The sequence below is a fragment of the Crinia signifera genome, chromosome 5 (assembly GCF_055691185.1).
Source record: "Crinia signifera chromosome 5, ASM5569118v1, whole genome shotgun sequence".
Classification (NCBI taxonomy): Eukaryota; Metazoa; Chordata; class Amphibia; order Anura; family Myobatrachidae; genus Crinia; species Crinia signifera.
In genome coordinates this window covers 112,194,869-112,266,957 of record NC_139221.1, presented here as the reverse complement: position 1 = coordinate 112,266,957, position 72,089 = coordinate 112,194,869, and the positions used below count along the sequence as shown (strand labels likewise).

At 42.8% G+C, this 72,089-nt stretch overlaps 1 long non-coding RNA gene across 1 annotated transcript; it reads left to right on the top strand.

Moving 5' to 3' along the window:
- Positions 1–18,660: 18,660 nt before the first annotated feature.
- Positions 18,661–69,242, top strand: LOC146079525 (uncharacterized). Its single transcript, XR_014474586.1, has 3 exons — positions 18,661–18,727; positions 53,025–53,137; positions 69,081–69,242. It is a non-coding gene; the product is annotated as an uncharacterized LOC146079525 (long non-coding RNA).
- The last annotated feature ends 2,847 nt before the right edge of the window (positions 69,243–72,089 follow it).

The following is a 72,089-nucleotide window of genomic DNA, read 5'->3' as shown; positions in this document are numbered from 1 at the left end:
CTTTCAGAGATGTTTTTAGTAAGGGAGGCGCGGACGCTCTCCCCCCTCATCGCAGTTGGGACTGCCCCATCGAGCTAATTCCCGGGAAGACTCCTCCCAGGGGCCGTATCTACCCCTTATCCATTCCAGAGACTGAAGCGATGTCTACCTATATCCGAGAGAACCTACAAAAAGGCTTCATTCGTCCTTCCACCTCTCCTGCCGGTGCGGGGTTCTTTTTTGTAAAAAAAAAAGATGGCTCCTTACGGCCCTGCATCGACTACCGTGGGTTAAATGACATCACGATTAAAAATCGCTACCCCCTTCCTCTTATCACCGAGCTGTTCGACAAAGTCAAGGGGGCAGTAGTCTTCACCAAACTGGACCTACGTGGGGCCTACAACCTCATCCGGATCCGTTCGGGGGATGAATGGAAGACAGCCTTCAATACCCGTGACGGGCATTATGAATACCTGGTGATGCCCTTCGGGTTATGCAATGCACCCGCTGTCTTCCAACAGTTTGTCAATGACATATTCCGGGTCATGCTGTATAGTTCACTTGTAGTCTACCTCGACGACATCCTCATTTTTTTCTCCTGATCTTTCTTCTCACCAACAGACGGTCAAGGAAGTCCTCTCTCGACTTCGAAAAAATCATCTTTTTTGCAAGCTTGAAAAATGTGTTTTCGAGGTGTCTACAATCCCTTTTTTAGGCCATATTCTTTCTAGCACAGGCATCGAGATGGATCCCATCAAAGTCAAAGCCGTCCAAGACTGGACCATGCCAACCACCCTGAAGGGAATTCAACGATTTTTAGGCTTCTCCAATTATTATCGTCGCTTCATTCGGGACTTCTCCTCCATTGCCGCTCCTCTCACAGCTCTCACTCGGAAAGGTGCAGATCCCGCTCACTGGCCTCCAGCCGCAGTTCAGTCTTTTCAACTTCTAAAGCATGCATTCATCACCGCACCCATTCTTCTTCAACCAGATATCACCAAGCCTTTTTTTTTAGAAGTCGATGCTTCCGCTGATGGAGTTGGAGCTATTCTTTCCCAGAGAGGGGAGAGTCAGGAACTTTCTCCATGTGCATACTTCTCTAAAAAATTCCTTCCCGCAGAAAGAAACTACCCAATTGGAGAGCAAGAACTTTTAGCTATTAAACTGGCCTTTGAGGAATGGCGGTATCTCCTTGAAGGGGCACAGCATTGAGTCACAGTATATTCTGATCATAAAAATCTCTCTTTTTTACGTAATGTACAGTGTCTTACCTCCCGACAGGCTCGCTGGTCCATGTTTTTTGAGCGCTTCAATTTTCAAATCATTTATCGCCCCGGTGCTCAAAACCAGAAGGCAGATGCGCTGTCCCGATCATTCGATTCCTCTACAGCAGATTCCCCTCGGTGTCAGGCAATACTAAACCCAACCGTCTTCGCCCAAACCAATGTCACCCCCATACCACCTCCGGGAAAGACTTTCGTTCCTGCAGAATTGCGAGAGAAGATCCTGACATGAACTCACTCTATATGCCTCCGAGGTCATCCAGGTACTCAAAAGTCACTTTATTTTCTTCAGCGATCCTACTGGTGGACATCCATACGAGTAGACGTCTGCAATTACATCTCTTCTTGTCCTCAGTGTGCACAGCATAAAACATCCAGAACAGCTCCAACAGGTCCTCTGCGCCCACTACCCATTCCGAGACGTCCTTGGACACATCTGTCCATGGATTTCATTTCAGAGCTGCCACCTTCCAAGGGACATACAGTGATATGGGTGGTGGTCGATCGCTTTTCGAAAATGGCCCACTTCATTCCTCTAAAGTCGCTTCCATCGGCCCCAGTATTGGCCCAACTTTTTATTCTTCACATCTTCAAGTTACATGGTCTTCCTACAGAGATAGTATCAGACCGAGGAGTGCAATTCATCGCCAAATTCTGGAGGTCCTTGTGTTCTTCCCTACAAATCAAATTAAAGTTTTCTTCTGCCTACCACCCACAAACCAATGGACAGACTGAACGAGTCAATCAAGACTTGGAGGCCTTCCTCCGCTTGTACATCTCTTCTGCACAAGATGATTGGGTAGACCTGCTCCCATGGGCAGAATTTGCTCACAATGACTCTTACAATTCCTCTACTGGAATCTCCCCCTTCTTTACTGTCTTTGGTCAACATCCTCGTACTCCGGAGTTCGCAAGTCTCCCTGCAGTAGAAGTTCCAGCTGCAGACTCCTTCCTACATCAGTCTTCAAAGATCTGGTCTGGCGTCCAACAGTCCCTTCGAAAGGCCTCTATCCGCTATAAAAAGTTTGCTGATAAGAGAAGGAAAGCAGCTCCTCGCTTAAAGGTCGGAGATCTAGTCTGGTTGTCCTCCCGTAACCTCCGGCTTCGATTACCTTCCATGAAACTGGCACCGCGCTTCATTGGTCCCTTCCCGATTATCCGAGTCATCAATCCTGTAGCATATAAACTGAAATTACCATCTTCTATGAAGATCTCCAACTCTTTTCATGTTTCTCTTTTAAAGCCTCTACGACTGAATCCCTACCATCCTAAACCACCCAAGACACCCCCAGTCTCAACTGAGAAAGATGCGGAGTTTGAGGTAAAAAAGGTTCTGGACTGTCGCAGTCATCGAGGTCGTTTACAGTATCTAGTGGAATGGTCCGGATATGGTCCAGAGGAGAATTCCTGGGTTGACTCCATCGATCTACATGCTCCAAGCCTGGTCAGACAGTTCCTCCGGAAGAATCCTCTCAAGACTCGAAGGTACCTTGCTGGCACCCAAAAAGGGGGGGTACTGTCACGGTCGGCCGCAGCGGCACACGGCGGGTTCGATACTCATCCCTCCATGCCCGCCGCCGCCTGTCCGTTCTGGGCCTCCGGAGCGGGTCTCTTGCTGGTTCCAGGTCTGTTGGGAAGTGTGGCTTACAGGGGCGGTTTCCTGTGAGTGCTAGGGGAGTTCAGACTGGGGCGGCACCGGGAGGCCGGCACCGCCATCTTGGATGTGGGCAAAATGCAGATTGGACGCCAGGTTAAAGGTTTCCTCCTTCTCTGCCCTAATTAACCAATGACAGCCGCCCACTATGTATTTAGGGGATCTGTCTTGGTGAACTGGTGTCAGTGCAAAGGTTTCCTAGCCTTGTGCAGTTGGAGACTCCTGGCTTACTCCTGTCTTCTGCAGCCTACTCTTCAGTCCTCCCTGTTTACTGACTCCAGGATCCCTGACCTCTCGCTGCCTTCCAGGGCATCACCTGTGGATCTCGTGGAGATTACCCGTGGGGCGCTTGCCTACTGTGGACCCTGCCGGCTTCTGTTGCACCGTCTTCCGGGATTTACAGCTCCTTAAAGTCATCCAGTCACAGTCCTCTCCATAAACTCCGGCTCCATCGTTCATTTCTTCCAGTGTGTTAACTCTTCCTCAGTATTACCGGCTCTTTCGTGAGTGATACAAGAATTATTGTATTTATTATTATTTTCCAAAGACTTTGCTCAGAGACAGTATTGGGACTTTTTCTTATTTGCCTTATGTCAAGCCATTATTTGAATAAGAAGATTTGATTTCCTTTATGAACCCGTCTGTAATAAAACCAGCTCGCTTTAACCCTAACTCGTCTGGTCCTAAAGTATTTCCTGTGCACCACACGATCCAAACTAGTCCTCCATCTGTGACAACATCGTTAAAAGTATAATTTTAACAACATACATGCATACAACATACATACATACATACATACATATACCAACCTACCTTGACACATAGCTCTGGTCCATTTGTCCAGTAGATAAATCCATAAATGGACCTGTAATAAAAAAATATATATACACTTGCCTCCTCCTCTAGTGTAGATCTGTCCTTTTCTCCAGTAGGCATCCATGGGTTAAAAAAAACACAGCAAAATCCCAGTCTAAATGAAAAGAAGGAACTCATGTTTACACATGGGCGCCTTTCCCTCGAATGATGGGTTCCTGCATCAATGTCGTAAATTGGTGCCCCCCATACTGATAGGGTTGTGGCTTAAAGCGGAAAAAGTGTGTGGCCACATAATAGTACCAATTTACAATTAGAATGACCCATCCTTCCCATTTTAGCCCTTCTGATTGATATCGCTCATTTTATCGCACCGTGGGGGTTATTCTGTTTCACTCGGAAAGGCACAATCACTCTCTAATGGACAAGACCATATGCATTGCAGGTGGGGCTGATGTAACATGTGCAGAGAGCATTAGATTTTGGGTGTTTTAATGTTTCTGTGCAGGGTAAATACTGGCTGCTTTATTTTTACACTGCACTATAGATATCAGTTTGAAGTACATCCCCACCCAAATCTAACTCTCTCTGCACATGTTACATCAATCCCACCTGCAATGCATATGGTTTTGTCCATTAGAGAGTGATTCTGCCTTTCCGAGTGAATCAGAATTACCCCCCCTGTGTATGCTGCAACACACGGTCAATGCATGCTCCTATAGGTCATAGGTCATTTACAACCCCTTCCATCATCTGTGCTTCCAAAGACGACATAGCGGATCATTAATAAGAGCCATAAATGATCCCACCTCCTCCCCCACCGCCGTCACTCGCCTGCCTCAGCAAGTGTGTATGCACTTGCTAATAGAGGCACCCCGCTAGGTCCCCAAGGCTGCCAATATTGGCGATGCAGGCATCACAGGTGTGTACACACCTTTAGAATGAAATAAAGGACATTAGACATGAGACATGGGCAGTGATGTTGCTCATTTTCAATTTTGTAACACAATTATTTACTATAATATACAAATTGTCTCTGAATTCAATGTGGACTACATACAGTAAATATTAACAGGACTGTTTTCTAGGACATCATTCTACAGCATCTGCTCCCCCACACCCACAGGTCATTACCTTCTACTCAGTCTCATCCTTCTATGACTGAGTAAATAAAAGAATTTAAAAAGGATTTGACTGCTGAACCTTTTGCAGACAAATGTATTTGTCTTCAGTAAAGATTAGCTAGGTGCAACTCATGTTCCAGTGTTTTGCCAAATGCAACTGATTTATGTGGTTGAATGAAAGACAATAAAGTACAATAGTTCATATTTCTTTCAGGGCTGCTGTAATGTAATATTTGTAACATTTTGACATTAATGTTTGTAACTTTGGACTTTTGCAACTCTCCAGTGTAAAGGCCCATACACACTTGCCGACTTTAAGCTGAAACTCGCTCAAAACAGCCGTTTTGAGCGAGTTTCAGCTTAAAGTCGGCAAGTGTGTATGGACCACCGATGCCCGACTAGCGATGATGCGCGCTCCCGCATCATCGCTAGCAAAGTGGGCCGTCTGCTGGTTTTACCAGCACGTCTGGCGATGATGGCTCATATTTGAGCCATCATCGCCAGGTGTGTATGGCAGCCGGGCTGAAAGATGAGAGACTTTCAGCCCAGCTGACCGGCCGCTCCCGCCCCCCGCCGCCGCCGCCCCCTGTCGCCCTCACCGTCGCCTCCTCCCCCCGTCTCCCCACCGGTGTATACTCACCCCGCCGCCGTTCCCACGCCGCCACACTGCCACGCTCCGCTCCTGCGCCCGACAGTCTCCCCGGCCAGGCCACACAGAGTCAGGCCGGAGGAACGCCCCGCCCCCGGCTCCCGGGTGACATATGCATGCAATCGGACATGGATGAGATTTTAAGCCAGTAATATATAGATTGCTGGCACATGCCAGCAATCTATATATTACTGGTACCACTGGGCACCAATGCATAATGTATAAGCCAGTAATATATAGATTGCTGGCACATGCCAGCAATCTATATATTACTGGTACCACTGGGCACCAATGCATAATGTATAAGCCAGTAATATATAGATTGCTGGCACATGCCAGCAATCTATATATTACTGGTACCACTGGCCACCAATGCATAATGTATAAGCCAGTAATATATAGATTGCTGGCACATGCCAGCAATCTATATATTACTGGTACCACTGGGCACCAATGCATAATGTATAAGCCAGTAATATATAGATTGCTGGCACATGCCAGCAATCTATATATTACTGGTACCACTGGGCACCAATGCATAATGTATAAGCCAGTAATATATAGATTGCTGGCACATGCCAGCAATCTATATATTACTGGTACCACTGGCCACCAATGCATAATGTATAAGCCAGTAATATATAGATTGCTGGCACATGCCAGCAATCTATATAATACTGGTACCACTGGGCACCAATGTGTATATATATATATATATATATATATATATATATATGTATATATATATGTATATATATATATATATATATATATATATATATATATATATATATATATATATATATATGCCAGTAATATATACATTGCTGGCACATGCCAGCAATGTATATATTACTGGCACCACTGGCCACCAATGTATATTTTTTATGGCGGCAATGTATACATTGCCAGCGCAGGCTAACAATATATACATTACCCCAGCAATTAACATGTAGGTAAGCGGCACTAATGTGGCATATGTAATAGCCATTACGGTGTGTGATAATGGGCATCATGGTGTGTTGCATAATATTTAATGGGCATCAGTGTGTACCATTATCTGTAATGGGCATTATGGTATGTGACGTAGTGTGCATCACGGTGTATAGCATGCATTATGAGATAATTAAAAAAAACACTATAAGGCCGATCAAGAGGCGGGCAGTGGGTGGTTAAGGAGTGGGCCACTGTAAGAGAATATTTCAAAACAAAGGTGGTAACCCTTATTATGTCAATAGATTATACATTGTTGGCGCAGGTGAATGGATTTCCCCGGGTGGGGCGGCGTGTACTTGATCGCTGGGCTCTGAATATATGCAGCCCAGCGATCAGTTTTCAATCAGGCACCAAGAACAGAAATGCACTGAAATAAAAGGGCTGTTGCTCCCACCCTTGGATTTCGAACCCCGCCCATTATGTAAATAGCCTTTTTATGAAAGATTTTCAGCAAAGTCTTTCGCCTCCTGAAAATCTCTAGCTCTTTGGGGAAAATAGCTCAGTGTGTAAGCACTACTTTGGTGAAAGATTTATCTTTCAGAGATTTTGGCAAAGTCTTTTGAAATGAAAATCTCTAAGTGTGTATGGGCCTTAACACAGAAAATAAATCTGATTTTTCAAGAGAAATTATTACACAAGTCTGTGATCTGTTTGTTTCCTTAATCAGATGGAAAAAAAACAACAAGCAACAATTAAGCACAGCCTGGAAGAAGTATTTTGCTTTCATTCATTGAATCATTGAGGAGTGATATACAAGTACAATTTTATAGGTAATGCAGCCAAGCACAATTGTATTCAGTTTGGAGCCACAGGAAGAATTTAAGGGGTTATTCTGGTTGGTTAAGAAGGCTGCGAATTCACAACCTTGCGAGTCCACCAAAAACCTTCCTTGCAAATGGTTGGCTGGGGCCACCCATTCGCAAGGGTGACTCGCTCGCAGAGGTTTGCGAATGGATGTTACACAGTAACATCCATTCACAGGGCAGGGGGAACCTCCTACATCTTTCAATGGTCACCGACCATCAAAAGATGTGGAAGGTGCACGCATAGAAAAGTGACTTTCAAGTCACTTACATATATGTGCACGCTGGTAAGGAAATAGGCAGGCAGCTGACATCCGGTGATATCAGCTGCTTGCCCCCCGCACCCACATCATGGCCTAATTGGCATGAAACGCTGGGCGTTCCCATATGCTAAAGGGCTGCCCACCAACCCCCCCCCCCCCCCACACTGTATTGGGTGAACAGTCTGTTCACCGTGGGCACATGCAGGGCCGCCGAGAGGCAGGGGGGGAGGGTACAATTTACCGGGGCCCGGGACTGTCAGGGGGCCCGGGGACACACACTCACTTTTTTTTTTTAAAGGCAGCCGGTGTGCGCCGCATGCATACTTGCCAACCCACCCGCATTCTGCTTGACCCTCCTGTTGCCCCGCAAAGCCCCTCTATCCTCCCGGTTTTCGGAGACTGTCGGGGGGCGGGGCTTGCATGATGAAGTCAGTCAGCCACCGCAGGGGTTGTGGGTAATGGTGGGCGAGCTGCTGTGTGCAGTGTGCACAGACACCGAAAGCCTGTGCTTCAGGAGCAGAGACAGAGCTTGCAGCCGGGGCTTCCTTGAGGCTGACCCCGCCCACCACACTGGGTTCCGTGCATCAGCCAGGCCAGCTCTTCCTTCCTGCTCCTCCTCTGCTTGTGCTGTGCTTCATCCCCCACCACGCTGACTGCTGGGTCCCTGGAATGAGTACAGTCAGGTAAGTGCTAAGGGAATGGGGGCTGTGAGGGGTATAAAATAGTGTTTGTGTGTGTGTATTAGGTGTAATATGGGAATGCTGTGTTCAATGGTGTTTTGTGCAATGTGCTGGTTACTTAGTGTAATATGGAAGGGGGGAGCTGTGTGATGTACTATGGTGTTCTGTACAATGTCCTTTGTGTACAGGCTGTAATATGGGGAGCATAGTATAATGTATACTATGATGTGTGCAATGTGCTGGGTACTGGGTGTAATATGGGAGGTGGGGAGGAGCGGTGTGATGTACAATGTGTGCTTTGTGTGTACAGGCTGTAATATGGGGGGGGGGCACTCTGTATAATGTACTATGATGTGTGCAATGTGCTGCATGTACTGGGTGATCTGTGTATAATGTACTATGGTGTTGTGTACAATGTGGTTTGTATACAGGGTGTAATATGGGTGGCATAGTATAATGTATACTATGATGTGTGCAATGTGCTTTGTAATATGGGGAGCGGACTTGCCTTCCCTCCTGCATTTTGCGAGCTCCCGCTGCCCTGCAAATTGAAGCGCAGCTGTGTAATGCAGCTGTGACGTCAGTGTGTATCCCTCCTGTGTAATGCAGCTGTGATGTCAGTGTGTAGCCCTCCTGTGTAATACAGCTGTGATGTCGGTGTGTAGCCCTCCGCTGTAATGCAGCTGTGATGTCGGTGTGTAGCCCTCCGCTGTAATGCAGCTGTGATGTCGGTGTGTAGCCCTCCGCTGTAATGCAGCTGTGATGTCGGTGTGTAGCCCTCCTGTGTAATGCAGCTGTGATGTCGGTGTGTAGCCCTCCTGTGTAATGCAGCTGTGATGTCGGTGTGTAGCCCTCCTGTGTAATGCAGCTGTGATGTCGGTGTGTAGCCCTCCTGTGTAATGCAGCTGTGATGTTAGTGTGTAGCCCTCCTGTGTAATGCAGCTGTGATGTCGGTGTGTAGCCCTCCGCTGTAATGCAGCTGTGATGTCGGTGTGTAGCCCTCCGCTGTAATGCAGCTGTGATGTCGGTGTGTAGCCCTCCGCTGTAATGCAGCTGTGATGTCGGTGTGTAGCCCTCCGCTGTAATGCAGCTGTGACGTCGGTGTGTAGCCCTGCTGTGTAATGCAGCTGTGACGTCGGTGTGTAGCCCTGCTGTGTAATGCAGCTGTGACGTCGGTGTGTAGCCCTCCTGTGTAATGCAGCTGTGATGTCAGTGTGTAGCCCTCCTGTGTAATGCAGCTGTGATGTCAGTGTGTAGCTCTCCTGTGTAATGCAGCTGTGACGTCGGTGTGTAGCCCTGCTGTGTAATGCAGCTGTGACGTCGGTGTGTAGCCCTGCTGTGTAATGCAGCTGTGACGTCAGTGTGTAGCCCTCCTGTGTAATGCAGCTGTGACGTCGGTGTGTAGCCCTGCTGTGTGATGCAGCTCTGATGTCGGTGTGTAGCCCTCCTGTGTGATGCAGCTCTGATGTCGGTGTGTAGCCCTGCTGTGTGATGCAGCTGTGATGTCGGTGTGTAGCCCTCCTGTGTGATGCAGCTGTGACGTCGGTGTGTAGCCCTCCTGTGTGATGCAGCTGTGACGTCAGTGTGTAGCCCTCCTGTGTGATGCAGCTGTGACGTCAGTGTGTAGCCCTCCTGTGTGATTCAGCTGTGATGTCAGTGTGTAGCCCTCCTGTGTAATGCAGCTGTGATGTCAGTGTGTAGCAAGTACTGTGCTTGGTAATTTGGTCTTTACTTGCCACTGCAGGACACACCCCTGAGTGACAGTAGACATGCCCCTTGGGTAGAATGTGATACGCCCCCCATCAACAGCGCACCGCGCAATGCCTTACAGAGCGATCTATAATCTCCCTGAAACTAGTTTTCAAAAGTAGGCAAGTATGCGCACGAGTCACCTGGTCAGCTGATTAATTAGTGGACAAGTCTAGAGCAGGAGAGCGGGTCAGCAGCGCAGCGGCAGCCTGTCACTGTGTGCAGACAGTCCAGAGGTCCACCGCTGCGGAGCTTCTGCAGAGACACTGTGACTGTGTGTCTGCAAAATGAAGTAGCCTGGGACCGGAAGCTGCAGTGTGCACATTAGAGGGGGAAGTGCTGTGGACTGGAGCCGGAGGAGCTGTCTGCTAACAAACTAAAAGTAAAAACGCTGCCCTGAGAGACTCTCATGTAAGTAAATGTGTCTGCCCCGCCTGGCTTAATACATATCATGTGAACCCCTGGCAAAGCATGTATCCCCTGGCAGAGCATGTATCCCATGGCAGAGCATGTATCCCCTGGCAGAGCATGTATCCCCTGGCAGAGCATGTAACTCCATGGCAACAAGCATGTATTCCCTGGCAGAGCATGTATCCCCTGGTAGAGCATGATACCCCTGGTAGAGCATGTTCCCCCTGGCAGAGCAAGTAACTCCATGGCAACAAGCATGTGTCCCCTGGCAAAGCATGTGTCCCCTGGCAAAGCATGTGTCCCCTGGCAAAGCATGTATTCCCTGGCAGAGCATGTATCCCCTGGCGGAGCAAGTAACTCCATGACAACACGCATGTATCCCCTGGCAGAGCATGTATCCGCTGGCAGAGCATGTTTCCCCTGGCAGAGCATGTATCCCCTGGCAGAGCATGTATCCCCTGGCAGAGCATGTTCCCCCTGGTAGAGCATGTTCCCCCTGGCAGAGCAAGTAACTCCATGGCAACAAGCATGTGTCCCCTGGCAGAGCATGTATCTCCTGGCAGAGCATGTATTCCCTGGCAGAGCATGTATCCCCTGGCAGAGCAAGTAACTCCATGACAACAAGCATGTATCCCCTGGCAGAGCATGTTCCCCCTGGCAGAGCAAGTAACTCCATGGCAATAAGCATGTATCCCCTGGCAGAGCATGTATTCCCTGGCAGAGCATGTATTCCCTGGCAGAGCATGTATCCCCTGGCAGAGCATGTATTTTGCAATACAGTGTGTGGCATAATGTGTAATGGACATTATGGCATGTGGTATAATTTGTAATGGGTGTGTGACATGTGTAATAGGCATTACAGTGTAAATTTTTGGTGCGCGCACTGTCCCTGTTTGCCATGCCCTGATATATATATATATATATATATATATATATATATATATTGTCAATGCAATTACTGCCATTCAGTAAGCATCCACCTTGGAAGCAATGGCATAACAACGGGTCCGCAGACCCCGCTTGAGGAAGCCTCTGTGGGGCCCCGGAAGTTGTCGTACCGGGGCCCAGGATTTCTCTTGGCGGCCCTGGGCACATGCACCCTGCGTATGCACATGCAGAGAAATGTGCATGCGCACAGCGCCACCATCGGTCCCAGTGCGAAGGCATTCTGGTTGCAAAGTGAGCATACTGTACCAATCACGGTGCTGCAAACAATGACAACCACAAACACATCTATTCATTATATATATATACCTCATGCAAATGAGTATATAAATAAATGCCACCCATCATATCCATTTATTTATTTACATACCACCAGTGTAAAATATTAGTTTGCTGTCTTCTCCACATGTGCGGTACCTCTGCTAGTCTTGAATAGGGGGCGAAACAGTGGACTAATATTTTTCCACAGGTGGTAACTTTTTTTTCACCCAGTGGAAATGCAAATCTAAAATACTCTGTAAGCCCCTATGGCGCAAAACCATACTAATTACAGGTGAGTTTGTATCAGAAATCAAGAGGCAAAGCGATGGGCATTCCTGGTAGAGATGCATGCTGGACGATTTTTGTTAGTTTTCTTTTTGTTGTCCGATTTATTTTTGTTTTCCCCAAACCGCCCTACTAGTTTGTTTTGTTTTTTATTGGGGGGGGGGGGGTGTTTGTTCAATTTCCAGTCATTTCCAGTCATTTTGACTGAAATACATACTAGCAGATACTCAAATTGGTTCAGTGCACTGACAACACTCAGGTGCATGAAAGGGATGGGTAATACAGAGTAGTGAAAAAAAAAATTGTTTCCCCAGCATACGGAAGGATATCAGTAACCAGATTTAAAAATGTTTACCATCTCACAGCTCACAATATTGTTTTTACCAATATTGGCCAAAGGCTGCCTGGCTGAACTGTATCAGACTGGGTAGATTCTGTAGATTTGTCTTAAAGGTCTGGATCTAGAGCAGCTGAAGTAAAGGAGGCCGATTGGATGTAATTCTTACGCATATATTAACTAATGTGGGTGTTTGCTGAACTCCAGGTCAGAGGCATGGAATCTAACTGCATGGTGGTATTCACCAGAGGCGCCAACAAGGGATTTTGGACTTGGCTGTGTCTGAACAGCAGGTCGTAACCCTCTGCCTTGAGTAACCACCGCTAGTCTAGATGACCTTGATCTAGGAATACAGCACTGAGTGGGTGACAGTTGGAAACAATTTAGAAGTAGCCAGGCTTCTGATCCGGAATGGTAGAGTAAACAAGATATGAGGTAGCCGGAGCGTTGGACTTGGACTCGAAGAGGAAGATGCAAGAGGGACAGTATGGAGCCCATACTTTGCCCAGACAGTATCTGGGCGAAGAGTAACTGACACTTGTAGCAACAAGCCGAGAAAGCGCCTGCTTCACTGGCAGAGATGCAGGACACACAAAGTATAGGAGCTGGGGTCCGAAAGCAGTGTAAACCTTCACAGCAACCGATGGAAGATTCAGCTGGAGCCAGGAGAGTGACTAAACAGCTAACAGCGGCTAGATGGAAAGGTGGAAGCAGGATAGTGACAAAGTTAGACCCTGTGACTGGAGGAACACATCATGAAATTGGTAGCACCTGAGTAGCATAAAAAGCAATTATATGGTAAGTGGTACAGAACAACAGAAGTTGTCCCAGTGGAGACAGAATCTGGAATTTCGTTGGCCCGTGACACACACAGTAGTATTCATTATTCACATTACATCGCCTAGAAAATGCATATAAAACACTAAGTTATCACAGATCACTTGGAACACATCGCATTGTGTGTATAGGGCGATCTAGACAACGGAAAGTTCAAGGAAAATTGCCTACCCAAGATCGCTAAGCACAAAAGCTTAGCACACATCTCAACGTGGGGCTTAGTTCAGACCTCATTTGAGAACAAATTTCTTCTTAAAATGGACAAAACCATGTGCTCTGCAGGTGGGGCAGATGTAACATGTGCAGAGAGAGTTAGATTTGGGTGGGGTGTGTACAAACTGACATCTAAATTGCAGTGTGAAAATAAAGCAACCAGTATTTACTCTGCATAGAAACAAAATAACTCTCCATAATCTAAAGGTACATACACACTGGGGTTTTTGCCCAGTATGTATGCGAGCGACTATGTTAAAATCGCTGGGCTGAAAAATCACTCGGTGCATACACATTGAGCGATTTTCACCCGGTCCAGTGATTTTCATGGGGGGTGGACAGCTTTAGATAGCAGGATACTATGGAATGCCATCCACTCGGCTGGTAATACCAGCAGATGAGCGTGGATAACTGGCGATGATGCGGAACTCACGGCTCATCGCGGGTCATACACACTTTGCGGTTTTGAGCTGAAAGCAGCTCTAAACACCAAAAGTGAGCTGCATTCACCTCATAATAGCCCCAGTGTGTATGGGTCTTAACTCTCTCTGCATATATTACATGTGTCCCACCTGCAGTGCCTGATTCAGACCTGGTCCCTAGGCAGCATATATTCAGTGCCTAGCAAGCGGGTAAGCGTTGCCCACCGCTCCAACAAACATGTGACGTCAGCCTCCCACCCCGAGCAGGCATCGGCCTGCCCGTGTTCCCAGGGGAATATCCCCAGCATTTTTATAGGGATGCCCATAAACCAATGGCTTTCCCCTACTCTGGCCCGGTGTCCGAACCATCCTCCACCTTTCGGATGGTTCAGCGAGTGTGAATCTCACCGAAACCGTTCGCTAACAGGGTCTCCACATGTGCAAGTACGTGCATGCGCAGACCTCCCCACCATCGGAACGGTGAATGAATTTTGAGAACATATTTGTCCTGCAATCAGGTCTGAATTAGGCCCTATATTGGTGAAAATTTGGGATTATTTTTAGAACAGAAAAATTTAGTAATGGAAATAGTGAGCAAGCTAAAGTCTGTCATTTTTGTTATTTTCCTTTACAAATATATTGCTTAATACATTTGATCATTTCTAATAGTTACACTAAAAACAAAAGGGTTTAGATGTCCTTTATAAATAAAAGAGCTGCGCTGGAGAGAACGTATACTGTTGCAAATACCTGCCCACGCTGCTCCAGCAAATAAATAGCTCAAAAGTGTTTTACTTTAAGTGCACATTTCATCAGGTTCTCATTTAAAACCACATGCAACCTGATAAAATCTGCACAAGTGTGGACAAGCCATTAATGTTGAATGTCCAGTATTCCAAAGTCATTTAAAATACATTAGTGTGCGTCCTGCTAGCAGTGCTAGAATCACCATATTGGGGATCAACTAGAATTTGTGCATTATGTATTCCATGCAGAATGTTATGCTGGAGAATCGCTAGGAAAATACTGCAGGGATTGGAATAATTGATCCTGATTGCCATGTCACTGTTTTCAAGCTGGTAGCAGTATAAATGACAGACAAGACTGACATGTTTTTCTCTGATCCATGGATTACTCTTCCATTCATTAAACAAAAGAGGTATAGAGAGGCTTTTGTGACCACTCATTCCAATGCCTGCAGTATTTATGCTTGCAGTCCTGGAACTTGTGTTGGAGAAATTTCCTACACTGAACATGCTTTATGTAGGGCTAATTAGATGAATGAGGTTAGGACTAAAGGTGCCCATACCCTATGTTATTTTGGGCCGATTTCACCCAATTTCGGCACTTTGGGCTCATAAATCGAGTGAAATCAGCCCAAAATCCCATGTGTGTGACATCCGATCCGATGCGCGTTCCCGTGTGCATCGGACTGGATCAGGAGGTCGGAAGTTCATCATGTAAGATCATGTCTGACCTCCCTGTTTGCTCATGCCTGATTGGGGAGCAATGGGTTGGGCAGCGGGTGCTGAGCGCTGCAAAAGCGGGTAGTGAGGAGCAGTGGGGGGTGGAGGATGCTGAGTGCTGCACTATCTCAGCCAATCAGAGGCTGGCCAGTTATTTGATAGGCTATTTTAAAATTCTAATACCCCCGCCCCCTGCAGCTCCCTGGTTTATCACATATAAAAAATGGCACATCAAGTGCCAAATCGCATGTGAGCCTGCCGGGGAGGACAAGTCGGCCTAATGTATGGGGGCCTTAACTTTTGGTACTCAAGAGTTTAAAAGAAATATAGACTGGTTCAAAAAATTATTCAAAAATATCCTTGTATATTTAACTTATATAAAATACTGTATTACCAAGTGTTACTGATTTTTTTAGTGCATCATTAGTCGCTTGTAATCACCACTAATTTTTAATTACTATTGCTGCCAAAGCCTGGTTTGGAAAAACCCTCTCAAAAATATCTCAACATGATAAGTGTCATGTTGTAATCACTGGGCAGAGAATGAAATCCTACAAATCATCCCATGAGGGCTGCCCTTGAAGATTACTTGGTCACCCTTTGTTTTCTTCCCAGTAACAGTCACATACAAAAGAATGCATGGTCATCTGAAGGGGGGGTGGATGGGACAGGACTACTTTTAACCTTGGACAAGGCACATTATCTTTCTGTTTCCCAGACATTATAGCAAGTGATAGCAAAATAAAAATTCATAATTCAAAGGGTTGCCTTATAGAAACGCACAAGCTGCTATTTCGTTTTATGCCATATATGCAATTCAGGAATGAGTTACACAAAAAAGGTTGATCTATTTACTCCACACACAATCAGAAATCCTGAGAGATCATTGACCCTCAACACAGAAGCATGCAATAAGAGAAAGCAGAATGACATACATAGCAATGCCAGGACTTACTTCTGGGCATTTATTTAATCACACGTATTTGTACAGCGCATACATGCCCTTCTGTACTCCCTCAGCTCACCTTAGGACACTTTTGTATCATGCCAGTTAAACTCTCCACCTGCCACTGTCCCCACCTCAATGTATCTTAAGCCCCGTACACACGGGGGGATATATATCGCCGAGCGATATATCGCTCGCGATGAGCGATATATCGCTCAGTGACCCGTTTGCATCAGCGACCAGAGGTGGTCGCTGATGAAAAAGAAACTGCCGGGGGAGCCCGGCGAGATCCTCCTGCAGCTTGTTGCAATGGCAATGTGAAAGGGCGCAAAATGTATGGTTTGCAGGAGGGCGCCAGACACCCTAGCAGCGGCCCTGTGTGTGGCATTATGTGTAATGAGCATTACAGTGTAAACGTTTGCAGTGCGCCTTCGGTGCGCACTGTCCCAGTTCCTGGTGTGTGTGTGTGGGGGGGGGGGGGGATGACTCATTCTGAAGCGCATATACATAAATAAGTCACCTTCTATTTAGTTTACATTGATGCCCATTGGGCGGTGATGGACACATCCAGCAGGCTGTGATGGACACGCCCATCCAATGGTGCACCCTCTAAGAAAGTGGGCTGCGCACGCCTATGAGTGCTTTGCTTGCCATGCTTCAGGCCATGCCTCACTACACTAATTTAGCACTTCACCATAAGGCTCCTAGGGAATTATGTTGTTGTTGTTTATCTATACCTTAACTTAACTCTTAAGCCTAGAAATAACTGGACAAACCTTAACTGAAATAAGACACGGACACCAACTGCGTAAGGTTAAAGGTCATGAATATTTATTTAAATGGTATGACCCCTATTTGTATAAGGGATGGCAAAGAAAGCACTTGAGACCAGCACCAGTTCCGGGTGTTGCCATGGTAACGACCGTAGCGCCCCAATCTAGCAACACCCCTTCACGTGGGGTACAGCCCGCGCTGTGACGGACATACCGCCCCCTTCTATTGCATGACGCGGACCTTCCAGGAAGTGTCCGACGCCCCCAGCCGGAGCATGGGGACTCGCCCGCCTTCTTGGCAAAGGGGGGGCAATACCGCACAGTGACCACCTGACACCCCACCTGACTGCTGGTCGAGAGCGCCTTCTCGCCGATTGGTAAACTAAACTATGGCATGCTAGCCGAATTTGGTGAATTGGCTTCAGGCCATGTAGCACAGAGGAAAAAGAGGGTAGGGAGGGTGGGAATCCAGACTCAAAGAGGCTCACTTCCTGGCTGCAATCCCAGATATACCCCTCTCTAAGCTGACGCCCCCCTGCACCCTGATTGGTAGTTCCACCTGCTACTCTCTGCTATTACCCACGGCTATGCACTGCTGTTGCTGTTACACTGCTTATGGACAACAAATTCCCAGTATCTTAAATTCCCTCTGACCTATGCGGCCCTCGCTCTATCTTCTCATTCAGAGTCCCTGGGGATGGTAAAGAATGAAAACATCCAAACAAATCAAGCTAAAGTCCCCTCATTAGGTTGACATGCATTGGGTCGGCCACTGAAGGGCAACATGAAATAGGTTGACATGGCTAAGGTCGATAGGGTTGGAAGGTCGACACAAGCATTAGGTCGACAATCAAAAGGTCAACATGAGTTTTTCTTTTTTTTTGAGCCGACATGTGCCGATAGGCGGTATTTCATGCCCTACCACCCAGTAGGTGTGGAGGGAGAATAGAATAGTGTGCCGAGCATAGTGAGGCACCGTGCCCAAAGCATCGCGAGCGTATTGAGCCATGTGAGGTGACGAGAGAGAAAGAGAGAGAGACATTGGAACATACTCGCAAAAGGTCCATAGACACTAGAAGATTATCTTTCCAATCTGGCTGGTTGTAATGAAAATCTGGAAATATTGGGGAGCAAACGACAATTGACCATTTGCTCCTAAACTTGGAAAACAGACACAAATTGGTCCATTACAGATGACTGCTTTTGTCCATTTTCCAGTGCTTGGGAGCAAACGGTCAAGTGTAATTTGTTCCCAGAAATTTCCAGTTTTCATTCCAACCAGCCAGATTGGAAAGATAATATTCTAGTGTGTATGGGCCTTAGAAATACTTGATAAATGGACTTTAATATTTATTAGCTGTAATAAGTATATCGGAGACCATTTGAATTATATGGATATGTAAAATAACCACATCACTAACACAACATATTATTATTATTAACAGTTTCTTATATAGCGCACACATATTCCGTGCTGCTTTACAGAGACATTGAACATTCACATCAGTCCCTGCCCCAGTGGAGCTTACAATCTATTTTAACATATTTGGTACATACAAAGTGCAACCTTGATTCCTGTGCATGGAAATATAATAATGTTCTGAGCTAGAACAGGGGTAGGGGATTTTGTATTCTGTAATGAACTACTACATTTCTCTATTCTATCCTTGGTTAACCAAATACACATGTGAAACGTTGCCAATAATTGGATTATCAAAGAGTGCAGCAACTATTTATTCTTGTTATCTCTATTAGACTATTTACATACACGGAATGAATGTGAAGCACTGGGCCGCTGCTGGAGACACTGCACAGATCTTATATAAGAAGAATTACAGGTAGAGTCCTCTCCCCCCACCCCCTGCTCCCGGCATATCTCAAGCAGATGCAACATTTTAAGGACATTTCCAATCCCCTCTCCCCCACCTCCTCCTCCTCCTTCTCTCCTTTCCCTTCTCTTAAGTACTTTGGCCAACGCTTCACTCGCAGCTGTGCAGGTGTGCAGGGCTGAGGCTGGGAACTGGGCGCTTCCCCCTCCCTCTTCCCATGCTCTCCCTTTGCTGTAGCAGGGTGGATGTGCTCAGCGCTGGGCCGGCTCTGCAGCTCTGTGTATCCAGCTGGAAGTCATTGTGAGATTGGCGTCTGCGTTGCTCCGGCGACCGCCCTGCCGGCACCAGCTGGACCGCACTGTGAATGGGTGACATCACGGGGCAGGCGCCAGCCAGTCTGGGCTACAGAGCCAATGAATCAGCTGTCAGGGCGAAGGGCTGAGTGCATTGCAATGTACTGCGATGTGTGTGAGAGAGAGCAGAGAGGGTGGGAGAGCGCCGGAATGTGCAGAACATACAGATACACACACAGCTGGGGAAGGCAGGGATGCATGGGCTCTGCTAGCTGGGGCTCCTGTAGCATACAAGGGAGGCGTACTGTACACACATACGAACCGCAGGCAACAGGCACTTGGCCCATCTACAGTGGTCTGTCTCTGTCATGTACCATTCACAGCTTTGTTACAGCATTGTCCACAGGACAAATCATTATCTCTACCTTAGTGTTAAAATATCAATAGAACTGATCTTCCTCTCTCATCAAATATTATTATGGGGAAAACATATATATATATAACCTTAATAGACAGTGTGTGTATGTGACACACACACACACACACTCTCTCTCTCTCTCTCTCTCTCTCTCTCTCTCTCTCTCTTACTTTTCTCTGTCATGCTGTTCTCCCTGTTGCTGGAATAAAGCAGATTTCTACAAACAAGTAAAGGTGTGTACACACTCAGCGGTGCCTTGGGATGAACTATATTAAACTACAACATTCAAAGATATCGTCCAGTGATGTCCGTCCGTGACCCCTACCAAGCATGCAGTACGTGTAATGGTTAGCATTACTCCCTCACAGCGCTGAGGTCATGGGTTCGATTCCAACCATGGCCCAACTGTGCGGAGTTTGTATATTCTCCCCGTACTTGCGTGGGTTTCCTCTGGGTAGTTAAGGACCTGCGCCAGCCCGCATTGTACATCGTATGGCGCATAAGCACTGGGCGATATTATGAATGATATCACTCAGAAGGAACAAAATTAGCGATACCGTTCATTATACTGTTCAGTTTGTACACACCTTTAATTTATGGAGAAGAGGCCTAATTTAGTATGGATCGCAAAGTTGAGAAAAAGCAGTTGCTGCGATACCTCCCAATTTGTCTGATTATCGAATAACTGCAGCCATTTTCTTGTGACATGCGCATGTGTAATAAGGGTCTCCACAGGAACTTGGCGCACCATTTTCCCAGAGATCTGCGCATGCGCAGTAATCTCTGGCACAATGTCAGTGTGTACTGCCCTGCCTGAGAGAATGGGGCCTAATCAGAGACTGCACATGGGTCCCCTACTCTCTTAAGGTGTGCACACACAGGCCGATCCAGCGGCCACCGATATTGATTTGAGGGAGGGAAGGTGGGGGGGAGGTGGGGGGGGGGGCGGGGGGAGCAGCATGGCCATCGTTCTGAGAAAGTAAAAGTTAGACTGTGCTGACACCTGATGCCGCGGAGCCACAATTTGCACTAACTTTCTAACGATTTTGACTATATAGTGCAAACCTCTCCGTGCATACACAGCATTAGAGCCTGATTCAGAGTTGATCCCAGAGTTTGCAATCTATTCAATTATCGAATGCATGCATATGGATCTCACTGCAAGCCAAAATAGCAAAAAAAAAAATAGCGGAAAATATCTCCTTTCACAATTTGACTGACAGGAAGTCGCCATTTTGGCGTGGACTCCAGACTTTTTCTGGGAGTGTCATAAAAAACGCAGGTGCACCCAGGCGTTTTAAGGGAGAGTTAGCCTATATCTTTCACAGTATTGTGGAAGGGTCAGACCTACATTTGCACATACAGTACTGGTAAAATCATTTCAAGGTTCGTGACTTGTGTATGGATGTGCAACAAGATACCGGATAGTGATTTTTTTTAAATCCACTCACAGATTTGCACGGGGTGGGTTTTTCTGGGTGGCGGCTAACAGCTTGCAGTCATCTGCAAATTTGCAGATACGTGGTCAGGCCTGAATTAGGTCCTTAAAGTGCTTTTACCAAGGTATTTCTTATTGTTTAACATAATAATCTATGTCACATAACAAAACAGTTGTGGGATGGCGCTGTGTATATTTGTAAACTTTTAATTAGTCCTTTGATCCCTATTGGATATCTTTCAATAAAGTCCACAAAAGAAGCCCATAAGAAATTGTTTATTAAAAGTCTTTTTTCAGTGGATAAAGTTTATTTTCAATGAAGGTATTCAATTTACAGATGGAGCACCTCTCATTTAGCTCCAGCCCTCGCCAGATCCCCTCCACTGGTGAGAGCTAGTGAAGAGGCGCTCCATCTGACAGGGAAGCACATCCCCCGTGGGGCACCGACGGGGGGAGGGCAGCGGTGGGCTCCGATGGAATGGGGCGTGCAAGCGTCTCGTGCGCACGCCCCTTTGGTCTTCCAAATGGTCTTCCACCCGTGGAAGTAGTGTAGTGCAGTCAGTTCTGTGGACACTGGAGGTCTCACCATGCATGATGAGGGTTCAAGAAGGGGGAACGGGCCCTGGCTATTTCATCAGTTCCAGGCCCTACACTTTTTGATGGCAGCCTTTCTCTTGGGCCCTGAAGCTTGAACTTTTATGGGGGCCCCCTTTTTAACCAGTAACAGCAGTGCAACATGCAACAAGGTCCAAATGTCTACCGCTCACTACATTCCCCCCTTCAGTAATCAACACACAGATAGCCCATTAAATAACCATCTCTTTATTAGTCACTACACAGCCCCTTGCCCCCCCAACCCCCAACATACACACGTTCAACAAATACCTGACAGGACACACCACTCAGTGCCAGCAAAATTACCCTATTGGAAGCCTCCTTGTCCTGGGCTCCTTCTAACCTTTCAATGAAAGGCTTTCATTGCTCCAGCCTCTTTCCTAAGAGGGGTCGGTACTTGTTTCCTAGCACGGCCACACCGATTTACATCGGGGTGGTCGTGTCGGAAAAATCGGGTCGATCGCATCGCATGCGATTTGGTCGCATGCGATGCGATCGTCGCGACCGACCGATTTTGGACCCGATTTTTTTTTTTAATTAAATGTAAATCGGGTCCCTGGGACCCGATTTTACATTGGATTCAATGTAAAATATTCCCAACCCCCCCAAATGTCACGGCGTACACCCCACCCCACGATAGACGCCAACCCGAAGCGTGGCGAGCGCAGCGAGCCCGCGAGGGGCGGCGGTGCGCGTCCTCCGACCTTTTCATTCCCCTACTATCCACGTCGGCGTGGAGTTGAGAATAGAATAGTGTGGCGAGCGCAGCGAGCCACCGAGCCCGAAGCGTGGCGAGCGGACGCGGATACCTTCACAGGTAAACGCGTCCCTTCGCGGACTTCACAGGTGTCCGCGTCGCCACGGACACCTGTGAAGCCCGCGAGGGGACGCGTATAACTGTGAAGGTATCCGCGTCCCCTCGCGGGGCTCGCTGCGCTCGCCACGCTTCGGGCTCGCCACACTATTCTATTCTCAACTCCACGCCGACGTGGATATTAGGGGAATGAAAAGGTCGGAGGACGCGCACCGCCGCCCCTCGCGGGCTCGCTACGCTCGCCACGCTTCGGGTTGGCGTCTATCGTGGGGTGACGACGGGGACATCTAAAATGTGAAATGGGTCATATTGGCCCATTTCACATTTTTTCAGGATTTCAATGTTAAAAAATCTTTTAACATTGAACCCGATGGAAAAATCGGGGGCATCGCGTCGTGACCATTGTTAATGGTCCCGACCGACGCGATGCCCCCCATATTTTACCTTTCCCGACACGATTTCAATGTTAAAATATTTTTTAACATTGAAGCCTATGGGGAAATCGCGGGCATCGCGTCGGTCGCGTCGGGACCATTGTTAACGGTCCCGACCGACGCGATGCCCCCGATATTTTATCCTAGCCGGCCAAATGGACCTGATTTCAAAGGAAATCGGGTCCATCTTATGGATCGTGTACCTTAACTAAAGGTACACGATCCATAAGATATGTGGCCGTGCTAGGAAACAAGTACCGAGGGGTCTTCTCAGGCACTGCCATTCCTGGGAATGTCACCAAGAGAAGTTCTACAGACTGTCGAAAATTTAGTTTTAAACAAAACAAAATTTTAGATAGACATATTACAAATAAGTGATATGCAACCACCCAACACTGTATGTCAACGCACATAGTCAAGACATATATTACAATTTGGATATACAAAATACATCCAAAACAGGACAGTAATACAGGACAGTGAAGGCACCAATTAGGATGGACAGGGTAATAGTTTAGAAACAACTGTGCATTAAAGTGTACAAAAACAGCCCGTGTTAAATTCAGGTAGAATAGCAGCTCATCAAATCATGGTTCAACAATATGGAACTATACAGATAAACATTTCATGCTATTTGCAGACCTAGACAACAAATCCTAGTAGCACCCACGACACTAAGTGATCCACAGCCAAGCTATAATAACATTTTGCGTAACATTTTGCAGACGTTTCTCTAACAGAGCAGGATTCTCTAACATCTGCGCCCCCCCCCCCCAACTACTCCCGGCCGCCGTACATTGCCGGCTGCCGTTGGCTTAATTATCGCATATGCTCTAACATATGCAATCATTATAGCAAAGGACAGCTCTTGCTTTAAGAGCTGTCATTTGCTGTGAGCCAGCGATGCGCAACTGGTCCCGTGGGCTCCCCCCTCCCACCCGGCTTATGCGCTGCTTCTGTGGGCGGGCTCTCCTCCTCCTCCCTGCACCTGGAAGAGGATTTACAGTGCATGGAGGAGGAGGTCACAGGTCCAGGCAGCATAGCGCTGTGCTGCCCGGACACAGGTGAGGGGTGGGGGTTGATGGGGGTCCGTGTGGGGGTCCGTTCGGGGTGGCGGTGGGTCGTGGTAGAAGCTGGCGATGCCCCCCCGGTCTTTAGAGCATCCCACAATGCAGTAGGTCTTTAGAGCATCCCACAATGCAGTAAAACCCCGATAACAGGGTTATTTTCCGCATTTTAAGTTTAAAGAATCCCACCATTCTCATGATGCTGGTCAGTCCCATCGTAAAAGTCCCCCATCAAAAGGTCCTATCACTTTTGTCATGCTGGGTGGCTTCTAGTCTTTCTCCTGAATCCTGGCACAAGAAAACAACATGGAAACTGCTCAGTAACACCATCTGAGGGGATGGCACCAAAATAGAAGAGCAGCTCTGCAATTTTGATATCACTTCCTTAAATGTTGTCTCCCAGGGTATATCGCAAACCTCATACCCTGGAAATGTATATGGTTGACCGGTGGATGGGATGTCGGCAGAGGGAATTAAAACAAGAGTCTGGTAAGTCTACTTACCTTCGCCCCTGCCCCCTAACCCTCCCTCCCTTCAGCCTAACCAGAGGCGGATTTAGACCTCATGGAGCCCTAAGCAAGATACTGTTTTCAGGCCCTCCTTGCTCAAATAATCCATAGCACTGTATTTTTGCTGCTGAATGCAGGTGGCACTGATAGAATAACTTGGTGTGTTCACAGTCTAAAGTCAAGTGTTCAGCTGCTGAACTTCGGGATCGCGTACAAATCAGAATCGGGCTCTGGGTCTTTTGGAAGAAGGCTTAATACCTGTGTGACATTTACAGTAAACTGACTGCCCACATACAGTGGAGGAAACCATTTTGTGTGTACAAATATTTTTGATCCCATCAAAGAACATCAAAGGGTCCATTTGATTCCATGACGTCCCATGGTAGTCGCTCAATGCTCCTCTGGGAACATTTTGGATAGAAAGATTATGTTTTAGTGGCCCCTTGGGACCTTCTGGGACCTAGGCAGGCGCCAAGGTTGCCTTGTTTAAACTCTGAGCATCCCTCACGCAACCCTACCTCTTCCTGCTAGTGCATAACCATAACATTTCCAACCGGCAGCCTAAACCTAACCCTCCTGCCCTGCAGCCTAACACTAACACCCTTTCTAAGTGCCTAATCCTAAACCCCCTTCCCCACAGTCTAAATCCAACCCCTACAGTCTAACCCTCAGTTCCCTGCTGGTGCCTAAACCTAACATTTGCTTCACTACGTGCGGGCCTAATGCTTATTTTTATTTATTTGTTTACAGTTACTTATATAGGGCAGCATATTTTGTCTGGCTTTACAACTTACCCACCCTGCTTACTTACGTTCAAGATGCCAGCAGTCATGATCCTGGCGCCGCTCTTGTGGCCACAAGTCATGATTCTGGCTGCAGTATTCTGACTGTCCAGTTGAATGTTAACCCCATATTTGTTCTGCTGGTGCCATTAGCTTAGATCGCTCAGCAAGATCGCACAGCACACAGAGCTGCACAGCAATGGGTCAGCGATGTTTGCTGAGCGATCTGTCAGGGCCAGTGTTCTCTGGTGAGAGCACTGGCCCTGACTGGTAATCTAAATAGATTTATCCAGCCTGATGGATTTTATTCGCCGGGAGATAGAGATGAGCGGGGCTGCACATCGCTATCACTATGGCCCCTACACACGGAACATTGTAGGGACATATTCTAAGCGATCTAGTCCAATTAAGTAATTTAGAAAATGTCCTGAAATCCCCCTGTGTTTAGGCCCCATAAGTCATCCCCATGCATGCAGCAGATTCCCAAACAACAATTTAAAGGGCAGATTCAGTTAAGCCAGTGGTTCCCAAACTGTGTGCCGTGGCACCCTGGGGTGCCTCAGAGCACTTGAAGGGGTGCCCTGAGATGGTGGTCCAGGACCAATTAATTTTATTTATGGTCAAGTTAATAGGGAAAATCAGTGCTTGTGGCTGCCAATTATACAATATGTGGACAAACCGAAGTGAATACTGTCCCTCACAACATACTGTAACTGGACCTAAGGATTACATTTATTAAAAAAAATTTTTTTTAAAGTACTCAATAAGAAACTTTTGGCCTAGGGGTGCCACGAAAAAAAATTCTGATACTCCCGGGTGCCATGATTCCAAAAAGTTTGGGAACCCCTGAGTTAAGCTTTTGGATCAGATGGGGGCTGTCCTCTAATAGGCTGTCCTCTAACTATCAGTAGGCTTACTACTCATCAGGTCACAAGCAGAAGTCAGTGACCTCTTCCACATTTTCAGTTTGCATTTAGAAGCTTTGTGTCCTGCCTCACACTCCATCTTTAGAGTGTGATGCAGTGCAGCATTTAATTCTACTGGTAAATGTTCTTGGAACTGCAACAGTTTTGTCCTAACAATCCATTTTGATAGCTTGCTGGGTTTGCTTCTACTATAAAATCAAGTTATGTAGCATTGCCATAGTGATTTCTTTGTGATCGACTTAGACTCTACAGACATTAATCGTTCAGATATGGCATTCACTGAACTTAGTATTTTACAGTATTTGCCTCAGATTAAATTCTTCTCATGAGACCCTTATCTTCACATGCTGCCTGCAGGGCTGTCCACCTATCACGTGGTGACATTTCCCATGTATGATAGTATAAGCATGTTGTTCAACACTTAAACCTATGGTTCCCATAGCTTTATGTACATTATCAGCATTTGTACTGTGACCTGGGTTAATAGTATTTTTCTACAGCTTATTATGCTTCTTTTAAACTTCTGTTGTGGCATATAACTTCCATATGCAGTGCTTAAAGTGGTCCTGCAGAGGTGGTGGAACTCACTTCCCTGCCTCTCCCCCCCCCCGCATATGTCACAGCCAGGGTAGGTGCTAGGGTGTTCTTCGGCGCCCCCCTGCGATTTATGGCCTATCCCACACACCTATTTAAAAACTACATCATACCACCCCTAATTGAAATGGTGCTCCACAGAGCAAAACAACCAAAGATAACTGAACAGTGCGCGCTGAAAAATTTAGGGCATGGCCCATTACACATTATGCCACACACAGTAATGCCCATTGCACAATATGCCACACATGGTAATGCCCAACATATTACACCACATAAGTGGCGCTTACCTACATGCTCATTGCTAGGGTTTTCTTGCTCGATGCCAGGAGTTACATGCTCAGTGCCAGGGGTTTCTTGGTTTACATGCTCAGTACCAGGGGTTTCATGCTCTTTGCAGAGGTTGCATGTTCTTTGCCAGGGGTTTCATGCACAGTGCCAAAGGTTGGATCCCTCCCAACATGTTGCCGCCGGCATTACTGTGGTGTGGCTTGGCAGTGTTCTGTGCCGGCTGCAGTGTACTTGATAAGCCAGTGCCAGTTAGACACCAGAGAGACCATCCTGGAGAAGCAGCTGCAGGGGGTGGCATCCTGTACCCACATGGAATTTGTATGCTATTACATCCTGCCACGGGTGTCAGAGAGTGGACACAGAGGGGAGGAGAGAGAAAGAAAGATAGATAGATGGATGTAATGGAAAGAGAGAGGGTATCATGAAAAGAGAGACGGGGGGGGGGGGGCAAGAGAAAGGGGTGGGAGGGGGAAGCAATAGAAAGGGTTTGAGGGAGAAGAGAGAAAACAATGGACTCACACCAAAATCCTAGAGACCTAGATAACTTCCTTCATTGGTCACTCTATTCCTGGCAACCCACCCCCTCACACCAGTGGGAGAGGGGGTGGGTTGCCAGGAATAGAGGGGCGGTGGTGGCCAGGGAGAGAGTATGAGAGGAGTAGAGTAGAATGTCAGGGAGGGAAAGAGCGGGCAGAAAGATGGTAAGAGAGGGGGGAGAGAGCACTACCTGTGCTAGTATTAGGTCTGCTGGGACTCCAGTGGCATAAATCTGCCGCTCTTTATAGTATACGTGGGCCGCAGTCCGGTGATTGGAGCACTGCTCCTTGCATACACAGCATGGGCAATGGAGACAGCCAGTGCAGTAGCCATCCTGCTGCCATTTAAAATGTAGTGCAGTGCCGCTCGGCAGCCAATCAAGGGGACCATGGCCTGATTGGCTGCTGGTATACTCTGATTGGCTCTGACTCGCTGCAGCAGCACGTTGCTTGCAAATGCAGCTGGTGCTGTTTATATGGCTGCCCGGCTCCTTCCTTACTGAGGCACGGACTACCCTGCATAATGGTCGGGCTCGCTGGTCTAACAGACAGTGGGACAAGGTGACCGGATTGAGGCGGAATCATTTTGCCTCCAAAATGGAACTAACAGAACGCAGTTCCGCCACATTCCAGCTCACTTTAACCCCTTCCATATGGCATACAGTAGTTCTATTGAGCCTTAAGTGTGAGGAAACTCATTGGGAATGCCGCTTCTGTGTGCATGTTGCGTACTAAGTAGTATCAGGTGTACTTGTTGACATTCAGATGGTCAGCACCAGAATAACATAATTTAACATGTTGATAACAAAAAGTTGACATATTAGAGTTATGGCTAGCATTTGGTTAGCGTTATGGCTAGCGTTTGGTTAGAGTTATGGCTAGCATTTAAGTGTTAAGCTTTCTTTAAAATAGGCATTTCCAAACTATGGCCCTCCAGCTATTGTGAAACTACAAGTCCCATCATGCCTTGCCACTGTTTTGCTATTAGGGAATGCTAAAACTATGGCAAGACATGCTGGGATGTGTAGTTTCACAACAGCTGGAGGGCCACACTTTGGACATGCCTTTTTATAAAATAACCAACAGAATCCCATGTTGACATTTTGATGTTTTTATGTTATATGTTGACATTCTGAACATGTCAACATTTAACCGTGTCAACCTAAATACATACCTACATAATGAATGTTGTTTGAATGCCATGTCGACCTTCCAGACATACAACATTCACTCAACATTCTGGTGTCAACATTTTGAATATTGGCCTTCTTAATGTTGACAAGAAGTAAATGAAGCATACCATTTGAATAGATTTAAACAAGATCTTGGATTTGTTACAGTGCACAGATTGTACAGCCATACTCACAGTAACACCAGTAGTTTGTAGAGATTGAATGGAGCATACAGGGGAAAATCTGGTTATGTATGTACAGCAGTATATGCAGTATATTGTAGGGTCAATCAGGAGCTGTGAAATACAGGTCTGTGCGGTGTTGTTATCAGGACCGGCAACAGAAATCCTGGTGCCCGGTACATTGAATTCACACTCCCTTAGCAATTAGCATTTCACTCCCTCATGGCAATGAGTATTTCACTTCCTCATGGCAAGAAGAATATAATCCCCCTTGGCAATGAGCATTTAACTTCCCATTGGCAATGAGCATTGAACTCCCCTGTGGAAAAGCGCAAGATGCCCTTTGGCATCGAGCATGTAACCCCTGGCATCGAGAAAAAAACTCATGGCATTGAGCAAGAACCCCCTAGCAATGAGCATATAGGAAAGTGGCACTTATGTGGCATTATATGTAATAGGCATCACTGTGTGGTATAATGTGTAATGGGCATCATCGTGTGTGGCACAATGTGTAATGGGCATTATGGTGTGTGACACAATGTGTAATGTGAAGTGTGTCTACCAGGCTCTAATTGGCGGGGTGTATCTAAGGGGCACTACTGTGTGGTGTAATGTGAATTGGTACTAATATGTGGCCATGCCCTAACTTTTTGATGCACGCATTATACCTGTTTTTACTATTATTATTATTATTATTATTATTATTATTATTATTATTATTATTATTATTTTTATGGCTATAATAATGATTGATGATGGTGATTGATTAGTTGCAGTAGTGATGATAATAATAGTAATACTACGTTTATTTTTAAAGGGAAATTTAAAAAAAATCAATGCACAGATGATTGCTTGCATTTATAAAAAGGAAAAATGAGAAAGCTTCCAGCTGCTACTAGCAACTGGTTCACTGTAAAGTAATTTGTTGCTTGACTTTCATGTAATGAAGGAGTTAAACAATATACTTGAGTGATTGGATTCTCAAAGACCTCATCTATTATGTCAAGTCACTTGACCTGTCTGCCATAAGCTCCAACTCACCTTGTATCAGGCGCTTGTCAGTTGCAATCAAAATTTACATTACACATGTATTAGCCCAGATGCAGGAGTCAGCTGATACATCATGCTTCACAGCAAACATACACACATTATTATTAGAGAACTGGAGCTTGACAACTTTAAGGATCACAGGCTGCTGCAATTGTTCCAAAGCTATAGACTCACTGATATGTATATTATTCTGATTACAGAGCACATACCACTGCTATGAAAAGACTTTTAGCTTTCATGTGTGAGCTGTGCCAATATTCATATGTAGTACAGATGTATGCCGACCCCATTGGTTTTGGATGTGTATTAAATTTCTTTTTTTTTGGTTATGGTTCTAATTTGATAAAACCACCCTCACATGTTTTGGTTTTGGATCTGTATTTTTTTTTTGATCCTACAGTATTATTAACCTCAACAACATCCATTTCCAGTCCAGCTCACAATAGTCTTGACCTCCGTTGGCCAAAGGCTGGCTGCCTAAACTAAGCCACAAAGCAGCAGCACACACAATCAGCATGTATATCTGTTTAAGAAAATGTGTTGCAAATTAGTATTGTTTTAGAGATCTAACCAAAAAAATATTTATGCAACCAAGATTACCTCCAATTCCCCCCAAAATGTAGCCCATAATGAAAAGAAATGTGATGCAAGATGTAATTGTTCTTGAGCATTCCCACCCACTTTTATGGTGAAAATTAGACATGAGTATAAGAAACCAAGCACTTCAGCGACAGAGACAGAGACTGCCACTTTTGTGTCTGAACCCCACAAGCCAATTTTTTGACACTACACTAATGAGGAGTTTCATAATGAGGATGTTAATAACAGATTCTTATAATTTTATCAAATACATTTCATGTACTCACTGCAAATGATGTCATATGGAGGAGGTGCCTTGTTTTTTAACATCTCTACTTCTACTAACTTTGGCCTCACAAATGGAGCAGATGCTTTCACAAATGTTGTCAGGCTTTGGGTAAAGATACTGTAATCCCACACCCGAGAGGTGACGTTTTGATCTTATGCCCGTGCATCACAATTACTTTTTTTTGATCACCGGCAACTGCTGCTACTGGTAGCTAACTTATATAAACAACATTGTCAACATTCCTGCCATCATCAATATCCTCATTAGCTTTAGATATTACACAAATATCCTCCTAACTCTATTGCACTTTCATACTAGCATCCTCAATATTTTATAATGTCATCATCGCCATCTTTACTTGTACTCATCCCCACATTTGCAGAGGGTGCAGATACTGTATGGTGGAAGAAGGCTTTTCTATAAGGACAGTATCAACAATGTCAGACTCACACTGACATAGCATTCAATTGTCACCCATTGGTGGCAATGGGACGCACAAGTGTGTGAGACGCTTGCTCGTCCCCGTCTCAGCAAACAATGTGCAGAGACGGAAAGCTATGGTGTGTCAGACATATAAAAAAGCATTGGCTCCATCTGTATAAGGGATCATTTTTTACAAACATTCTTTTAAATATATGACCACAGCATTCAGAATGCAACAATCATTGATCCTTGTTTCGACATTCATCTTCTATTTGTACTCCGTGATTCTTATGGCCATTTCGATGTAGGTTCCTTCCTTGTATGTTTTGTTCAAAATGCAATTGGAAGTAAGTTAAAAAACACTTGTGTAAGAGTGCTGCAGTGTTTTGGGTGATAGAGGGCTCTCTTGCAATGTGGAAACACATTTCCAAGTGTCCGCACTTTGTCGTTATGCAAGGTATAGAACCAGGTAGAAACATTCTGCATTAAAAATGATATCACACTTAAACTGTCCACCCAAAGGCTGGTGTCCAATTTATGCCACAGGTAACTGAGCACTGGAATTCTCCAGGCATTATAAGAGCATATTACTGTAATTGGAAGATGGTTGCAAAAGCAGGACAGCCATCTTTATATTTCTGTTGCATTATTATTGGTATCTTTTGAAGCGCACACACACTGCAATATGGAATCAGTTTCAGAAAACATCTAATCAGAATATCAGCTGTACCATGCAGTCACCATGAATACTTAGCAGTGAAACTTTGTCAGACTTAGCAGTGTGAGCTTAGGTCCAGACATGTCCCACCTCCAACAGAAACAGCCAAACCGGGTAGAAGGGATCAGAAAGGCCATCTGGACTTCTGCCTATGGTTATGGAGCAGAGGTATGGAACAAATGCCATTTGAAGATGAACTTAGGTCCTCATACTAGTGTATGGGGACAGCAGGCAAGATCAGGTCTAAAACGTAAGCTGGAAATATAGATGTGTCCTCATACATCTAGCTTCAATACACCATGTAACTTGGACTTGTATATCTCACTAGACCTGATTTGCCAAGAGATGCTGTTTGGTGCAGCTATAGCAAAGACTTATGAGGACACATCTCTACCCATCATAGCTAGTAGTAAATTATTTTGGTAATCAATGGCCCCAACAGTTTAAGTCTAGAAAGGAAGGTTAAACATTTTCATTTTCACCTACTTTTGCAGAAATTTACAGAATGATGAATGGACACTTTTGTGAAATAGAATAGAACCAATATCTTTTGCATTGTTAAATAGATTGTGGCTTGCAGATATATCTACCATATATCTAATATAGACTATATTGTGAATTTAAAAGTACACTTGAATGCATGAGGCACCTTCAGTATGAACTGTCCCCGGTTATTTTAAGTAGGAATACTGGCAGTTCCAGACAGCAAATAAGGCACATTTAAGGTAAGCCCTATAAATCTATATAGTATGTTCTGGGTTGATTTCTTGTAAGGACTCTGAGGGGATTCCAGAGGGGGGGGGGGGGGGGGATCCTCCAGCAGCCCAACATATGCTTATTTAAACAAATGATCCCTAGCTGGATCAATAAGGAACATAGTGAAGTAGAGAGCAACGATACAGCCTCCCACCACACTACCCTAAATGCAACAGTGCATGAAGGTGTTAACAATTACACAGTACTCCATCAGCTAGACCTATACATGCAGTTCTGCAGAAAGATGTTATAACACGGAGCTGGTTCCCACCAAAACACTGATGATAGCTTGTTGGAATTCCAGACAGACACCATATATTTCACACATAGATAATACTGCACTGCAATAGCAGAGAATACAAATGCCTAGATGGTACCAGGACACTTATCTTTGGAAAGGTCTGGGTCAGGACATCAGTAGCCGGTACCAGGGGACAGGAAGAAACTTGGACTCATCTGCGACACAATCCCAGATGCACAGCAAGGACACAGACTGGCAAAACAGACTAGGACTGGCTGCACAAGGAAAAATCACCGGCTCCTGGGTGAAAGGCAGCATGGGAGATAAAGGGCAGACAAGGAAAATCAGAATAGCCAAGGCAGACAAGCTCCCTTAATGAGGAGACTTGCTACAGGTAAGCAGCCTGACACACCAGGTCCAGAGTTAATGGATTAATCAAGCAGTAGCTGTGCTCCACCTTGAGGACACAGGAGCCAGGCTGCATTTACACAGACCCACCAGAGGCAGCTCATAACAGTACTCACCTCTTGAAGAGGGGTCAAGGGACCCCAATACCAGGTTTTCCACAACAAGGTATACCTTTGAAAACCTGGCATGCTGACACAAACAAGAAAAACAGAACAGAAACAAGCTGTGGCTGCAGCTTGTAACACTACTATTGTTTATTTTTGTATATGTTTCTTTTTTCACTAAATTATCTATTACCTTTATAACACACAAAGTAGCTGCTCTTATCTAACTAACACTCTTTAACACTTCACTTTCTCCACTAGTATCACACTTGGGGTCGTTTGACTGGGCTGTGTTTGGAGGTGTCCACGTCCTAGACTTAAACCCTTTGAATGTTAGGGACTTACTTGATTAGGTTACCTGGACAGGGTGGGTAAGCCAAAAACCCTGGCCAAGATTATGCAAAAAAACCTCTATTTGTTGCAAAATGTATTACAGAATTGTACAGGTTGAGTATCCCTTGTCCAAATGCTCAGGACCGGGAGAATTTTGGATAACGGATTATTCTGTATTTCAGAATATTTTTATATTTCAATTATGTATTTCGAAGTATTTTGCATTTATGCTGTATAAACACATCATCCACATGAAATACTGTACGTGGAAATATATTTTATTTGTGCATAAAACAAGGTTTCAAAACATATTTAGTGCCAGTTACTATTATGTCCCCAATAGTGCTGTTACAAATGTCCCTAGTAAGTTTTAGCAAAAAACAAAACTTTCTGGAATGTATGGTTTTCGGGAATAACCTGTATTACTATTCTAACTGGTAATGTTTGAATAGTGCACATGCATCTTTTTTTTCTCTTTGTGTGTGTCAATCCCTTAAAAAGGCCTGAATCTGAGTCAGATACAGTTAATCAATTATTTATCGAGACCACTCAGAATACTAGATCACTCAGAATGCTCAGCATCGCTCAGCACACAGCACTGCAATAGCAATGTGGCGCTGAGCGACCTGTCAGGGCCGGTGTTCTCTGCTGAGAACACTGGCCATGGCCCCGGCAATTAACTAGATTTATCCAGTGTCCTGGATATTATTTGCTGGGGCAATATGGGCGCTCGGGGCCACACATTAATATCGCTATGCCCCTACACAAGGAGCGATGTAGAGGCATTGTCTAGTTCGATTGCTTAGGAAATGGTATTGAAGTGTGTATGCCCCATACTGTAAGTCTCACTACATGGTGACTCATATCAGTTACACTGGGTTATCTTATAGCCACTACAATGTTTTTATAATTTCCAATGTTATCATATTGTTTATCAATATGTTTACTGCAGTACAGTCATTCAATAAATGCTAATTTTAATTGAAAACACAATAATTACTACTTGTTGCTTGTAGGAAAGCCCATTTCACTAAACCAGCTATTGCTAGTGCATTGCCTTATCCAAGCCAATTGGATGAATTTTAGTAATCACCAAAGATATATTGCCTATGTCATTAATTGGTGATTTTTGCACAACTGCCCATACACACCCGCAGAATCGTGCATGCACAAATTCTGAAATTGCGGTCACCTCTAAGAAAAATGCGACCACAGTCAGAGTGAAGGCAGGGGGTGGTAACAGGGCCGCAACACAGCATTGGGCGGGCAAGGTCCAAATAACACAGATGTGTCCAGAACATTTTTGGGGCTGTTGTAACACACACCCGCAGTGAGCCAAAACATGTCAGACTGCGCAGGATTTGCATTTCTCAGCATGCGGGAGACTCCAGCTACAGTTTGATTTTGTTTTTAGCAAAACGGCAATGGAAGCTGAATCTGGCCCATAGTCTGTGCCCAAAAAAGAAATAGGGGTATAACGCATCCAAATATGTGTTATACTTGTAGTCTATACCATATTTATTGTAAAGTGGGTGGGACAATATTAATGATTTTTCTCCTTCATCACTACTTACACATTACAAATTATTATTCAAAATTAGTAAACAATTTCACATTGTTCTAAAATGACCAAATCAGTCATTAAACAGGTGTGTAAATTGCAAACAAACAAAAAAATATGCCCAAACAGTAATTATATGAAAGTGCATCTTATATCATCACCTATTAAAAAGTAGGACACAGGTATCATTTTACATATGAATTCAAAACTGTAATATCAGCATGGTTGACATTAAAGGATATAATTATACATTGTTATCTTTCAAAACCTGTAAACGTTAAAGACCTGCTCTGCATAAAGTTTCACGATACAAAACCAGTATTCCAACACAAACAAATGCATGAGATTGTTCAAATGCCTAAAACTTTAATTGCTTCTTGTAAATAAATCAATCATGAATCCCAACACAATACCTCTTGTATTGCATGAAATTATTTACCTCCGGTATGTATTATTATTTACTAAGATGTTAGTTAATTGAAAATGGTATGTTGCTAAGGGCAACCAATCAGAATCTACATATTTATTTAGCACCTTCTATAAGATAATAGATAGAACCTAATTGGTTGCCCATCTTCAATAGAATTCCAATCTTAGAAAATAAACCTCTTTGTGTCTGGGAAAAAAAACCAGATACATTTAATGTGCAGGGTAAATAGTGGCTGCTTTTGCATGTAGCCCACAAATATTAGAAAGCTTTTTTTTTTTTTTTTATTAACCTAATCCACAAGAACATCTATAAATATAAATAGCATCTTCATTATAACATGTATAATGTACTTTAAAATGAGTGTAGCTAGTGTGAACAAGGAGGATAGAGGAAATAATGTTATGTAGTACATACCAGTAAACTATTCTTTGTTCTTTTTAATAACTACACTAGATGAAGCTGAAAAACCATGCCTATATTTTGACCACTTGGGCTTGCCACCTGTTTAAAAAGCAATTTGTTTGCATGAGAAGGAATAAGCAGAAATCATGGAACGCTCCACATATTGGAACTTAAATACTTGACTATTATATCTACCCAGGTAGTGATGTGATGCACTCATATGCTATTCGATGTTCACAGATACTGTAGTAGTCTGCCCCCCACCAGTTACATCTTTTCCCCTCCAACCATTCAGTCTGTCACTACATGATTTATGGATTAGACCCAGTGCTTTATTTTAGACTGTTACAATTACTCATGTACTTTGTTGCATTGAAGCTTTCTTCTTCTATGTGGATACATAGAAGGAAACTGGGTATCTATTTCTGAGAAATCGGTTGACACAGATACGATTGAAGATTGTTCTACTGACACACGTATATTGGAATTGGATTGCTTTATGTCAACTGTATGTCAATTTTGAATTTTGATTCTCCTGGCAATATAAAATGTGTGAATTTTAGGAATTATGTGATTAAGGTGAATTACCCTGTACTGGAACAACAATACATAGAAACACAAAATATTATTTGAAATTTACGTGATAGATCTATGTTTGTCTAGTGTGGTTTAGGTGATGTTTACTGAAGTTTCTTTCTCCCCCTTTTGTTATAGTTTCCAAATATTACCTAATGCTGTTTAACCTATTGAGTGCCAAAATCTCTGTTAAAGATGGGCAAAATATCTGGTAAAACCACCAGTGTCGCTCACATTTGTCATATAAATCCAAGTAAAACAATGTTGTGCAAAAAAAAATTATATTTCCTATATAAGGTAAACATTACAGGTTAGTATGATGGATAAAAACATTTGCTTGGCAATTTTCACGCCTATTTTGACAAATTTACTTGGCACTTATATGGTTAAGTTACTATCCATTCAGTTAATTTAAGGCTGTTTGGATAAGATTTGTAAACCAGCACTTTTCTACATGTCAGCTACCAGGCCTGAGAGGTGAGTGGAATTAATATTAACTGTATTTTGATGGTAGTGTGGAACATGCACAAATAAAGGTTGTTGGGTTGCATGCTTATGATTAAATATGAATCAGAATGTATGCAGGTTGGACACAATGCACGGGACAATTGTAATCTGTCATGATTTGTTTATTTGAATCTCATGTTCTGTACAACAAATTGTTTGTTATAAATAATATATTTGCAATGTCTCAATAAAAAATTAGTAAAAAAATAAAAAATAATATATGATTCAGAAAAATCAGAACTTACAGTATACATAAATCTTCACTTTGGGCCATATGCACTAAGCTTCAAAAGGTGATAAAATGGAGAGTGATAAACAACCAACCAATCAGCTCCCGTCTGACATTTTTCAAACACAGTCTGTGACATGGCAGGTAAGAGTTGATTGGCTGGCTGTTTATCATTGTCCATTTATCACTTTTGAAGCTTAGTACATCTAGCCCTTTGTCAGATAAAAGTCAGATTTGCAATAATGGTAACTGTTTCCGAAGTGAAGAAAAGTGCTACATAAATAAAAATATTATTACTGCTGCCTTTGAGCAGCATGATCAAGATGGCGTTGCTGATGGATGCCTAGGAGCTGTGCAGCTCAGCCAAATATGTTCCCTGTGTGATAACTGTACTGTCTCTGCTTGTATTGGTACCTACCTGGCTGTTTCGGCAACCAGTGGCGCCGCTGATGGCTGCCTAGGCACTGTTCAGCTCGGTGGGTATGTGCTCCCTATGTGATAACTGTACTGTTTTTGCTTAATGATACCTACCTGGCTGTTGCAGCGACCAGTGGCGCCGCAGATGGCTACCTAGGCGCTGTGCAGCTCGGCGGGCATGTGTACCCCACATGTAATGTCTTAATGTAATGTATGTAATGCCTTCTCCCCCCCCCCCCATCTTCATCCCTGCTTGATGCTGCACTGTAAATCCACAAAAAATTCCTAGTGTGCGCAAGCACACATGGCCAATAAAGTTGATTCTATTGACTTTATTCTGTTCTGCTATTTGTTATACAACTTACTGAAATAACTCTATGAACAATATATTTGTTAAAAAAACTTTATAGGCATATTTTGCATTACATGATAAAAAATAAGTGATGTATTTGAATAGCAATCTCCACTATGTATTTATATTGGTATAGTTGGATATAAATCTTTAAGCTTGATTTTGATAATAACAAGTTTTTTTTTAAAGTTCTCCATTTTCAAAAGTAATGATGTAAAACTGCATTATTTAATCAAAGCTGATATTACAGCTTAGTATTTATATGTAAAATGAGACAAGTGTCCCACTTCTACTAGAATGTGATATATACGGTAAGATGTACTTCAATTTTGTTAATGATGGGGTATTTATATTGTTTATGATCTATTCATCTGTTAAGTCATTTCATTTTTGTCTAACATTTCTTGTTCTCTATTGATCTTGTGGCATTATTTGATTGTTTAGATCTACTGTTCATATATGTAAGGATTTCTGGGCTGTATTTATAAGAACCTGATTACAAGTACATGATGACAGCGTAAGATCCCAAAATCTAGTCTGCTTCACAATACATTTGCTATGAACTACTTCAAATAACACATATGCAAAAACACCAGACTTTTATCTAGAGATGTGAAGGTTCAGATTTGCTTGGTTTTACCCAGATATCAAAAACAGCTTCTTATTGGCTATTGACTCTTACGTGTTTTAGATGAAATGGGATTATTGGATAGACCGCAACTAGGTCTACAAGCATTAGGTCAACACCACTAGGTTGACATGCATGAAGGTTGACATGACTAAATGTCGACATGCAGGAAGGTCGACATGGCTGAAGGTCGATGGGGAAGGTCGACAGGGTCATTAGGGCAACACAAGCATTAGGTTGACATGGGGAAGGTCTACAGTCAAAAGTTCGACATGTCGATTCCAAAAAAATGTGGAAAAACCCCATGTCGACCTTTTGACTGTCAACCTTCCCCTTGTCAACCTAATGCTTGTGTCGATCTAATGACCCTGTCGACCTAACTCATGTCGACCTTCATGCATGTTGACCTAGTGGTGTTGACCTAATGCTTCTAGACCTAGTGACCATATCCTGTTTTAGATAGCCAATAAGATAAATCTGAACTTGTGCAACTTTTGTAAATACAACCACGTAAATCTGAACCCACACATGTCTACTTTTAAATTAACTCAGAACCAACCCATGAGTATTTTTAATATATTATCCTTTATTTATAAAGTACTAACATATTACCCAGTGCTGGTATCTTAGGGTGACATGCATACATTTTTTTTCATGCCATCATTGAATGTCGACATGGTTACTGTCAACATCTAACCAGAAACCTATTACAGAGATCATAAATTAAGAATTCTGGGAATGAGGTGCAGCTCTTATGCTGTGTACACACAGTGAAATGTTGTGTTCAATTTTGACTATAGTCAAAATTTGATGCCAATTCGATCCAGATGCACACTCCCGTTATTGTAAATCAAAGAGTAAAATAGACTGCACAGGCAAGACTATTAACTACAGATCTGTCCTATATACACTGCTCAGAAAAATAAAGGGAACACTTAAACAACACATTGTAACTTCAAGTCAATCACACTTCTGTGAAATCAAACTGTCCATTTAGGAAGCAACACTGATTGACAATCAATTTTGCATGCCGTAGTGCAAATGAAATAGACAACAGGTGGAAATTATAGGCAATTAGCAAGACACCCCCAATAAAGGAGTTGTTCTGCAGGTGGTGACCACAGACCACTTCTCAGCTCCTATGCTTTCTGGCTGATGTTTTGGTCACTTTTGAAAGCTGGCAGTGCTTTCACTCTAGTGGTAGCATGAGGCGGAGTCTACAACCCACACAAGTGGCTCAGGTAGTGCAGTTCATCCAGGATGGCACATCAATGCGAGCTGTGGCAAAAAGGTTTGCTGTGTCTGTCAGTATAGTGTCCAGAACATTGAGGCACTACCAGAAGACAGGCCAGTACATCAGGAGATGTGGAGGAGGCTGTAGGAGGGCAAATACCAAGCAGCAGGACCGCTACCTCTGCCTTTGTGCAAGGAGGAACAGGAGGAGCACTGCCAGAGCCCTTTAAAATGACCTCCAGCAGGCCACAAATGTGCATGTGTCTACTCAAACGGTCAGAAACAACATCCATGAGGGCGGTATGAGGGCCTGACATCCACAGGTGGGGGTTGTGCTTACAGGACGTTTGGAATTTGCCAGAGAACATCGAGATTGGCAAATTCGCCACTGGTGCCCTGTGCTCTTCACATATGAAAGCAGGTTCACACTAAGCACATGTGACAGACATGAAATAGTCTGGAGATGCCAAGGAGAACATTCTGCTAACTGCAACATCCTCCAGCATGACCGGTTTGGCAGTGGGTCAATAATGGTGTGGGGTCGCATTTCTTGGGGGGGGGGGGGGGGGGGGGGCGGCGCACAGCCCTCCATGTGCTCACCAGAGGTAGCCTGACTGCCATTAAGTACCTAGATGAGATCCTCAGACCCCTTGTGAGACCATATGCTTGTGCGGTTGGCCCTGGGTCCCTCCTAATGCAAGATAATGCTAGACCTCATGTGCCTGGAGTGTGTCAGCAGTTCCTGCAAGATGAAGGCTTTGATGCTATGGACTGGCCCGCCCGTTCCCCAGACCTGAATCCAATTGAGCACATCTGGGACATCATGTCTCGCTCCATCCACCAATACCACGTTGCACCACAGACTGTCCAGGAGTTGGTGGATGCTTCAGTCCAGGTCTGGGAGGAGATCCCTCAGGAGACCATCTGCCACCTCATCAGGAGCATGCTAAGGCGTTATAAGGAGGTCATACAGGCACGTGTAGGCCACACACACACACACTACTGAGCCTCATGTTGACTTGTTTTAAGGACATTATATCAAGGTTGAATCAGCCTGTAGTGTGTTTTTTCACTTTAATTTTGAGTGTGTCAAATCCAGACCTCCATGGGTTAATAAATTTGATTTCCATTCATAATTTTTGTGTGATTTTGTTGTCAGCACATTCCACTATGTAAAGAACAAAGTATTTAATAAGAATATTTCATTAATTCAGATCTAGGATGGGTTATGTTAGTGTTCCCTTTATTTTTTTGAGCAGTTTACTTCAAATCGAATGCGTTTTGCTTGCTGATAGATTCTATTCTGATTTGATCCCAATCGAATCGAGATCGAATTGCAAGCAAAATCGCACCGTGTGAACACAACTTTACACCTCACACAAACTGATACATTTGTATTAGTGCATATTACACTGAAACAATAACTGCAGCTTTCATCATTTTCAAATGCCAAGAGTGTAGAACTCACAAATTTAGAATTTCAAAGAAATGTTAAACTTATTACCTAAATGTTAATGCCCCTCAAAACTTACTGAGTCAGCTACCTACTGCATAATAAGCATAGCAATCATATCTGCAGCCAAAAAGGTACAACATAAATGTCCAGTCAGTTAACAAAAGTAAGTTTCCTTATCTACTCACACATACTACTCCTAAGTGTAAACAGATGATCATTTCCTATACAACAGAGCAGTTTAATTGTGCACAAATCCCTTATCTATACATAATTACTGCTAGCTAACTGGCTGTCTCTATTGCTACCATACACTTATGCAATCAGATTCGATGCAACATCAAAGTACGATGTCCATCGAATCTGATTGCATCTTATGGTGCAAAACTTGCCCCTATTCAGCACCCAATGTTGCATGCCATCTTGAGATGGCACATCGGGTGCTGGAAGAGGGCGGATGGAAGGCCGCAGAGTAAAACAGTACTAGAAGTAGCGCTAGCGGGCGTCGGGAGTCAGAATTGTTTAAAACTCTAGGCAGCCCTTTGATTGACTGAGCGCCCACTCCGCCCCCCACCCGCAGATTGCATTGGAGCGATTGCATGTGGTTAAAAACTACATGCGATCGCTCCTGCAATTCGATAGATAGTGCAGCACATACTAACTATCGACGCGACAATCAACAGCGCGCCCACGCATTGCATAGACTGGTCCCTTAAAAATGCACACAATCATTCAATTTATCAGCCACATGGGGTCTGGCATGCAATATCTCACAAGTGTACAGGCAGCATTACACATATCTGTGGTTCTTTAGATACATGTAATTGGCCAAACTTTGCAATGTGTTACTTGAAGACTAGTATTATTACAGTTCCACAAATTTCACCATAAAATTATCTAGTTAGGATTGAGCTGGCATGCTTGTTAATACAGACAAAAAAGAGAAGGGAACGCTCTAGTAACTGACACACAATCTGGAATTGTAGAAAATAAAGTTATAAAGATTTTGTTTGCCATATATCCTCGAGTATAAGCCTACTTTTTCAGAACATTTTTTATGCTGAAAAAGCCCCCCTCGGCTTATACTCAAGTCAGTAGCGCACGCAGGGGGGGTTTCTGAGTACCCAGAAACCCCCCCCCCAGGAGTCTAATGACCCTAGGCTGAAAGCTGAGGGTCCCCTCTTTCCATGGGTACAAGAATTTTAAAAATCGGCCCTTGGGAACCGGAGATATCTGACTTCAAAGCAGTGGTCCCCATCCAAGCCTGTTAATTGCTCTTCCCAGTCAGATATTTCAGGTTCTCTCTGACTTAGAGTTTTTCTGAGGGTATATTCCAAAAGCTGTGTAGCTTGTCTTTACTGTTCCCAGAATCAGAGATATCAGCCTTCCAGCAGCTGGTTACTGCTCCAGCTCCACACACCTGGTATGTAGTTTTATATACTCGTTGGCAGATTGCTCTGCCTCCTGAACTCTGATCCCCTAGTCCCCAATATCATTTGGTAGGTGGGATTCTCTAGTTTTTAATTCCATTCAAATCTAAGAAATCGTTTTCCGGGAACTGGAGATATCTGCAGTCAAGCAAGCTGTCCTCCCACCAGAAAATTATGAATAATAAGCCCACTCCACTATACACCCCTCCTCTGCATATTAAACATCCTCTACCACCCTGGAAGTTATGTATCAGGGCCCCTTCATTCAGCCCAATGCCCCTTCCACCACCCCATCTCCCACCATCTGTGCAGTAAAGGGGTAATTAGTGGAAATTACTGATCCAGGCCGTACACATGCTGAGCGGTTGATATAATACCCCCTACCACCTGCGTGACATCAAAGCAAAGCATCCGCTGGAGGATCAGCAGGGGCCCCAATACATTGCTATGCCCAGGGGTCTACACTGCTGTTGACGACCCTTTATGTATATATATATATATATATGTGTGTGTGTGTGTGTGTGTGTGTATATATATATATATATTTTTTTTTTTTTATTATTATTATTATTATTATTATTTATATACATTTGGTCTATCTATAATACTTTAACTGACCCGGCATATACTGGGTCACCTAAGTGTCCATCTCCGTGCTTTGCTCCGCCCCTCTGGAAACCCCCTTCTGAAAATCCTGCGTTTGCCCCTGCAAGTGAGGGTCCCATTGAGTCAATAAGTTTTCCCAGTTTTTTTGTTGTAAAATGAGGTGCCTCGGCTTATATTCGGGTCGACTTATACTCGAGTATATACAGTAACTACGATTTTGATAGAATGGGAGACTTCATACATAAATGTTATGTGCACCAATACAAATTAAATGAGTTATCTATCAAATTCTATGGGTGTACATCAAATTGTTGCAGCATCTGATGGTCTTGCTTATTGTTATGTCAGCACTCATGGTAAATACACAACTTCACGAATGGTTCTTCTTTACCGTACCACAACTATCATTATTCATGCAATAACATCACACTATAAATGTAATTTCAGAAACAAAGCTAAAATTAAGAACATTTTATTCAAGTTCAATTTTCTTCAATGTTTAAATATTGCAAAAATATTGCAAACTGACACGCACTGAAATATATATGCAAATAAGTTTCAAAATACATAGTCATAGTGACAGAACAATCCACTTACAAGAAATAGGCCTGACATGAGGAGACAACATAGGAGAGATGGAACAGCCTAACCTTAGGAGGATTTTCCAAAGATTGAAAATAAATTATAAATGTTTCCTACTATTTATTTATTTCTTTACAGTTTCTTATATAGCGCAGAATATTCTGTTGCGCTTTACAATTGGAAACAACCGTGATTAAATAAACTGGGTAGATACAAACCAACATGGAGGTAGGAGGGCCCTGCTCACAAGCTTACAATCTATAGGGATAATAGGAGGGATACATATGGGCCCTACATACGCAGAGATGTGTGCCAGAGATACATAACGGGAGATTCAGCACAAGAGATTTCACTCTTGTGGCTCATTTCAGACAATGAGCCACATACAGAGAGATTTGTGTCAGAGATTCAAATTGGGAGATTCAGCACGGGAGATTTCAAATCTGTCACGACTGTCACAGCCGCACATGTCATCAAACTGCACTGTGTAATATATATATATGACTCTATAAAAATTGGTTACACAAGTTACACAAGACTTTGTTTATGTTATCCTTAATGGCAGATGTCATCTGCATCTGAAATGTTGAATAAACACTAATGGTTTCCAGAAGGGGGAAAAAAAACCGCTGGTTTTTTTTGTGTTTTTTTTTTTTGGTATCTTTCTGCATCCTGATAGCTCCCAGCACATGTGGTTCTACCAGAACAATATTCCTCTGCAAAATTCTACCAGCATCTCCTGAACCAGCAGGGTCACACCTAAAATATATCATCATTCTAAATAGCCTAATTTATTTAATGGTAAACAGCAAAAGGAACTTGCACTTACTCAACTGATCCTTGAGATTGCTATGTTTTTTTCCCCTATATTCAGGCCCTTCTCAGTGCTTTCTATCCACAGACATTATTTATAGTCCAGACTTCCCTTTGACATGAAAAATGATATACAGGAGAGAGCTGAGCAATTTAGTATAGCCAGGCACTTGTCAGTTACAGAACACTCTGAGGGTAGAATAAAAAAAATACTTACCAACTCCGGAGTCCATCATCGCGGAGGGGCGGCGGTCTCCGGCGGTGTGACGTCATCAGCTCGGCGGCGGTGTCCGTGTCCGGCGGTCTCCGGCGATGTCCAGTGTCGGCGGCGGTGTCCGGCATCCACAGGTGCGTGCAGCTGCGGTGTCATGCGGGCGGCGTCCAGCGGGGCTTCAGTTGCTCAGAACAGCCCTGCTCATCTGCCCGCGGCCACACATGCGGGAGATGAGCAGGAGCTTTCTGAGCGACTGCTCTTAATTGTACAGCCCGTCCGTTCTGAATCTTTGCCGGATTCAGAACGGCGGGTGCGCGCATGTAAATCGCTGTGTGGGCTATATACACAGCGATTTACATGCATTTTCAGGCATTTTCTGAGCGAATTAGTAAAATCGCTCAGAAAATGCCTGAAAATTGTGCTGTGTGTGGGGCCCAATAAGGATAGAATTCCTTAGCATGGCAGTCCCATCAGATTACATGACAGTCCTGATGAGATGCAATTAGATATAATGCTACTGGAGGTTGTGTGGGTGTTCCTGAATATGATAAGCTTGCCTGAAGAGGTGATTTTTCCGGGACTGCTTGAAAGTTTGGAGGCTAGAGGAGAGTCTAGGCCAGTATTCATTGCCTCAGATTCTCCGTAGTTTACACCGAATCTGGCATTTCTCCGGGTTAACAGCGAATTTTCTCTCTGAAAAAACGATTCACCCTATTCAATGGAGACAATTCGCTGTCTGACAATTCGCAGTTTGCGATTTGCCGCAATTCGCCATTGTTTTTCAATGGGGTTTTTGTCCAATTCGCCAAGAGTGTATTCAATGCTCAAATGGGGAACTGCTTTCTCCAGTGATTTTCGCCATGATTCTCCATTTTGCATTCAACATCTTTTAAAGGGGAACTGGAAAGTGATCTTTTAAAATAAAGGTTGTTTTTTTTTGGTGTCAAAAAATCTGAATTCTTTTTTTGTGAAGGGGCATTCTATTTTTATTCATGTTCTTGAATCACATGAATATATATGAAATTTTTTTTTTTTTTACACATTCGCCAGCAGGGGGCTGGGAGCTGCTCATTACATATTCATATATTCACTTCACACTGCTCCCGCTCATTACATATGCATGAGCGGGAGCAGTGCAGCGCCTCCCTACCCGTGTCCCCTGCCAGCTCTTCCGGGGGGGGCAGCTTCTGCTGCCTGTGTCCCCGGGAGCCCTCCTTCTCCCCCACACATTCTGGGTCAGGCAGGGAGACTTCCATCTCCCTGCCTGCCACCTTCCTTGGGCTCCCTGCGGCATTCGCAGCAGGGGTTAAAATTTGCAGTCAGGGGCAGCGAGCCCCTGCGGCATTGAATAGGGTGACAGGGAGGGCTGGCAGCGAATGCTGCAGCCCTCTGGAACCCTGCAAATGTGCAGCGAATCCTCAACAGGATTCGCTGCACATCGCGTAATTTATCATTGAATACTGCCCTTAGTGTTCGTGGAAGGGCTTTCCATAGGGTGGGTGCTGCCCAACCAAAACCCTGCAAGTGTAAGTGGGAGCAAGTAATGAGTGTGGATGAGAGACACAGATCTTGTGCAGAGCGGAGAGGTCAGGTGGGAACGTATTTTGAGATAAGTGAAGAGATATAAGTCAGAGTGGCTTTGTATGCAAGTAGAAGTATTTTATATTGAATGCAGTAATATATAGACAACCAATGGAGGGAATGACAGAGCGGATCAGCAGACAATGAGCGTCTAGCTATTACTATTATACTATTATAATGTTATCTATCACCTTGCCTCTTGCAATTAGAAGTACAGTATTTAGAACTTTGAATATCAATATCACTTGCAGTGAAATTGAAGCTAGTTCTCCATTTTATATAAACTGACCATTTTCTGTATTTTAACATAATGCCTGCACATAGAATGGCCATGTGATGCCATTAAGCAATACTTGTGGAAATGAAAATTTAACATTATATTAAGATCTATTCTATTACGTAATATAGGAATTCACACAACTTTCTACCCCTCTGATCCCTGTTTCTACATCTCTAAGCGTAATTAATCTGTTTGGCCCCAGAACATTTTTTGTGACTTCAATATTCATCAATATTAGTTGTATTATTAGATTATCATTGTATATATGACACTATTGTTATCTTTGCATTGATCTTTGTTTTGTTAAACATATTATTTTTACCACCACCACCACACCTGATACTGACCTTTTACAGTGATTCAACAAAACATTTTAGGGTACCTACTACTAGTGGCACCGAAAGATTTATCCAGCATCCCCAATTATTATTGGAGAGTATTTCAATTTCCACAGTATTCATACAAGTGGTTGCTCTACCGTACATTATTACAGTTCCGGCTTCTAACACCACTTCCTGTTCCTTAAAGGGACTGCACAGGCTTCAGAAAGGTAATTTCACATCAGAGTCAAATAGTAGACCACTTATATAAACAACAGTGACATTGTAAGTGTAATGGGGAGTGTTAGGGCTAGCCTGCAGGAAGGTATGGTAAGGCTGTGGGAGAAGAGAATTAGGGTTAAGCTGCAGCGAGGGTTAGGAAGGGGGTAAAAAGTAGGCTTATGTTCTTAATGAAGAACTGTTTTGATTCTCACTTTATGAATGCCGGTGACCATAGGTGCCGATTTATGTTTTAGCTGGTGGGTGCTCAAGCCAAAAATATAGGGGAGTGGCTTCATGGGGAAGAAGCATGGACACAAAATAATACCAATTTATATTACGGAGCGCAGTTGTCTCCAATATTCAAATTACGGCAACAGAGTTCCACATAAATAAATGCCGAACAATGCAGGTACATAAAGGCCCCCACAGTGCAGGTACATAAATGCCCCCACAGTGTAGGTACATAAATGCCCCCACATTGCAGGTACATAAATGCCCCCACAGTGCAGGTACATAACTGCCCCCACAGTGCAGGTACATAACTGCCCCCACAGTGCAGGTACATAAATGCCCCCACAGTGCAGGTACATAAATGACCCCACAGTACCTGTGCCAGCAACGTGGGAGGGGGAGTGCAGTGGGACGTGGACAGGTGGGCCTCTGCTGAGCTACTCAGTCACTGCGCACTATGCTCGCTGTGTGGCATGGCATCTGATGTAAGACACCATCACCACACAGCACGCACAGAGCACGCACAGGCTGGCCCGCCCCACGTCCGTGTATTACTCCACGGACAGAATACACTCTTCCTGCATACTGTTTCCCAGGTGTCTGGTGATGTGGGTGCTGCAGCCGCAAATTAGCAAGTTAATATGGTGGCCCAGCAGCGGGACTCGGACCCCTGGGTGCTCATCAATTTCCATGGGTGCTCGGGCCCTTGAGCACCCACTGAATCGTCACCTATGCCAGTGACGGTAATCTGACTGCCAGCAGGATCCCATATTACATGCATATTATCACCAATGCCAGGATCCCATATTACACCCAGATGAACCATATAGCAGCTTTCATAATGATGGTTTTACCAAAGTTTATGTAAATTTTCTGTAAGATACTATTTGTAGTCACTAAGGCTTTTTTGGTGCATACTCCTAAATTGGTCTTCTAATACATCTCGAAACCCCCAGGCTGGCCTGCACCAGTTTTGTGATCCTTACATGACCATAAATTACACTAGAACAAAAGCACCTATACAGTAGGTAAAAACAGGTTGGCGGGTGCCTTGCGTCTAATGAGTGAAGACTACAGTCACCAATAATGCATTATTTTCTTCATTTCCATACAAGAAAATACCTGCATCTTAATTTTGTTTGTGTTTGTTTGATGCTTAGCAGCTAAGTCACCAGGTTACCATTGATTGCCAGGGGTATTACCAAATCAGAATATTTTGCCCAGGTGAAGGTGGGTATCCCATATTACTCTCTGTACATGCATACTCTCAAAGTTGCACCCTTGTTTACTCCAAAAACATTGGTACAAAATACTATACCTCACTGTGGAAATGTTTCTCTCTAACTAAAATCTTTCTGTGTTACCTCTACCCAGGCTTATCTTGTACCTTATTTTGTCTTTAAGGTTGTTAGGGGTGTGGGTAAGATAGCTGATGTCCTCCATGTGGGATTTGTATGAAATACCGGCGGTCGGAATCCCGGTGGTCAAAATCCCGATGCCGGAATACCAACCGCCAAAATCCCGACAAGGGGGGGAAGGGGATCCCCCCCCCCCCTTGCAGGCTCGCTGCGCTCAACACACTTATCTATTCTCCCTCTATGGTTGTCGTGGTCACCCATAGAGGGAGAAAGTGTTGGGATTTCGGCGGTCTGGATTTCAGCGGTCCGGATTCCGGTGGCAGGATTTTGACCGCCGGGATTTCTACCACTGGGATTCTAACTGCATTCCCTCCATGTATACTCCCTGACTTTATCCCAAATCCTGGCCCTAGTTTTCAGAAGAGTTAATAATAATGATATTCAAGGGGTGAAATTAATAGCATTTTTTTTAAAACACAATAAATAAAACTGTGAGCTCAAATTAAATATAATCATAATATTTATGTTTGTTTTAAAAAATGCTATTCATTTCTTCCATTGAATATCATTATTATTAAATCTTCCTCAAACTAGCACTGTGATATTACTGTTGTATTTGTGAGAGTGACTTGCCCACAGCTGGTTGAATTTGGAGCCCTCCTTTAGCTCCTGCAATACCACTCAAGCGACAAATTTCCCTGAGTTTCCTCCATGCCCTCTTTAAATATCTTTAAAATTTAAAAAGAATTGGCTCATTGCTAAAACCTATACCTTTCTTCATACAATAAATAATGCCTTTGTATCAGTCTGCTGAGCATTGTGCTTCCATTAGAACATTGTGTGACTTTTTAATATTTTTATTATAATAAAATTTTACTAAATCTAATGTATGCCATCGTACAGATGGCATACATTAGAATAATACAGCGTACAGAGAACTTAACATCACAGAAATTGAAACAGAGCACAAGTAATAATTAGCAGCACAATTCTCAGTACACAATGCAGCTGAGCTGTAGGAAAACAAAGGAGTTGTCCAGGTATTACTAGGTTTGGGCTGCCATCAGAAGAGATGAATGACTACTAGTGGGTAGAGATGTGGGGTAGAAATGGTTTGCTGAGTAGGAGAGAGCTGTAACTGAAGTGCAAGAAAAAAAGTTGTGAGAAGAGGGGTCCTCTCCAAGGAGCTTACAATTTAGAGGGGGGGGGAGACAGGTGACATGAGACCCCAATGGAAGGTGGTCTGATGGCAGGAGGTAAGCGAGACAGAATCAGCCAAGGCATGAGGCAGGGGGATGGAAGAGCAGCCTTAAGACTAGGTTATGTGGAAGGGTATGCTTTGGTTAGCAGGTGAATTTTCAGTGCATATTTGAAGCTTTGTAAGGTTGGGTTGGGTATATTAGAGCAAGAGAGCTAGTTTTAGTGAAGGGGGCAGCAAGGACAAAATCTACATTTTTTTCTACTATAAATCTACTATATTTGGCCAGGCTCAATTATTAAATTAAATGAAATGCTATTTAGATTCCACTACAGTGATAATTTTTACTTCTATGGTTCCGTTACCTGATCATACATCCAAGCCAATGTACTATATACGGGATGTAATTAAGGCTTCAATTGGGACTTTACATTTACTTTTTGTATCGCTTATTTTTTACTGTCATCTAGTGATTTAAACTCCACATATCTGCTATTAACTGGGGAACAGGCAATACCATAACTTGAAAAAATAAATTTCAATGTATCCTGTATGTCTCCAATTTGTCTCCAGCTTTTTTTTTTTTTTATTTAAGGCCAACTTGCTTTCTCTAAAATTGCTTCTGCAACAATATGATAAATAGACAAATGTGTTTAGCAAATGTGAAGCTGAAGTATAACTGTACTTGCACAACAGCCATGATTTCCCTTAGTGTGCATATGATTTCAGTATGCACACTACCTAAGGGCATGTGTGGAAGAATACGTTATGGAAGAATACATTAGTATCAGAAATTTTCCATGGCACCCCTAGGCCCCAAAAAATATATATAAAATTAAGTAGATTTTGTTTATATGTGATTCTTAGGTTCAGTTATGTGATAAAGGGCAGGATTTGCTTATGATTGTACACATATGTTATGATTGGCAGCCACCAGCACTGGTTTTGTCCATATTTATATAATTGATCATAAATGTTCCTGAAGCACCAACCTGTGGCACCACTACAAGTGTCCCGGAGCACCCCAGGGAGCCACGGCACACAGTTCGGGAACCACTGCATTAAGGAATATGCTAAAATTAAATTATTAGAATTCCTGTATTAATCAAGATTGCTTTAACCAGAAATAATCTTTTTTTTTTTCTTTTCAACAACATTATTGTCTTAAATGAGCTACAAAATGTATTAAACGGGAATGACAAAAAAAATTATTTTGGTCACCTAATTACGCCTTTTGAACTATGCAATGCCCCTTTAACAACTTCTCTAAAGACTAAAATGGAAAAGCGCCTCTTTGTAAAGAATAAATGTCCTCCCTAAAGTATATTGTTCCAGGATTTATAGGAATGGATGCTCCATCTTGCATAGTCTGTAGAGCTCAAAACAACTGAACACATCTTTCATGGTCATTTATTTCCCAGAAATGATCTCTTATTTAAATGTAACTATAATATTGCCTGGCATCAGTTTCAGGTCATTTAGTTGCCATTAGAAAAAAAATCATCATCTTATCAAATAAATCTCCTTTCCAATAACGGATTCATATGTCAGAAGAAACTCCAATATATCCAGGCCACACACAGGCTAAACATCCTCTAGACTAGATACTCGCTTTTCTTTTCAAGATTCAGTTTCACAATCTCTTCTATTCCTGGTCCTAAGAATACTAAGGCTGATGCCCTTTCTTGTTCTTTCAACCATGAATACTCTTTTACAGAAGACTCTCTGGATTAAATAATTGACCCAGCGTGTATTCAGGTTCTCTTGTTACCAAAACTCCCTTTCCATAGTCATTTCTTGAAAGTCTTTTGTACCATATAATTCAAGGTTTTACTATGGGCATTTTAACAAATTGGTAGGTTATGCATGCTGTCACAAATCTATGAGTTTTTAGGATTAAACTAATGGTATCTTGGTGTAAATATACTGAAGCTTGCCAACTGGATATCATCATATTAAATATTTGATGGAAGTGTTTTGTTAGGTTTAGCAATCGCTACAAAACCTATCTTTCTACCTTAAACTAAGGTGACTGTGAATGTTACAGTAACTTGCAGACTGTCCGTACAGGAGAGAAGATGCAACTACAAAAAATATACAGTTTGGAACACCACCTGTTAAACCAGGGTCCAAAATACATGTTATCTCAAGTCATTATTGAAGTACAGTACAGGTTGAGTATCCCTTATCCGAATTGCTCGGGACCACGAGCATTCCGGATAAGGGATTTTTCCGGTTTTTGGAATAATTTTTTTTAGACATACTTACCTGTCCCCTGATGGTGCCCCAATGGTCCCTCGGCATCCACGGCAGACCTTCAGCATCATCTCCGGTGTCTCCAGCGGTCCCAGGAGTGCATTGCACAAGTTCCCAGGCACGCTGGTGACTTCACCGGCGTGGGCGCACACTTGTGCAATGCACTCCTGAAGATGCCGGAGCCATTCTTACTTTTGTGCCCACACTTACACGGACACTGGTGGCCATTTTTTTAAGTTGCTGAAAGATATTTCTTAGGTATCCTTGCATATTATCCATTTGATGGCTTTGCATCTCCATGAACTGTATTTTTTTGTGTTTAAATGTATGTAATGAGCGTGCTAACTCATCTGCTGTAGATGGTATGTGGGGTGGTTGGGTGGGTGGGGTTTGCTGGGGTGTCACCACAGTTGACGCCCTTTGACTGACAGTTGTCGCTGTGTTTTCTTCCTCAGGTGAGAAGGCTTCGACTGGTTGAAGAATTATTTCGGTATCTTCTTCCATCATCTCTGTTGTTTCTGTTGGTTAGACCACTAGTTGTGACGATTCTGTTGAAAATGAGAAATGGGTAAGTATTCCACCATAATTGTGCAGTATGTGTCATATTGCATTTGAGGGGTCTTTTGGGTTATGCCACATAACAATGGGTACTGTTCAGTAATTCAAATAATTTATGTTTGGCCTGTACTCGGGAATCAGTCTCAGAGTAGGAGATGCCAAAATGACAATTCATCTGCAGTGACAGAACCCATATACCGTATCAAAGCAATTTACAAGATAAATCACTGCGCTTGGGAGCAAAACTTAAAACTGTCCGGTGAATGTGTCACCCAACACACACAAAAATTGTACAAATGTAAAAAGGAATACCAACAGTATTTTCAAGCGCTCCCTTCTTCCTGTATCCCAATGTTACTTCATCAGAAATATTTCTATTGATTGCTCATGTAACATAAAAGAGGGAAGAAAAAAAGAGACCACATATGGTGTGATAACTTCAAGATTCCGTTTCTACCAATCATAGGTCTTTATATGGTGAAAACCGTACCCTGTGCTGTGGTCCACTAAATCAATGGTGGACTGTTCACACTTTGGTTTGAGGGAGTGATTTAACTCCAAGGGATACTCCAATCCTCTCCAAGTTGTTCCACATAGAGAAACCAAAGAGATAGATGTCCCGAATAATGAAATACGTTTTTTAATATTCAAAACAATACAGTAAAAAACAATTGGGTGTAAACAATGGACTCTCACCGGATGAAATGGTCCACTTTGCAAAAGCGGACAAACAGAGCATGAGATGACAAACCACAGGCATCCCTGGATGCTTGCTGTAGGTATAGCAATCCTGGTGTGCCGTCCAGTGTTCACAAGTCCCCTCTCCAACGCGTTTCAGACTATGAGTCCTTTATCAAGGCACTCATAGTCTGAAACGCGTTGGTAGAGGGGACTTGTGAACACTGGATGGCATACCAGGATTGGAATACCTACAGCAAGCATCCAGGGACGCCTGTGCTTTGTCATCTCATGCTCTGTTTGTCCGCTTTTGCAAAGTGGACCATTTCATCCGGTGAGAGTCCATTGTTTACACCCAATTGTTTTTTACTGTATTGATTTGAATATTAAAAAACGTATTTCACTATTCGGGACATCTATCTCTTTGGTTTCTCTATGTGGAACAACTTGGAGAGGTTTGGAGTATCCATTGCAGTTAAATCACTCTCTCAAACCAAATTGTGAACAGTCCACCATTGATTTAGTGGACCACAGCACAGGGTACGGTTTTCACCATATAAAGAACCCATATACCATCTTGAGGATGTTCATGAGGCTACACCCCTTTTCAGGGGTGCCAAACAGGGTGTCTCCAGTACCAGTGATGCCTCTGATAATATCACTCTTATTAAAAGGAGAGCGCTGTTTTTGTTTTTCTTGTGTTGTAAGCCATAACAGTCCCACCAATAACCTCTCTTTTTTTTAATTCAATCTTTTTTTATTGCTTTTTTCCCATATTAAAAATACAAACAGTTACAATACATTTAGTTACATCACAATTACAAGACATTGACAAACCACAAAAAAAAAAAACAGAACAGTACAGTACATAGTTATTATCAGTATTATTTCCTAACGTTCGGTGGACCATTTTCAAATACAAGTAACGAGCTCTACATATATTATCCTATTTATACTCTATTCTTACGATAGAATTTACTTACATCTCATAACCAATTTATCATATCTTTATTGACTATCCAAATTTCTATGAACATTAGTGCATCTGGAAACTAATGTCGATTATCTTACGAAAATCTATTTTATAACTAATCTACTAATCTACTAAGTGAACTGTGGGTAGCTAACATTTGGACCATAATACTCAAACTTAATAGTTATTCTATGTCTTATTGTGCACTAAATAATTGTACTATAAGTCTTTTACACACAACTTGTGATCATTTACCATTTATATAAATTAGTGTTCAATAGAATAAAGGGCCTAAACTAACCATAGCTGTTTTAATTCTGTATGATAACACTGTCTTTATTTAAGTTGTTATCTCCCCATCATCTAGCCTTGCTAAGCATGAATTGTGCCATCTGTCCCATTTATCATGAATTTTTTTTGTGTACTCCTTGAATAAAACATATTTTTCGTGTTTCATCACTTCCCTAACCAGTTCTCTCTATTTTGCTATTGCTGGATATTTAGTCGAGAACCATACGCGGGCTAAAAATACTTTTTCCAGAGTGATCAGACTAACAACATAGGGGTAGAGCATTGGTGAGTGATCCCCCCTATTTCCACACCAAGCAAGCAGGCTCTAGGACCCATTTGCGCTATTAAAAGGAGTTGTCATCTTAAGATCGTTCCACACTTGTTCCCAGAAGAAATACACTTTAGGGCAGTCCCACAATATGTTCTGGAAACCTGCCTCTGTTGCCTCACATCTTGGGCATGTATCCTCTTCTCTTAAACCTGCCCTGTGCATCCCCACTGGGGTATGATATATCCTATGGAGTATAAAGAAGTGTATTTGTTGATATCCAACAGAGGATGTTGCATACTTAATAGACCCTAATACACCTTCCCGGTCCACCCTTGATAATGGGCCCAGATCTATCTCCCATTTCGTTCTCAATCACTCCAATAGGGGCGGGTGCTGACCTAGATTTATGGTATTGTATAGTCTAGACACCCGACCACGTTTACCCAGCCTTCGAAGCATTAACTTAATTGGTGATAAAGAAGTTTCTATGGAAAGCCAACTAAATTGAATTTGACTTGCATGTCTTAGTTGTAAATAAAAAAATGCTCATTTGGTATACTGAATTCATTTTGTACCTGTCCAAAGGTCTTAAGCTGTCCATTAGTGTAAAGTTGGCCAATAACAACCATATATTGTCAGTAGACAACTTCTATAACTCTGTATTTTTTACTGAACCACAGTGGAGTTCAGTTTCTATCCCTGACCATTTACAGACAGCATGTCAACCTATTGAGAAAGTCACGGGAGCGTGACAAAACTCGTTTAGGAAGCTTGGAGGAGAACCCGAAACTGTGCTACTATCTGCCAGTGCTGGCAAATTCAAATCATACAATTCCACCCACGGGCACTTGCCCCCCCAGCCCAGGATACTATTGCCGCAATAACGCCCAGATGCCCATACTACCAAAGTGAGGCATACCACTGCGGCGGCATCGGAATATGTGCTGATGCAGGATTGGAACTACAGCTGCTGGATGCTTGCCGGTGGTGCCTCGTTTGGCTGCCTGGTGCAGGAGAGGAGGTGTACGGCACTGCAGGATCCACTGGCCATCTGGCTGCGGGCAGCTGGAGAACAGAGGTTGAACCTAACTGTGCGGCGCGCCAGCAATCTGCAGTGTCACTCCAGTTGCTTAGCACTGAGAACTGAGATTTCGGCCGTTTGGCAACGTGCATATTTCCCCCAATACAATCGGAAGATCGGGTCAGGTGAGCTCACCTTAAAACATAAACTCTCATTTCCCTGCTTATTCATCAATCATTCTGTGAAACTGGTGATGCCCAGCTAAGCAGAAATATAAACCAAGAAGGAGATATTGACTGTTACAGGGATTCATTAATCAAACAACATCTAAGCTTATTTTATTGTAATAGGTTTGTCATATATTGCTAATCTAAAGTGTTTCAATATATGTATAAAACATATTTTAATTGTGATTATATAAGTAAAAATATTATAATTTTATGTTTATAACTTTATTAATCATTTATTATTATTATTATTATTATTATTATTATTATTATTATTATTATCATCACACCACCAAATACAAACTATAGATCTGGACAGTATACATCCTATCTCACTATCCCTAGCGCAATTGTATTTCCCCCTGTATTTTCAGCATGTAGGTACCTCGAGTCCATATTATTAATGCCTGCCGGAGAATGGGGGATAATTTGTATGTGGAAATTCCTGACAAGAGAAATAGTGGGGAGTCCCATAGGCCTAACTGTTCTCTAAGGTAGGCCTGTAACAGAGGATCATTTGTATTAGTAACCCTCCCCACTAAATGTGACCCTTGGGATGCAATATAATAATTTCTTAAATTTGGAAGGGCCTGTTCCTTAGGGTTATACAGTATAATGTTTTAATTGCTATGCGTGGTGACTTCTCCTTCTATATAAAATATATCATTAATTAATGGCTGTAAACACTGTTTTTTGGAATGTATATTGGTGAATTTTGCCAAATATACAAGTATTTTGGCTGCATTACCAATTTGAACATGTTTATACGCCCAGTAAGTGTTATTGGTAGTTTTTTCCATACGCTCTTTAAACCCAATTGTCACTGGATGTACATTAAGTTCCATATAACGTTGTGGAGAAGGAGTTATCCATATGCCTAAATATTTAAATTGCGCAGTCCACGTTAGTGGATATGTAGCTTGTTGTTCCTCCGGGATATGTCCCGATATTGGGAATATACTAGATTTGTCCCAGTTTATATGTATTCCTGAAAAGCTACCAAATCTATTCACCACATTAAGCGTTTGATGTAGGGATTTCTCGGCATCTTGCAGGAAGAGCAGCATATCATCTGCACAGTGCCAGATTAAGCCTTCGGGGGGCAAGGGGCACTTTAGACAGGGGGGCCCCCTTGCTCTTGTCATTACTGGCCGCAAACTGCATGGGGGAATATTACACTGTCAAAACACAGAGTAAAGGCAGTATAAACTTGGTCAATGGGTAACTTCAGGGGATATATATATATATATATATATATATATATATATATATATATATATACACACACACACACACACACACACATACATACATACATACATACATATACACATACATACATACCATATGAAAAGCCTGTGTTTGTCCCTTTGCACCTTACTCTGTAGGAGACCTCACAGTCCCAGTGCTGCCTCTGATTAAAAACCCTCCCATGACTAGGCTGCTGCTGCTGTTATCCATGGGCCTGAGAAGCATGTAATGAGCTCCACCAATCAGAGCTCAGTACAAACGTCTCAGCCTCTGCCCTCTGGTGCAAAGTGTCATGGGACTTAGTCAACTCCCAGTAATGCACTGCACACTTGGCTCCCAATGCTCAGCACCATTCATCATTGTCACATTGGCAGATAAGTGAAGCTGCACCACTACCCCACTCCCATGCACAAAACCTTTAGCTAAAAAATTTTTTTTTTTTTTTAAATACATGCCAACCACAGGGGGCCCCTAGCTAGAGGGGGGCCCAGGGGCACTGACCCCTTGTGCCCCCATTATAATCCGGCCCTGCATCTGCATATAAGGAAATAACATCTTCAATTTCTCCTATTTTAATGCCTCTTATTTCTGGGTCTGAGCATACTAAGCATGCAAGTGGTTCTATTGCCATTGAAAACAGAGCCGGGAAGAGAGGGCAGCCTTGGCAGGTTCCCCTTTTCAGTTTAAATGGATTTGAAATGTGTCCATTAACGGAAACTCTTGCTACCGGAGAAGCATATAGCATTTCGATCCATTTAATAAAATGAGAACCAAATGCTATTTTCCGGAGCACGGCCCACATATAGTTCCACTTGACTGTATCAAAGGCCTTGACTGCATCCAAAGACACAACCAAGGCCCATAACATACCATAATGCCCAAGAACCCCCCAGAGGAAAGGGTGGAACAGGGAAGAGGAGGAGTTGGGACTGGGAAGGGGAGGAGTTTGGACTGAAGAGGGTAGGGTCAAGATTCAGCAGTAAACCGCCCCTCCTAGAAGAAAAGTCTAGATCCGCCCCTGCATAAAGGTATCAGGTGTTGGTAGCTGAATACTAAGAGCAATATGTGCTAGGATGCAGCATTCGTGTTCCCCGCGCCTGTACTAGGATAACAGGCACCGGGACAGGAGCATCGCAGTACCGACCTCGGTACTGCGCAGGCGGCCAGCTTTTATACATACACACGCTGCCTTACCTTCACAACTCACCAAGCTCCCGGAGTGAGTCGGAGTGGAAATCGCTCCGTACTTTCGGTTGAGGTTCGAGAGGCGCCCGGACGGTGTGGAGACAGGAGACACACCTGGTTATTAAGGTATGTTGTATAAATGTTATTTGCAATATTGTACTGCCTGACGACGGGCTTAATAAAGGGGCCTGAAATGCTAGAAACGCACTTATGAGTCACTGAGGATTATTTCAACGAGTGAGTGCCCGGTGTTCATCCTTTATTTACCTTCAATCTTCAGAGCACCACACCGATGTCCTTGAAAGTGAGTGCCGGCTATTCGCATGTTTAATATATATATCTGGATAAGCTCCTCCCTAAAAAATAGGTGTCAGACCTTTTAGATCAGAACATAATACTATGAAGTGACTGCTCAACCCTTATAATGTACAGGTTGAGTAAAAAAAACACGCTTTTTTTGGAATAATTAAAAAAATTTTAACCCCCTAACCCTTTTTTTATACTTACCAAGTCCCCCGGCATCCACGGCAGGCCTTCAGCATCCTCTCCGTCGTCTCTAGCGATCCCAGGAGTGCATTGCGCGAGTGTGTGCGCACATCGGAGATATCATCGGCGTGTCTGGAAACTCGCGCAATGCACTCCTGGGACTGCTGGAGATGCCGGAGACGCCGGGGGACAAAGTGGAAGCCGAGGGACCATCGGTGCACCACCAGGGGACATGTAAGTATGTTTAATAAAAATATTCCAAAATCTGGAAAAATCCCTTATCCAGAATGCTCGTGGTCCCGAGCATTTCAGATAAGGGATACTCAACCTGTATAATTAGTGTGGTAACAAAACACAATGCATGTCAGCTGTAAGATAAATAAATAATATAAAAAATGCATGTATCATTGCTGATGGCAATACCAACACTATTTCTTCATCTTACAACTAACATGCATTGTGTTTTCTTACAGCACCAAACATACATCAAAATGGTTGACTGCTCACTTTGTTGTCCTTTGTAAGCAAGGGCACCCAATTGTGACAAAACTTGTGCCAATAAAATTCCAAGTACAGGTAAAATTACAAGTATTGCATTAGTCATCAATTATGAATTGAATAATCAGTCTTGATATAGAGGATTTTTTGGATTATGAATAAGAATATAGAAAACAGAATGTGCAAACGGGTGGTAAGATTTGAAAAATTTTGATTGTGAGGGGTATTCAATCTGTGCCTATTTTTTTGCTAAATTTTACATTTGTCTATTCAATCCAAGTTGCAAAAACCAAAAAGAATGAGTTGCTGCGCTGTTGATAAATCAATAATAAAGGCACCATGGATAAATGCACTCACACTGGTATTTTTATATAATACCCAGTGGTATATCACATTTATTTTATATTATCAAGTAAAAATAAAAAATACAAATAATAAAAGTTACTTTTGTGTGTTCCACTTTAAGATTTAAAGTGCTCGCGGTCCAGCATCCAGAAAGCTGTTTTTTTTATATAAAAAGTGGTACAGTTTATGTCTCAAAAAGAATATTGTTTAAGTTGCACAGTCAATGTCACCAAGGGGCAATCTCCGCAAATACAAGACAATGAATCACCGTTTTGTACCAGTGCATAGAATGCTGTTTGTTTGCGCGTGGTCAGCGCATCTCTCACCTGCGCCTCCATGCGCTCAGGGTGCCTTAGCTGTTGTAGGCTAGAGTGTCCCTCCGGTGGACAGGCAGGTGGGGAGCGGACCTTGGATGATCTGGCTGGTCTCTGCTCGCACCCACTTTGCACAAGCCTGATGTCAATTAAACAGCGGTTGGCGCCTCTCTCACCGGTGCCACCGCTTGTCGGCTCTCTCCTCCCGGAGTTCTCTAAGACACCCCTGTGACCACTCCCGTTGTGTTAGGCAGGCTCATATGTGTTTAATCCTCCTGTTCACCTGAAGTATCATTGATGTAAGTGCAGGTTCCTGTGCTGGATATCGGGGTGCTGCTTGCTGGGAGTACCACGTACGCGTTTCGCCCTAACAGGGGGCTTATTCAATCCAAGTGCTGATTTTTCGACTGCTGGAAAAATCGTCAGTCAGAAAACATGTGGATCAGCAAAATACTCAAGATCCGCATGTTTAAGTGAAAAAAAACACATGCCATTTTTTACTATTTCCTGTGGATTCAGATTCGATTTTAAACAAAGTTGAATCTGAATTAGTGGAAAAGTCATCCAAAAACAACCACATTGTATATTCAGACAAGATTGAATACCCCCTATAATGATTAGTCTTGTTTTTCCCAAAAGATAAACATGTTCCACTCTTAGGCACTTTGATCATATATTCCAAAAAGACTTGAACTACTTTGGCTATATACCCTTAGACTGTTTCTAATGATTGTATTACATAAGTACATCATTTCCATATTTATCAGGTCTTCCATAGTGATAACAACAGAAAAAGATGTCAACTGTCCGGTCAGTTATTGTTGGACATTGCAGTAGTAAATGAATGGATTGGAAATTAGTAGGATGCCCATTCTACATGAGACAAAATATAAAGCAATAAATCAATCATCTACAATCACCTCTATGGGTGGAATTCAGTTAGCCCCAATAATGTTTGAGAAAAAAAGGGTTTATTGCATTTTTTATCTCAATGTTTCTCATAGGTCTATTCAATGAAACCCTATTTTTTTTTCTCCTAAAAATGATCTGTTTTCAGTCAAAAACAAATAGGAGTAAATTTACTAAAGTGTGAGTTTTTAGAAGTTGGATATGTTGCCCATAGCAACCAATCAGATTCTACTTAGCATTTATCTAGCAACATTCAGAGCAGTGGTTCTCAAACTGTGGGTCCTAACCCCAAAGTGGGTCCTGACCATCTCAGCATGGGGTCATGGCTCCATGTTGCTGACCATCAGGCTGATTTCTTCTCTAATCTCTCCTTCAGTGATCCAAGGAGTTTGAAAAATCAGGTGAATTGTCTGTTACTTCAGATTCCTCGCATCATTTTGTGCCTACAGAATGCTGCCATGCATGTATGGTCTACTGACCACATATGTGTGGGTACCATTCTGTGTTAACTTGCTGGGGTATTTATAGAATTTTTATTGTCTGCCGGGGTCCAAGAGCAAAAAAGTTTGAGAAAAACTCACACTTTAGAAAATTTTCCCCTCCAAATTTGTAATATGTTCTCGGACCTATTTTATCATGATTGCTTGATGAGTGCCAGCTTTGACGCTAATTGAATTACCCTGGTGGGGTCAATTAGAAACAGAAAATTACTGTGGCTAATTGAATTCCCCTCAGTGATGTGTATCGCTGTTTATTTACTGAGGACAGAATGACCAAAACGAGGCTACTGTGTCATAGCAGTTGACTAGTCACAAAAATGTAACCAGGAATAGACTGAAGATAAATAGCAAGAGAGGGCCTCATATACAGTATGCACTTGCAACCCAAATAGAATGAATACTGTTGTAGTGTATCTTATACCTTTACAAAGGTGGAAGTCTGACAGACATACTGTACTGTAGTTCTTCACGTTCCTTTTTCTTCGATAGAAAACCTCCTAGTCTCACTAAAATGAAATCCTAATAAAAAACCCATGGAGATTGTCACATTACTTTACAATGACAGAAGATGTGACACTATATGTGCATAAAACTGCAGACACGCATAACAAACCGCACAGAGATAGAAAATGATGTGTTGTAGTTTGTTTTGTGCCCCCTCATATATGACCTGTTTAATATTGTGTAAAAAAAAAAAAAAAAGCACCAGGACTACATTTTCTGGAAAATAGTAAGAATCTTGGAACAAGAATGAATGTTCACAGCACATAGGACATAATAATACATTTGGCCAGTGCAGTTAAACATTTTCTGTTTGCTTCTCCATTGTAAGGACCTGAAGGTACTGCTACAGTATTTACAGAAAGACTATAAACCAAAAGCGATTTTCACCTTAGCAAAATAAATGAATTTTCAGATCACAGTCCAAAGCTTAACACCATAGTTCTTTGAACCTACTATAATCCTATGTTTTCTAACATTTTACCACATTACTGTATATCCAATGAATGAACATCATTTGCATCCCACATGTGTCTCCAATCCTATACGTTTAGGTAAAAATTGGCATTTTCACTCATGTTATTGAAGTGAAGTTAGGAGAATATTGATGATAAAGAGAAGGGGTCAGGCGGCAGAATTGTGGGGTTTTGAGTAATTCCTGTCCATTATATATATATATATATATTCATTATATAAATAAAAGCAGCGGTTTTTCGCTGCTTTGCGAGCCAAGTAACCCTGGCAACGCACACACCCGCCCCCCGCTGTACAACAAATGTCCACGCAGGCCTGCGAATTGATGTTTTGCATAAACATCCATTTTCGGGCTTGCGTGGGAACCGAAATCACTCGCTGGACGCTGACCCTTGAATGATTTCTGAAATGCTCGCTAATCGAAGTCACTCTCTGGTGCATTAGATGAATCCGTTGAAATCCGTTGATGTCAGCTGCCCGCCTACAGAACAAAGGTGGCCGTCCCCATTCCCAGCACACCCAGCGCAGGTGAACCAGAATCACCCCCTATGCATGCTTATTACTATCATGATCAAATTAGGGCTCGATATAATGACATTAACTATTACAATGTTTTTGGAGCAGACCAGCAACACATGTAACATGCAATTATTACACATATAACAGAGCTGTGTTTAACCATCTGAGTGAATTTGTCAAAGGTATTCATCCCATAGGTATTCAGCAGTCTCCCGCACTGGGGGCCGCTGCGGGCAGTACTCTGCTGCCAGTGTTCAGCCTAAAGTCGCTCACCCAGACAACGCGGATGCAGACATCATGCACCGTGCCTCTGTTAGGAGAGCTCCGGAACGCCGGAGGACACCGCATGGTACACCCTATCTAACAGATCAAAATGCATTTCATGGGGGGAGGGGACATTGGGGTTCACACACGAGGTGTGTGTTTAGTGGATGCTTCGCTGGGGAGCTTCATCAGGACCAACCTGGGGGGTGCCCGAAAGCTCATTAAGTACCTGTCTGCTCATGAATATGCACGATTGATGACTTAGGTGGGTGTGTTCCTATGTTACCTTGGTGTGATGTCTGCAGTCACTAGGAAACGTCTTTGAGACAATGTGTTATTTTCCTACTGGTAAGAGTGTATATCAATAAAAAGAGATGCATTAGTGTTGTCAACTTGTCTATTGTTATGAACATGTATCATTGTGAATCCGTTAACCTGCTTATACTGGTCCTGGAATTGGTATTCCCATACATATGAATTTCGTCATGAGAAGAGAAGAGCAAAAATTATGTAAGGCATAAGAAGAAAAAAAGAGGAAGAAAGAGGACACCAAAATGTGAAGAATGTTAATATTTCCATACAATGGAAATATTTACAAAGTGTCCATGTTGCACCTTAGTGATATATGTAATATCTGAGGGTTGCGATGCCTTTTACATGGCGAAGACATGCGGGGAGGGGAAGAATAATCTGCATTCTATTGGTACAATTAAAAAAAATGTGTAAAAAATGTGTAAAAAATGTACAAAATGAAAACAATGGAAAAAATTAAATGGAAAAAACGAAAAAGATGAAAAAGATGAAAAAAAAGAAAAAAAAAAGGTTAGTTGCACTATACTTGGGTGTCTGAATTGTGCTTAATAGTCTGCATGGTCAGAAGCGTGCATACAATGGATATTCCTGTGTATGTACAAAAATATAATATAAAAATATATTAATATTATTAAAGATATTTATCTATCAAGGCAGAGAAATTGAATCATGTTGTTGTTTAATAAAAGCCGGTTGTATGATCTGAAAAGATGAAAAGAGGTGCCAATTGGTGTTGCCCATTGGTAGGATATAAAAACCAATCGTTTTGTAAGTGATAAGAAAATTACATGATGTGTGTGCACAGATGAAGTGTATGTCCCCACAGGGGTGAAGGATTGGGGGTATTAATCTATTGGGTGACATGAAAAATGTTTCCACATTTTCCGATAAAGTGTTACTGTGATTGGTGATGTTAATGGAGAGGGAACCTATCATCTCCTTTTCCTTTAGAAATATTTAATTACATGAAAAATCCTCCGTGAATGAGAAAGGTGAAACAGTGGGGTGCATTGTGAGTGGTCAATGTGAAAAAATACACACAAAAAAGGGGGTGATATTGTGCCAAATGTAGGTGAGGCCTTTACTCAAGGCCGATGAATGGTTTGGTCAGCATAAATAGGGGAATATTAGAAAATCCACTGATTAGTTTATGGTTAATGATCTTAAAGGTGTATTACCCATCAAATGGAGCGATATCTAAAAATCTTGTAATGGAATTGTCCTTTGGATGTACATCTTAATACAGGTCATTATAGTACATCTTCACAGGAACACTATATAGTTGTTTTCTTCAATCAGTACCTTGGAGGACATGGTTCCCATCAGGAAAATCAATCAGGTCTCTTGTTTCAAGAGTTCACAATCCCAATCCCATCGTTTTATGTTCATTTCAACCTTGGTCGAAAAGGCTTTCAAACCTCATGACTGCCCTCATGATATCGCAAGAAATGTTTAGCCACAGATGTAAGAGTTTTAAATCATAGCTGATCTCTGGTGGCATTTTTTGATACTCAGTAGGTGTTCTGACAGCCTTTTTTTTAAGGGTCTACGGGTCTTGCCGATATAATGTTTGCCACAAGGGCATTTTAAGTTGTAGATCACCCCACTGGTGTCTCAGGAGATGTACTGTTGGATTTTCCACATCTTGTCATCATACCTGTCAGTGTATGTTTTCTGTGGTATCATGTATTGACATGTTTTACATGTCCCACATTTGAAAGATCCTTTTTTCACGATCTTTGTGGTGTTTTCTTTTTCAAAGTGACTATGAACAAGAAGTTCCCTCAAATTGCTGCTGCATCTCCAGCTCACGTCTACTCTGTCCCCAAGGATTCCTTCCAAATCCTTGTCCATTTTTAGGATACTGGGGTGTTTGTTGAGTACATGTATCTCACGCCATTCTTTACAAAATGTACCAACAAAGCGGATCTTTTCTCCATGTTGGTCATTCATTTTATTCTTCGGGACGAGCAGTTAGTCTCTGTCATATTTGCTCACTTCCTTCCTGGCCTTGCGAATAGTTATCTTACTATACCCCCTGTTCCTCAATCTCTGGTCCAACTGGTCAGCTCTTTTGTCATAGACCGTCTAATTGGAACAATTGCGTTTGGTCCGCAGATATTCCCCTTTGGGGAGGCCTTTGATCGCTGGTGGAATGTGAGCACTTTGGTGGTGAAGTAGGGAGTTAGTTGCGTTGTTCTTACGGAAGATATCATTGTTGATGGAACCGTCTAGTTCTACACTGATACAGAGGTGTAGATATTTCACCTCCATCTGACTAGTGTGGAAGGTCAGTTTGAGATTTAAATCATTCATATTAAGTTTGTCTATAAATTCTACAAACAGATTAACATCGCCTTCCCAAATGATGAGCAAATCATCTATATACCTTAACCATAACAGTATATATACAGTATATTCTTCATGTTGCTCTGTGAATACCCTCTCACATTCCCACCACCCCAGGTACAGGTTCGCATACATGGGGGCACAAGTGCTCCCCATCGCTGTCCCCTGTACCTGGAGGTAGAACTGGTCCTCGCAGACAAAATAATTTTTTGATAAAATAAACTGTAGCAGTTTGATGAAAAACTGGTTGAGTGGTGTGTCTCTATCCATACTCAGGAAGTACTCTGATGCCTGTATACCAAATTTGTGAATGATACTGGTATACAGGCTTTCCACGTCGCATGTAATTAACCAGGTCTCTGTGTTGAGAGTGATACCCTGTATCTTGTTTAGTACATCCATTGTATCACGTACAAATAATGGCAGTGTGTTGACAAATTTCCTTAGATGGTGATCCACAAACTGACTAGCTTTTTCAGTGTGTCCCCCCATACCGGACACGATGGGCCTGCCAGGTGGGTTCTCTTCATTTTTGTGCACTTTAGGCAACAGGTACAAGGTGGGGATCTTGACATTTTTTACTTCCAAAAATTCATGCTGAGTTTTAGAGATCACTCCATCCTTTCTTGCCTGTTCCAGCAACTTCTGGTAAATCTCCAAAAAGTCATTTGTGGGTTTAAAGGTCAACTTTTTGTAGCATGATCTGTCCCCTAGTTGCCTTTCAAGTTCTTTTTTATATTTGCGCCTCAGCCACAACACCACATTCTCCCCCTTATCTGAGGGTTTCACTTTTGTGTCTTCCCATTCCTTGATATCTTTGAGTGCTCTTCTTTCAGGTACACTGGGATTATCCTCAAATTGATGGAGATGCTTATTGAGTTCAATCTCATCAAGGTCCTTACTAACCATTTCTAAATATACCCTTGCTTGTGGGCATATAGACAGATCTGGTGAAAAAATAGATTTTCTTTTTAATGTGGACCTGTTGGTGTTCTCACTATCTGGACTGATGTCACACACTTCCGATTGGTCATTGTCTATTAATTCCTCAAGAATGTTAAGTATTCCCATGTCGCAATGATCAAAAATTTGATCTATTCATGGTTGTGATGGATCACTGTTCAGCTGGTCTGCTGTTAATGTTTGTTGTGTATTGGGAAGGTTTTCAGTTTTCTTTAAAAATAATTTTTTTAAGAGTATTTTCCTCACATACAAATTGAAGTCCTTTTGGTATCCAAATCGGTCCAGGGATTTGGTGGGGGAGAAACTAAGGCCCTTTTTGAGTACCGAGGTCTGGGCTTCATTGAGGGTATGGTCTGTGAGATTTATAATTCTTAGGGAGTCATTGGAGGCTATCTCCTGTGCCACCTTACTTCCCTGTGGTCCTCCCACCAGTCCCTTTGTCCTCTTTTGCCTCTTCTTTCCCCTCCGGGTCCTCCTGAATCTCGTCCCAGGTTCCCTCAGAGATCCCTCGGAGTGACCCCTAAAAATCCCGTCTGGTTCTAACAGTATGGAGTGAATTAGTCAATTTGTTATCTGATTATTTTTCCATATTGTCTAATTCTATCTTGATTTTATGATTGATTTTTTGGAGTTGTTCCAGTTTCTCAAAATTTTTAAATTTTTCACTGAGAACCGTAATTTCCTGTGCAAGTTTACCTAGTACGATTTCATCATGCTTTATGAGGATGTTTATTAGACCAAACAAACAGGTTGTGAGTGTCCTCTTCCAATCAATTTTGAGGGATTCATCTGCTAGCTCAAATGAAGGGAATACTCTAGGCCTCAGGCCTCTTGGAGTGATCTGTTGTCTCAAATAATTTTCAAAAGTGGCTTTGTTCCAGAAAGTTTTTGTTTGTTTTGATAGAACCATCTTGAGGGTATGTATATCATTAACCCAATCCTCTTGTGTCGTGTCTTTTTGGGTAATATCCCTTGTTAGCATGGTATCTAGACTTTTCTGGAAATTGGTTTGTCTATTGTTAAGTTCTTGACTTAAACTAAAGGTTGATGGCATCGATGTCATCGGGAAAAGTGACATGTTGACAGTATAGTACAACCAAGGGGATCTATCCGAGTCTTCGTCCCAGGATTTAGACAATAAAATATCAATCAATGAGTACAACTACACTTAATGTACCGTGCCGACCGGTTGAGGGTGACAATTGTCACCTTATATATTGGAAGCACAAAGAAAGAGAAAAAACAGTCGCACAGGAAGGTACTTCAAGTTATTAAGCGATTGGTTTTTCTCTTTCTTTGCGATTTAGGAATAGGCCACAGAGGGGGAGGGGGGGTAAGGCACTTAGAAGGAAGGGGTTAGGATTAGGCTGCAGGGCAGGGGAGTTTGGTTTAAGAACTATCCGGCATCCTGAGTGCCAGTGTTCCTGAGGTGCACAGTAAAATCCATGAAATTAAAGTAATCCATTTAGTGTAATGATCACTATAAAACACAACTGTAGGTAAAATTGTTACATTACTAAAACAAATGTCACAATCCACTTTCATCATTCAGGTTGTTAATCATTTGTCATGTGCCTTACCAATCCCACCAAAATTTCTGCTTGTCTTTGTTTTTGGAACAGATGCACAAATGCGCAAGTACGAATACCATTAATCCCGAAATTGTAGGCTCCAATCCTGAGATTCTAATTTAAGAAAATTTTGTGCCAAAATCACAAGACCCCTCCGATCCTGAGATTGGCATCCTTACCCACAATTCTACTTTCTTCAAACCAATGACTTCATTAATGCCTCTTCTAGGTGTTACCACAAGGTGACATTGATCTGAGTCTATCCCTATAATTCTACTGTCTGTAAATAAGTTTAGTCATCTTATTACCTGTTGATGTTTTTATTTCTTTGCAAAAGTTTATTTTGTATTTGATTCCAAATGGGATTAAATAGCTTTTTCATATTGCAAATAAAATGAAATTATACTACCATTTTATCTACTTGTATCTTAACTGTATTCGATTTAAATGTTACGTATATCTTGAAAACTATTAGATAAAACCTAAAGTAATGGGATATTTCCACCAATATAGATTTCTAAAATGTCACAAAGCCTGGAGTTTTCTTTTTATGATAATCCATAGCCATTGATAATAGAGGAGAACAAATGTATCTCAAACCTCAAAATGCTCCTGTGGTGCAACAGACAGATACTGACATTCGTACGGTTGACTAATCCCACTTAGTTTATACAATTGTAGTGGCTTTTAGCTCACTGTGTTTTTATTTCAAATATACCATTTAAGTCACATTTTGGCGCTGGCTAAAACCCATCTTTAAGTAGAACACACATGACAGTTGTCAGATGGACGTGCCGCCATCATTACTACAATGGGAAACTGTATTTTCTTTTCAAAACTGTAAAATATATATATATATATATATATATATATATTTTATTTTTCATTTGTTTCATGGTAACATGCACATGCAGCAAGTATTTTTATTAAAATCGTATGTATTTTTCTACTAATAATTGTATAAAGGATACCGGTTTCCTTTTTAAATAATAAGTACTCATATACTAAAATGATTTATTAAATTATAATTATTAATGTGACACGCCATAACTTATGGTATAATACTCAGCATTCAAGCATAATCTCATCATCTCTATAAAACAAGAAAGACCATTCCATATGCTCACACATGCTTTCTTTTATTTCTACATACATTATATATCTCCCCCTTGCTATACTATATACTATTATATACAGGTACATATAGTGACCCTACCAACAGGGGCGTAGACAAAACTTTGAGGGTCCAATAGCAATATTTTAAAGAGGCCCCATCCTCAATACTTCAAGAGAGACACCTCTCTCCGCATTAGTTGTTCATTTTATACCTCATCAGTGTTGGACTGGTACAGGGGAAAACCCTGGTGGGCCCCACTGCCTGGGGGCCCATCTCGAATTATATTGATCAGGTTCCAGTTCCCTTCATGCCCCAGTCCAACACTGTACCCCATAGTAGTGCCCTAGCTCATTAAATGCCCCATAATAGTACCAAAATAAAGTTATTACCAATAGCATGCCCAGTGTCGGACCGGGGCATGAAGGGCCCACAGGGGAATGCACCGGAAGGTGTGGCTAGCCACCACAGAGGCTTGGATAACCATTAGAGAGTGCAAGATCTGGGCCCCTTGATAAATGTACTGTATGTAGTAAATACTGCTAGTGCATGCATGATAATGTACCAGATTAATAACAGCAATGCCCTGTAGAATAAAACATACACAATAGTTCTGTGCAGTGTAGTATAACATAGGTATAATGTATAATTCAAGGGCATCATCTGGAACCTGGTCAAGAGAGAAGAGAGTGGGCCCTCAGGGAGCATGCTACCAGTGGGTCAAATAATTAGATGTCATGGCCTGGTCTACCACTGCTATGCTATGCTGGTCCTTTTCTCCATGTTCTGGGAACCCAATAATAACCCTAAATGGCTGTCTAGCTGAGCACCAAGAGTGGCTGTGACTGAATCCTAATAAAACATTAAATTCTTATGATAGGTTAAAGGGCAATACTGCAGCATAAAACAACCAAAACCACTTGGGGGTTCAGAATGACAAAACACTAAATATATATGTGGAATGCTGGTGTTGCCCTGGATATGTCGTTTGACACTTCAACATCAGGTATCAACCACAATTAAATCCTCATTCTTTCCTCTAAAGAAATAGCCAGAATAAACCATGTAATTCCTTTAGAAAGTCTACCTAAATTCATACATGCATTTTTATCTTCAAACCTCGGCTACTGCAATGCCCTCTACCTTGGTCTTCCATAAAAATAATTGCCCCATTTTCAGTTGGCACAAAATGCTGCTGCCAGGCAATTAACCAACTAGCCAATTCCAGCCATATAACACCCATTCTTTACTTCCTTTATTGACTGCCTGTAAGATAGTGATTGTTTTCAAGATTGTCTTACTACTGTAGCTTTCAAAGCTTTAAATGCCTAGGGCCCAAGGTACCTGAAGCAATATCTAATCCCATACTGTCACACTCAATTACTGTTATCTGTAGATGAAGGACTACTAATTGTACTTAGGATCTCCATGAATGAATCTGGAGGTCGAGATTTCTGCTTTGTGACTCCTGCACAGTTCGAGAAGCCTCCACTCTTGAAACCTTTAAAAATAGACTAAAAACTTTCCTGTTTACTCAATCATTGTTTTGTATTTTTTGTTGTAAAGGCAAAGGTAAAGCACTTGGGAGTGATGTACAAAGCAGTAAAAAGAGTACAGAAGTGTTCCAGTGAAGAAGCTGCCCATGGCAACCAATCAGATTTGAGGTCACATTAATAAAGTACATTCTATACAATTATAGGCAGCATCTGATTGGTTGCCATGGGACAGACTCCAGTATAGGGAGAGCATAGGGAGACTTCATTATCCTTTAAAATAGGTTTATGGTGCTGTAAAATGTTTAATAATGGACAAATAAATGTGCATGACAAAGTGGGACTCCCATAATTAGTTTTGGGTGGGAAATTTTCCACAGTTTTGGGTGGAAGTTTTTTTGCTACCCATGACCACCACAAAAGAAGAGACGGCATCACTAAATGTGCCCTCCC